This window comes from Panicum hallii, chromosome 8 (assembly GCF_002211085.1).
Source record: "Panicum hallii strain FIL2 chromosome 8, PHallii_v3.1, whole genome shotgun sequence".
In the NCBI taxonomy this organism is placed as follows: domain Eukaryota; kingdom Viridiplantae; phylum Streptophyta; class Magnoliopsida; order Poales; family Poaceae; genus Panicum; species Panicum hallii.
Window position 1 is genome coordinate 38,239,562 of NC_038049.1, and position 72,089 is coordinate 38,311,650.

A 72,089-nucleotide genomic window follows, 5' to 3' on the forward strand; every position below is an offset into this window, starting at 1 on the left:
ATTAAGTATTTAATGCACTACCTGCTATACTACATGTCGGTCCGGCCGATGCCAGGCCTCAGCCCGATCAGCTTCAAGATCCACACCGTGAAAATTTTGATGTAAATTTTATCTTCATCTGATTTCGTATGTAAAAGTTATAAACTTTTCATGCGAATTGGTAGGTTTTCAATTTAAAAGGGGTGGGTGTTACCGTTCATATGAACCGGCGTTGAAAGTGGTTATCACCGCCGGTTTGTATTACGAACCGGCGATTGCGCACAACATAGTTCGGCACGGCACGACAAGACACGCCTAGCTAGTCATGTCGTGCCGTGCCGTGCCGGCACACCGTGCCGCCGTGGCGGCCCACGCACGGCACTACGCACGCACGATCGTGCCGTGCCGGCTAGTTGGGCACGACGGCCTGGCGTTTCCGTGTCGGCTCCAGCCCGACATCGGTGACATGGAGGCCAACGGCAGCAGCGGCATGGATGCGCGGGCGGCAGTGGTGGCGGCATAGATGAGGGAGGCCGGCCGAGTCGGCTTCTGCGACGGTCAGGTGTAGGGGAGGCCGTCAGAGCTCAGGCGGGCAGGGGGGGGGAGCCATCGATGGCTGACGTCCGGGGAGGCGAGGGCATCGGTCACCGCACGCTCGAAGCTCAAACGTGCGCGAGAGAAGGAGAAAGAGGGTAAGGGTGGCAGCCGAGAGTGACGGGGATTAGGGTTTAGAGAAGAATATTTATTTGAGAAGTTTATAACGGGCTGCACTGCATGCTGTGGTTCTGGCCCATGCATGGCACGACGACCGTGCCAGGCTGGCATGGGTACTAAGCCCACCATATCGGGTTGGACCGGGTTAGTGTCATTTTTTAGTTTCATATCTAGTGCGGCTCATCAGGTCCGGCCAACTTTGCCATATAGACATGGGGTCGCGTAGAAGATAGATAGGATTCCTCCATTTTTAGAGGTTGTTTGGATATTTAGTTTCATATAAATACTGTACTAGATTTCATTGAGAAACTTAGCACATGATTTCTATATGAATTGGGTAGTAAAATAGCTAAATAAAGAGCGATGTCAAATACAATTAATAAACAAGTAAATTTAGTACAAAAATAATGAAAAATATTTTTTATTTCCATTGATGTTACCTTACAACTGATTCAATAACCACCGAACCCTCACTCAACATTTCAGATATGCTAATTAACCATTTTACGTGGATCAAATATGCATGCACGTACATAGTTTGCTTACTTCCCGTATCATCTTAGCTATGTATCTACTACTATACGGATCTCAAATACATGAATGTGCGTAAACCAACTTCTTGCGGGAGTACTACAACTAGTGTCGGGAGGAAGCCTTATATGAAAAAAAACTCACTACTATAAAACGGCTTATAGGTCCAGGCTAAAAGTATCAGCTGCTGCTACCCCCGGGCTTAAAAGACATTTTTTTGGTATCGGATCGTGGCGCGGCCAGTATCAATACCCCACTATTAGTACCGTATTGTGACGCCCTAAAAATTTACCAAATCAAATCACGCGTTAGAGTGTTTCGATTAAAAACCACTCGACCGTATCGCCTTTCCGTCCCGCGCCGCTCGGAGGACTGCCATACACGCGCGGTCACCGCCGCGAATAGCGCCGGCGCAAGTCATTTCTCGCGCAGCGCGCGAATCCCGTGCGCGCGTGGCCGACCGGCCGCGGCCGCGGCCGCGATTGGCGCCGACGCGTCTCTCTTTTCCCTCGCTGTTCCCTCGCGCCGCGCGCTTCCCCGCGTGGCCGACCGGCCGCGGTCACCGCCGCGACCGGCGCCGGCCCTTCTCCCTCCCTCTTTTTCTTTTCTCTCTTTTCCCCTTTTCTTTTTCCTTTTCTCCCCTTTTCTTTTCTTTCTTTTCTCCCTTTCCTCCCTTTTCTTTCTCCTCCCTTCCTTCCTGTTCCCCCTGCTCCCGAGCACAGCACGGCCGTGCGCCGGCCCTGTGCGCCGCGCCCGCGCTACCCCGGCCGTGCCGCGTGCACGCGCTCGCCCCGCATGCCTGCGTGCCCCGCGTGCCCCGCGTGACCGCGCCCCGCGCCGCGCCGCTCGTCGCCTGCGCCCTCGTCCCGGACCCGCGACACGCCGCGCCGCGCGCGCCCTGCTCCCGCGCGTGCCGCGCCGCTCGCCGCTGCCGCGTCCTGCCCGCGCGCGCCGTTGTTTCCTGCTCTGTGCCGCACAGCGCCGCCCCACCCCTGGCCCGCGCCACGCCGCGTCGCGACGGCCGCGTGCGGCCGGAGCGCCATTAATGGCGCCCGCACCGCCCGCCGGCCGCCCCATCCCAATCCCACCCGCCGCCGCCGTTCCCCGCCTATAAATAGGCCCTCGCGCAGCCCCTCGTTCCCCCACACCTCCCACCGCCGCCTCCTGCCTCTCCCCGCGCCCCCATTGCCGCCCGCCCGTGCCGCACTGCCGCCGCCCGCCGGCCTCCGTCGCCGCGCCTCCTCGCCCCATCTCAGCTCGAGGTGAGGCCGGGGATTAGTTCCCCTTGCTCCCCTGCCCCTTTTCCCCCTACCCCGGGCCACCCTTGGGCCCTGGCCGGCCGGCGCCGCTCGCCGCCGCCGCCCCTGCCCCTCCCCTGTTTCCTGTCAACAGGAGAGGAGGAAGAAAGGGGCATTATGCCCATAACCCCCTCCCTTTTCCTGTATTCCCAATGAGAAAACCCCCCCTCTCGCTTAATTACTTCTTTTGGCTAAATAAACCTTACTCTTTTTGATATTTCAAAACCAAGTCCTTTATTACATAAACCCAATTACGCCCGACACTCTTTTGCATACTCTGGATATTTCTAGGGTTCGCAAATAAACCCCTGCCCTCTTTAGATAATTACGACCAAGCCCCTGGACCCCCGTTTAAGCCCTGAAACCACCTTTAGCGCGTCATTTTATGTGCGAAACGACCTCTGATTGACCCGAAACTTTACCACGCCCTTTCTAGTATAGTTTTAGCCATGCCATTAAGAAACCACCCAGAGATATTGCCCCGACCTCCGTAACTAAATTATTTCCGATTCAAGCTCGACGATAAAAGCTTTTAGTTCTCGTGCTTGATTGTGTGCCTGTTTGTTTGCGTCGTAGGACACGGAGTGAACGAGGAAGGTCCCGACTGTGACCAAGCGAACGAGGACCAGTTCTGCGACCCCGAGCCCGAGGGACAGTGCTACGATCAGGACCTCCCGCAAGGATTTGATGATGGCAAGTTCAATTCCGCCCTTTGATGCATATTTCTGTCCTAGTTTTTATAAACACAACCCAGTGGCCTGTTTTATAAAATTGCATGGTTTTGCGTGCTGAAAACATGGTAGGATAGCCACCCTTGTTTGAGATAACCCTACCTTAACCACCTGATTTTATAAAGAAAATGTGTGTGTGTGGGAAGGGATACAATGTGGTTTTGAAAGACGAGTTAGACGGGATGGATGGCATTTCTGTGTGAATTGCCGTTGGTGTGCTCGTACCTGTGTGGTTGAGCGAGGAAGGGAGATATCCATCCTGTCACCCCTAAGGACCGAGTTGATGTGACATCTCACCTAGCTTCTTGTCGTGCGAACCACTTGACCGTTGTATGGGCAACGGCTTAGCATAAATCCCACTAGTTAGCCTGATAGCCATCAGGAGAGCTGAGAGCAACGGGTGATCAAGGAGACGGGATAAGCTCTGTGTGACTTATGCCCCGGTTAAACCTCGGTGATAGGTCGAATGACCCTTGATGGATCCCGTGGTGGCTAGTCAGGTCTAGCTAAGGTGGGTAATGGCTTTGTTGGGATCTGCACCGGCACTAAGGTGTTCGTGCTGTGGTACCCCACCTGTGGGTAAAGTTGCACACCTCTGCAGAGTTGAAAATCTATTCGAATAGCCGTGCCCACGGTATTGGGCAAGTTATGGTGTGGTCACATAACTAGTGTCTCTCTGGGAATGGATGGGCTGGTGTGAGTTGTTTGGAAAGTGTCCGGCAGTTGTGCCGTGTGCTACGGCGGACGGGGAGTCCGGTAGCAGTTTAAAACTTGGATCCTGTGTGGAACAACATCGTGTGCTCCTTGGTATTGGAAAACTTGTTTTGAAAATGTTTTCAAAATGAACCCTTGCATATAACCGAGTTTTCCGCAAATAAACCCTAACCGTACCCTTGGTTTGTCCTTTGCATTAATTTCTGTTATACCCCCTCCGTGGGTGTGATTGGACTTGCTGAGTACGTTTGTACTCACCCCTCTCTTACTTTTACAGTGGAAGACCCAGACTACATCCCCGAAGACAACGAGTAGGGTTTCGTCCTGCACCCAGTCTTGCCTGTGGTTGAGGCCACCGTTGGATTCCGCATGGCGCAAGACTCTGATGACCCTTTGTTCGTAGCTAGTGTAGTTGTGTGGGTTCTAGTTGTAATCCTCGCGATAGTGGCGCTTCACTGCCCATTACCGCGTAGAGTTGTACGGTGATGTACCATCTGATGAAATAAAAGTGTTATCAGCCTCCTGGGACTGATAAATCAACACTTTTAAGTCTTCCTGATGGGGGGACGCTTCAGGTGGTATCAGAGCCGTAGGCTGGCCGTAGGACGTGACCCTAGGAACGAAACCCCTTTTCAAGCCCTAGGATTTGTTCGGACTTAGATATTTTCCCACACTGACACTCACCACTGGTTTTTACCCTGTTCCAGATGGCTGACAACGGATGGGTCAACGGAGTCTGCTACGCAGAGCCTGGCCTTCCTAAGTTATTGTTGCTCAGCCTGGAACGCGTTGGGGTTATGGAAACGCCGGAGTACGCCTACCGAGAATACATCTCCGGTGGCACCCTTCGGTGCGACACGATGATCTTTGTGGAGAGAAGCACCCGCTACCCTGATGTGGACCCTTGGTTCATCTCCACCACTGGCTTTCGCTTCCCCGACACGTACCGAAAAGCCGCTCGTAAAGCCCTGCGACGGCTGCGAGTGCTCTACAAGCACCACCTTCAGCGGACCCCTATGGGATTTTTCCCACCCGCTGAAAGAAGTGGACGCACTTGGATTGCCCGGATGAGGAGACTTGGACGAGAAGAAGAAGACTTAGAAGATGCGGTCTCCCACCTATCCATCTACCTTACTGGCTTGGACGCACTCTGCCGCGAACAGTCGGCACAACTGAAGAAGCTAATCTAGGGGATTGAAAAGATAACCCAGGAGCTGGAGGAACAACGGACAAGAGCCGCAAACGCCGAGTATTCCTTAGCCGCCCTCCAAGCCCAGATGCAAGAGCACGAGAGCCGCAACGGAATAGGTGGATGGATAGAGGAAGAAGAAGAAGAAGAGCCTATGGAGACCCATTGGGATAAGGGTACGCAGACCGAAAACGAGATGGATCGGTTCCTTCCAATAAAGAAGCGCTCTATCAGGACCGAGGAAGAATCCCCATGATAGGATTAGCACCTCGAACTAGAACCCTACCCTAATGACCACGTGCCCATGAAAACTGTACCATCCCTGTTGTAATAATAAATGTTACCTACTCCCTTTTGCACCTATTGTTTACCTTGTCCTTGTTTCAGATGGCTGAGGAAGGATGGACCCAGGGCGATTGCCAGGCTGCACCTGGATTCCCCAGCCTCTTGATCAACACCCTGGAGGACCTTGGCGTTGCAGAACGCCCAAGGTACTACAGCCGAGAGTACGAGCACCATGGTACCCTCCGCTGCAGGGTGATCCTGGTCATCGCCAGGAGCAACCGCTACCCCGACATCCAGCCTTGGCGAGCGACCGCCACAGGGTTTAGACACCAAGACACCTACCCCTTGGCCATCAGAAAAGCACTCCGTTATTTGTGCCGGATTTTTGAAGAACACCTCGCCTCCACGCCAGCGAAGTTCTTCCCGCCAGCCATCAGAACCCCAGTCTGGGAAGCACGCATGAGAAACCTGGAACGACGCCGCCACGAAGAAGGCCCCCTGTACCAAGTGGCCACTTACCTAGCCGCCCTGGACCAACTCTTTGATGAGCAAGCCAACCTTCTAAGGGAGCAGACCCATCGAGCCGAGCAAGCAGAGCTCGCAGTGAGATTACAGCAGATCCGAGCCGCCCACGCCGAGGCAAGAGCCGCAGCCGCGGTCAGTAACGAAGCAGTCGCCCAAGAAAGCCTCAGGCAAGCCCGAGACCGGCGCATGCAAGATTGGACCCGAAGTGGGACACCAGTCCCGGCGATAGGGGAGGACCATGTTTTACTTGGGACGCCCATCATAGGATGGGGACCCCTTTTTGGAAACACACCAGCCCCACCCGGAAACCCTGAAAGCTCGGCTGCCGCCGTCGAAAGGAATGCTCAAGCGCAACCCCTGACCGGTGGAAACCCAGAGGACGGTGAGCAAGGATCACTCGCGCTCTCCGCCCCAGAAGAGGGCCTGCCCGCGAGTAAAATGACCGGTGCCACCCTAGTGATGTGTCCCCAGCCACTTTTGTTGTTGTGCCTGATCCCAGACGAGTAGTACGAGACCTAGCCTTACCCTAAGTTGTACCCCCTTGCAGTAATAAAATGGTTTGTGCTTGTTGTTTGTGATGTTGTGTGCTGGTTTGTTGTGTGCTGATTATTTATATGAGTACCGGCAGGAGATAGATTCTGCCTTATATGTAAACGAATTAAACAACTTAAACATCACATAAACGTAACCCCAATCAACAGGTGACCCCCCGGAATGTCGCGAGGGCCTCCCGTGGCCGGAACCCCGTAGCTGCTAGTGTCGGAGTACATCCCGTTGAACAAGACCTTCCCCAAGGAGAACAAGAAGTAAGCCAGAACCGAGGGGGAAGTCAAGAAGGAGAACAACTACCACCACCCCCACCCCTCGGAGACCTGGCGCAGATCATCCATAACCAGACCCTCATACTGGAGACTCTGGCGAATGCCCTCATTAACCGGCAGCCACGAGGGCAGAATATGAACGACAAGCTGACGGCCTTTCTAAGGACCAAGCCACCTACCTTCGCCGGATCCTGCAACCCGTTGGATGCTGACGACTGGTTGCGAGTAATTCAGAGGAAGCTCGAACCATTCGAATGCCTGGACCGGGATAAAGTCCTTCTGGCAGCCCACCAGCTCACCGGAACGGCATTATCCTGGTGGGAAAACTATTGTGCCGCAGCCGAAGATGCCTCTACCATCACCTGGGGAGAATTCGTAAGGGAGTTCCGCCGCTACCACATCCCTTCGGCCACTATGAAGCGCAAGGCGGATGAATTCCGCGCACTACAACAAGGAAGCATGTCGGTGGAAGAGTACACCCACCGGTTCATAGAATTGGCCCGGTACGCGCCGGAAGAAGTGAATAACGACGATAAGAAGCAAGACATGTTCAAGAAGGGGTTAAGCCCAGAACTCCGGACCTTGCTTACTCCCCAGATCTATCCGGACTTTAACACCCTGATGAACAAGGCTATCCTCACAGAAAGGGCCAAAGCTGAAGAAAGAAAGGACAACAAACGCAAATTCCTGGAAAGCAAGGCCCGCCAGCAGGACCGCTTCCAAAAGCCGAGAAACTCCGACTACACTGCACCAAGATCTCAGGCTCCGATGCAGTATAGGACTAAGTCGCAAGTGACAGGACCACAGGCCCCGCCCAGGAGCCAGAATACCACAAGGGCCCCGCAGAGCAATACAAGCCAGGTCGCCCCCGACAACAACAATGTTAGGGCCTGTTTCAACTGCCGTGAGATAGGGCATTACATTGCCAACTGCCCCTATGCCAAGAATAAGCCGGCCACGTCAGCCTTCTCCAACACAGTGAATGGACCCAGACCAGCCCTGACTGGTGCCAACCGTGTGCCCGTCCGCAACAATGACAACAGTCAGCAGACGAAGCAGCCCCAGCAGTCGTTTGGACGAGCCCGCGTCAATCACATCGATGCGCAGGAGGCTCAAGAAGCTCAGGGCGTAGTGCTCGGTGAGTACCTAGTCAACTCAGCTCTGGCAACAGTGCTATTTGATTCTGGAGCATCGCACTCATTCATATCCTCGAGCTTTGTGGAAAAATACAAAATACCCACAGTATTACTAAAAACACCCCTATTAACCCGGACGCCTGGGGGCGATATCAATTGTCGATTAGGCTGTCCATGGGTAAGGATCAATTTAAGTGGGGTAGAATTTCTAGCAGATTTGGTAGTACTTAAGTCTGGGGGAATAGACGTAATCCTTGGAATGGACTGGTTAAGCCGGCACAATGGTCTCATAGGATGTACCGACAAGGTGGTACACCTAACAAACCCCGAAGGAATACAAGTGATCTGTCACACCCGAGATAGTAAGTTTGACCCAATGGTGTTTAGCATGGAAGCCAAGCCTTTAGAAGAAGTCCCGGTAGTAAACGAATACCCAGACGTATTCCCCGAAGAGCTTCCCGGTATGCCACCGGATAGGGATATAGAATTCGTCATTGACCTCATCCCTGGAACCTCCCCTATAGCCAAAAGACCCTACAGGATGGCAGCCTCGGAATTGACAGAATTAAAGAAGCAACTAGAAGAACTACAACGGATCGGCTTCATCAGACCAAGCTCGTCGCCGTGGGGAGCCCCGGTTCTGTTTGTCAGAAAGAAAGATGGATCTATGAGGTTGTGTGTAGATTACCGGGCACTGAATGAGGTTACCATTAAGAATAAGTACCCTCTTCCCAGGATTGATGACTTTTTCGATCAGCTAAAAGGAGCCAAGTACTTTTCTAAGATCGATCTAAGGTCAGGTTACTTTCAGCTCAAGATTAGGGAAAGTGACATCCCTAAGACAGCTTTTGTCACCCGCTACGGGCAATTTGAGTTCACCGTAATGTCCTTCGGGCTAACCAACGCCCCTGCCTATTTTATGAACCTCATGAATAAGATATTCATGGACGAGCTAGATAAGTTTGTCGTGGTCTTTATCGACGACATACTTATCTACTCCAAGAGTATTCAGGAACATGAGCAACACCTACGGGTAGTATTGGAAAAGCTGAGGGCACATAGGCTATATGCCAAGTTTAGCAAGTGTGAATTCTGGCTGGAAAGAGTGGCTTTCCTTGGTCACATTCTGACTGCGGAAGGCGTAGCAGTGGACCCAGAGAAGGTCGAAGCCATTTCCAATTGGCAGCGACCAACTAACGTCAGTGAAATCAGGAGCTTCCTTGGGTTAGCCGGGAACTATCGGAGATTTATCGAGGGATTCTCTAAGATAGCTCGACCCATGATAGAACTCCTTAAAAAGGAGAAGAAGTTCGCTTGGACGGAATCTTGTGAGAGAAGCTTTCAGGAACTAAAGCAAAGGTTGACAACCGCCCCAGTGTTAACCCTACCGGACATTCATCGGGATTTTGTCATTTATTGTGATGCATCCCGACAAGGATTAGGGTGTGTTCTGATGCAAGATGGAAAAGTCGTTGCATATGCTTCCCGCCAACTCAGGACTCATGAGCGGAATTACCCGACCCATGACTTGCAATTAGCAGCCGTAGTACATGCTCTCAAGATTTGGAGGCATTACTTGATTGGGAATAAGTGTGAGATTTACACTGACCATAAGAGTTTGAAATACATCTTCACCCAGCCAGATTTGAACTTAAGACAAAGGAGATGGTTAGAGTTAGTCAAGGACTATAATTTGGAAATCCATTATCACCCCGGAAAAGCGAATGTGGTGGCCGATGCCCTAAGCCGGAAGACTTATGGACCCAAGGATGACAACCTGCGCGAGGAAATGGCACGATTAAATGTGCACATTGTTCCTCGGGGTTCCAGCCATGTGCTAAGCGTCCAATCAACCCTAGAGGATAGAATTAGAGAGGCTCAAAGCTCGGATCAGGAGTTAGTAAAGATTTGCAAGCAAACTGGAGAAAACAAAGCGCCAGGTTTTAGAGTGGACGATAAGGGAACATTATGGTACGAGGATAGGATTTGTGTACCCCAGAATGGAGACTTCCGGCAGATAATTATGGATGAAGCCCATAACTCGGCCTACTCCATCCACCCAGGATCCACCAAAATGTATATGGACATAAGGCAAAAATACTGGTGGAATGGAATGAAGGCGGATATTGCACGATTTGTGGCACATTGTGATACCTGCCAAAGGATCAAGGCCGAACATCAAAAGCCGGCAGGATTATTGCAACCCTTGCCTATCCCGGTCTGGAAATGGGATGAGATAGGGATGGACTTTGTAGTGGGTCTACCCCGAACACAGAAAGGACACAATTCCATATGGGTAATAGTGGACAGACTCACTAAGTCGGCTCATTTCATACCTGTACGAACCACTTACGGTGGAGAAAAGCTGGCAAAGCTTTATGTGGAGAACATAGTAAAGTTACATGGAGTGCCTAGCAGAATTGTCTCAGATAGAGGGACCCAATTTACGTCTAGGTTTTGGAAAAGCCTGCATAAAGCTATGGGTACTAAGCTAGACTTTAGCTCCGCATACCACCCACAGACGGATGGTCAAACCGAAAGGGTGAACCAGATTATGGAAGATATGCTGAGAGCATGTGTCCTGACCTATGGAAATGATTGGGAGCAAAGTCTGTCTTATGCAGAATTTTCGTACAATAATAGTTACCAAGCCAGTTTGGGCATGTCGCCATTCGAAGCCCTCTATGGCAGAAAGTGCAAAACTCCCTTGACGTGGTCGGAAGTTTGAGAACGTGCGCTAGAAGGGCCCGCACTAATAAAGGAGGCAGAAGAAAAAGTAGCGGAAATCCGCGAGAAGTTGAAGGCGGCTCAATCCCGACAAAAGAGCTACGCAGATAAGAGAAGGCGAGAAATAAGTTTCAATCCGGGAGAATTTGTCTATCTCAAAGTTTCACCCATTCGAGGGACACGAAGGTTTCAGGTACAAGGAAAATTAGCCCCTCGATACATTGGACCGTATCGGGTTCTGAAGAGAGTCGGAGCAGTGGCATACCGACTCGAGTTACCAGAAGAAATGTCAGAAATACACCCGGTATTTCATGTCTCGCAATTAAGGAGGTGTTTAAGGGTACCCGAGGGAGAACATGTGTCGGTGGAAACGATAGATCTGCAACCGGATCTGCGATACCAGGAAGTACCGGTCAAAATTTTGGACACCGTCACTAGAAGGACAAGAAACTCCAAAGTACGGATATGCAGAGTTCAATGGAGCAGACATGGAGTAGAGGAAGCAACCTGGGAACGCGAGGAGGCCCTAAAGAAAGAATTTCCCCATCTGTTTAGGAGCCAGCCTAATCTCGAGGACGAGATTCATTTAAGTGGGGTAGGTTTGTGACGCCCTAAAAATTTACCAAATCAAATCACGCGTTAGAGTGTTTCGATTAAAAACCACTCGACCGTATTGCCTTTCCGTCCCGCGCCGCTCGGAGGACTGCCATACACGCGCGGTCACCGCCGCGAATAGCGCCGGCGCAAGTCATTTCTCGCGCAGCACGCGAATCCCGCGCGCGCGTGGCCGACCGGCCGCGGCCGCGGCCGCGATTGGCGCCGACGCGTCTCTCTTTTCCCTCGCTGTTCCCTCGCGCCGCGCGCTTCCCCGCGTGGCCGACCGGCCGCGGTCACCGCCGCGACCGGCGCCGGCCCTTCTCCCTCCCTCTTTTTCTTTTCTCTCTTTTCCCCTTTTCTTTTTCCTTTTCTCCCCTTTTCTTTTCTTTCTTTTCTCCCTTTCCTCCCTTTTCTTTCTCCTCCCTTCCTTCCTGTTCCCCCTGCTCCCGAGCACAGCACGGCCGTGCGCCGGCCCTGTGCGCCGCGCCCGCGCTGCCCCGGCCGTGCCGCGTGCACGCGCTCGCCCCGCATGCCTGCGTGCCCCGCGTGCCCCGCGTGACCGCGCCCCGCGCCGCGCCGCTCGTCGCCCGCGCCCTCGCCCCGGACCCGCGACACGCCGCGCCGCGCGCGCCCTGCTCCCGCGCGTGCCGCGCCGCTCGCCGCTGCCGCGTCCTGCCCGCGCGCGCCGTCGTTTCCTGCTCTGTGCCGCACAGCGCCGCCCCGCCCCTAGCCCGCGCCACGCCACGTCGCGACGGCCGCGTGCGGCCGGAGCGCCATTAATGGCGCCCGCACCGCCCGCCGGCCGCCCCATCCCAATCCCACCCGCCGCCGCCGTTCCCCGCCTATAAATAGGCCCTCGCGCAGCCCCTCGTTCCCCCACACCTCCCACCGCCGCCTCCTGCCTCTCCCCGCGCCCCCATTGCCGCCCGCCCGTGCCGCACTGCCGCCGCCCGCCGGCCTCCGTCGCCGCGCCTCCTCGCCCCATCTCAGCCCGAGGTGAGGCCGGGGATTAGTTCCCCTTGCTCCCCTGCCCCTTTTCCCCCTACCCCGGGCCACCCTTGGGCCCTGGCCGGCCGGCGCCGCTCGCCGCCGCCGCCCCTGCCCCTCCCCTGTTTCCTGTCAACAGGAGAGGAGGAAGAAAGGGGCATTATGCCTATAACCCCCTCCCTTTTCCTGTATTCCCAATGAGAAAACCCCCCCCCTCTCGCTTAATTACTTCTTTTGGCTAAATAAACCTTACTCTTTTTGATATTTCAAAACCAAGTCCTTTATTACATAAACCCAATTACGCCCGACACTCTTTTGCATACTCTGGATATTTCTAGGGTTCGCAAATAAACCCCTGCCCTCTTTAGATAATTACGACCAAGCCCCTGGACCCCCGTTTAAGCCCTGAAACCACCTTTAGCGCGTCATTTTATGTGCGAAACGACCTCTGATTGACCCGAAACTTTACCACGCCCTTTCTAGTATAGTTTTAGCCATGCCATTAAGAAACCACCCAGAGATATTGCCCCGACCTCCGTAACTAAATTATTTCCGATTCAAGCTCGACGATAAAAGCTTTTAGTTCTCGTGCTTGATTGTGTGCCTGTTTGTTTGCGTCGTAGGACACGGAGTGAACGAGGAAGGTCCCGACTGTGACCAAGCGAACGAGGACCAGTTCTGCGACCCCGAGCCCGAGGGACAGTGCTACGATCAGGACCTCCCGCAAGGATTTGACGATGGCAAGTTCAATTCCGCCCTTTGATGCATGTTTCTGTCCTAGTTTTTATAAACACAACCCAGTGGCCTGTTTTATAAAATTGCATAGTTTTGCGTGCTGAAAACATGGTAGGATAGCCACCCTTGTTTGAGATAACCCTACCTTAACCACCTGATTTTATAAAGAAAATGTGTGTGTGTGGGAAGGGATACAATGTGGTTTTGAAAGACGAGTTAGACGGGATGGATGGCATTTCTGTGTGAATTGCCGTTGGTGTGCTCGTACCTGTGTGGTTGAGCGAGGAAGGGAGATATCCATCCTGTCACCCCTAAGGACCGAGTTGATGTGACATCTCACCTAGCTTCTTATCGTGCGAACCACTTGACCGTTGTATGGGCAACGGCTTAGCATAAATCCCACTAGTTAGCCTGATAGCCATCAGGAGAGCTGAGAGCAACGGGTGATCAAGGAGACGGGATAAGCTCTGTGTGACTTATGCCCCGGTTAAACCTCGGTGATAGGTCGAATGACCCCTTGATGGATCCCGTGGTGGCTAGTCAGGTCTAGCTAAGGTGGGTAATGGTTTTGTTGGGATCTGCACCGGCACTAAGGTGTTCGTGCTGTGGTACCCCACCTGTGGGTAAAGTTGCACACCTCTGCAGAGTTGAAAATCTATTCGAATAGCCGTGCCCACGGTATTGGGCAAGTTATGGTGTGGTCACATAACTAGTGTTTCTCTCTGAGAATGGATGGGCTGGTGTGAGTTGTTTGGAAAGTGTCCGGCAGTTGTGCCGTGTGCTACGGCGGACGGGGAGTCCGGTAGCAGTTTAAAACTTGGATCCTGTGTGGAACAACATCGTGTGCTCCTTGGTATTGGAAAACTTGTTTTGAAAATGTTTTCAAAATGAACCCTTGCATATAACCGAGTTTTCCGCAAATAAACCCTAACCGTACCCTTGGTTTGTCCTTTGCATTAATTTCTGTTATACCCCCTCCGTGGGTGTGATTGGACTTGCTGAGTACGTTTGTACTCACCCCTCTCTTACTTTTACAGTGGAAGACCCAGACTACATCCCCGAAGACAACGAGTAGGGTTTCGTCCTGCACCCAGTCTTGCCTGTGGTTGAGGCCACCGTTGGATTCCGCATGGCGCAAGACTCTGATGACCCTTTGTTCGTAGCTAGTGTAGTTGTGTGGGTTCTGGTTGTAATCCTCGCGATAGTGGCGCTTCACTGCCCATTACCGCGTAGAGTTGTACGGTGATGTACCATCTGATGAAATAAAAGTGTTATCAGCCTCCTGGGACTGATAAATCAACACTTTTAAGTCTTCCCTGATGGGGGGACGCTTCACGTATCGTGCCACGACCCGGTACCAAAAGTCCTCAAGGTCTTTAGCATCAGATCGTGGCACGACCCAGTACTAATACCCGCACCATTTGTATCGGTCGTGGCACAGTACTAATTATCAGACCCGGGACTACGGAACTGTGTACATAACGTAGTTCAAACAGAATTAGAAGATAGGGCTTGTCCTATCTTTTATTTGTGTTGTACTTTACTCGCATGCGAAGTAGGACTAGTCGGTACAGAAGTAAACTACTCGAGTTGTACTCGAGTTTGGCTAGTATTGGACTAGAATTCATGTAACTCTGTCCTTCCGGATATATAAAGGCGGGCATGGACCCCCTCAAAACATACATCTACACCCAAGGCAATACAAACCACCATACAGGACGTAGAGTATTACGCACATCGCGGCCCGAACCTATCTAAATCTTGTGTTTCTTGCACCTTCGAGTTCCTGATCTCGACGTCTCCCAATCTAAACTTACCATCTTGGATATACCCCTCGGTGGGCAGCCAATAAAACAGCGATACTAATACCTCCATGGGCATTAGTGCCGGATTGTGGCACAACCCAATGCTAATGATGAGCATCGGTCGGCGACAAGAATGATAATCTGTTCATTGCGGATTTTGAGGGAAAAGTGGAGAAGGACCGAGCATTGGAAGGGTCGCCATGGATGATTGGCAAATATGCAGTTATCCTGCAAGATTATGATGCGACGCTTAGACCTTCTGATGTGTGTTTTGATCGGATGAGCATTTGGGTTAGAATTCTTAACCTCCCCTTTGGATGGATGACTGCAAAAAAGGGGGGAGAAGGCAGCGCGAGCTGTTGGCCTTGTGGAGAATTGATGTAAATGAGAAAGGGAAGGCGAGTGGTTCTTTCCTCCGAGCTCGAGTGGCAATGGAGATTAATAAACCACTCAGAAGATGCCTATTTTTGAGGGACGAGGTGAAGAAAGCCAATGTATGGTATGAGATTCAGTATGAAAAACTGCCCTTTTTCTGCAAGTCTTGCGGGATTATGGGTCATTCTGACTTGGTCTGCCTGAACCTGGCCTTGCGTGACTCAAACGGGAGGCTGCCCTATGATATTGAGCTTCGCGCGCCAGATGACAACAAGAAGAAGAAACATGCGAGTTTCGGCGAGATAGCTTCCGGGATGTTCAGTGCGGGTTCTCATCCCTCAAGGACGAGCGGGCGGTCAGCATCCCCTGTAAGATCCAAAGGCAAGTCCTCTGAGAATTCGACGAATCATGTTGAGCCGGGTGAGAAAATTTCCTCCCTGTTAAAGAAGAAGATGGAACATTCACACCGCGATGAGGAAGGTGGGAGTGGTGTGAAGAAACTTGACTTGGATGGCAAGGCTGGTCAGCACCACCGGAAGAGAAAGCCTGCGACAGATGGCGAGGTCGCTGGTAGAGGGGTGCATGATTCCAACCTGCCACCGGAGAGCAGCACGACAATTGTGCCATCGGGTCATGTGAGCTCCTTGCTAAACCAGCTCCAGGACTCGAGTAGAAATCAAGACAGAGATGATGGCCTGAAGAAACCGAGGAGAGCAAACACCTATACACGATCGGCGGCTGCTGCCAAGGAGCAGTCCCGCTTGGCGCAATGAATCTCCTAAGTGTGAACTGCTGGGGCTGCGGCCGGCCCGAGGCAGTTCAAGAACTCCGCCTGCTGGTGGAGGAGAAGAGGCCCGCGGTGAGGTTTTTGATGGAGGCGAGGATGGGAGAGGAGCGTGCCCTGAACTTGAAACGGTCTCTTGGCTTCCCAAATGCCACCGTTGTCAAATCAGAGGGGCAAAGTGGGGGACTAATGTTGCTCTGGCGACATGATGTTGTGGTGGCTGAACTGAGCAAGTCGAAGTCTCACATTGACGCCCACTTGTCGTGTGAGTCCTTGAGGATCTCGCAGTGGCGATTGACGGGTTTCTACGGGGAGCCGCGGCGGGAACGTCGAAAGGAGAGCTGGTACCTCATGAGAGCGCAGTCTGCTTTGCCTTGGCTGTGCGCCTGTGCGTAGGAGATTTCAACGAGGTGCTGATGGCAGAGGAGCACATTGGTGGTAATGATAGGGAAGCGTGGCAAATGGCCGCTTTCCAGGATGTGGTCGATGATTGTCATCTGACCGATCTCGGTTATCATGGTCTCCCGTATACCTGGGATAACCGGCAGGATGGGAGCAGGAACGTGAAGGTACATTTGGATCATGCCCTTGGGGATAACAAATTTATGGAGAGATTGGGAGACACGGAGGTGTATCATATCCCACTGACGGAGTCAGATCATTGCGGTCTGCTGGTGGAGGTGAGGGAGAAGGTGCAGGCCGGAGGCCGGCACGGCCGTCGGAGATCTAAACCTTTCCCTTATGAAAACATGTGGAAAAGCCATGGAGAGTACAAGGAGTTTGTCAACCGTGCTTGGGATCTGGGACCGGGTTCATTCAATCTCTCTGCAGTTTCTTCTGCTCTTCTGTCTTTGCAAAGTTCCTTAAAATCTTGGGATAGGGAGGTGTTTGGCTCAGTTAAACAGCAGGTGAGAGTCCTACGAGATGAGTTGGAGACGGAGAGAAGCCACTCCTTGTACCGGGGGCCTTCTGACAGGGAGCATAGTGTGATGTCCAAACTGTCCGGAGTGCTGGCTCGAGAGGAAACGATGGAGTGACAGCGGTCACGGATAACGTTGTTGAAAGATGGTGATCGGAATACAGATTTTTTTCAGGCCAAGGCGCGCGCACGGCATCGGGCTAACAGGATCAAATCTCTTGTGAATGAGGCTGGTGACACGGTCACTAACCAAGAGGATCTTGAACGGTTGGCCTGCGACTTCTACCAAAACCTGTTTGCAGCACAAGATTACCTTGACCCTGAGTTGATATGTTGCCATGTTCAGCGGAAGGTTACGCCAGAGATGGTGAATGTTTTGGATAGGCCCTTTACCAAGCAGGAGGTGGAGCAGGCGCTCTTTCCGATGGCGCCAAGCAAAGCCCCAGGTGCTGATGGTTTTAAAGCAGGGTTTTTCCAAACTCACTGGCAGCTTGTCAAGCCTTGTGTGGTGAATGCTGTGCTGGGCTTTCTGAATGGAGGGGATTTACCGGAGGAGGTGAATAGAACAATTCTTGTTCTCATACCGAAGGTCAGTAACCCGCAGAATTTATCACAATATCGATCTATTTCTTCGTGTAATGTTCTGTACAAGCTGTGTTCCAAAATGATGGCAAACAGATTGATGTTAATTCTTGATGATATTATTTCTAAGGAACAAAGTGCCTTTGTACCGGGGCGCTTAATCACCAACAATGTGCTCATTGTGCATGAGTGCATACATTATTTGAGGAATATGAAAGGTAAAACAGGAGGTTGTGCTCTAAAACTCGACATGGCCAAAGCTTATGACAGAGTCGAGTGGAGATATTTGAGGGCGATCATGGAGAAGCTAGGGTTGCCAGATAGATGGTGTTCTCTGGTTATGAAATGTGTTAATTCAGTTTCGTTCTCTGTCAAAGTTAATGGGGTGTACTCAGATAGCTTCAGTCCATCTCGCGGCATAAGTCAAGGTGATCCGATTTCGCCCTACCTCTTTTTCTTTGTTCGGAAGGACTTTCATGCATGCTGAAAAGTATTGGGCCGCGATACATATCTAGAGGGGTATGGGTGAGCAGGAATGCTCCTTGGATTTCACATCTCCTTTTTGCAGATGACTGCCTGATTTTTTCTCCAGCGTCAAAGAGAGGAGCTGTTCGGTAGCATCCATCTTGGATGAGTACAACAAAGGTTTAGGCCAGCTGGTGAACAAGAACAAATCGGCAAATTTCTTTAGCTCTACCTGTGAGCAGGAGGTGAAAGCTGAGGTTCATTCAAGTTTGCAGATTCCAAATGAGGCCCTTGGTGAGAGGTACTTCGGTCTCCCCACAATTGTTGGTAGAGGTCATGCCGATGCCTTTAAATATGTGCCAGCTCGGGTGAGGGGTTTTGTTGGTGGATGGGCAGAGAAATCTCTTAGCTGTGCGGCTAGAGAAGTTCTACTTAAGGCCAATGCTCAATCTGCTCCAACATACCCGATATCTTGTTTCAAATTACCCCCGGTGGTGTGCTGCGGGATCACATCGGCTGTTTCAAACTATTGGTGGGGTAGCTCCTTGGATAATCACATGATTCACTGGCAAAGTTGGGAGAAGCTGACCCGGTCGAAGTACCAAGGGGGTATGGGCTTCCGAGATTTCACTCTTTTTAATCAGGCAATGTTGGGGAAGCACGGCTGGAGGTTGATTGTAAGACTAGATTCGCTATGTGCTAAGGTGCTGCGAGGGAAGTATTATCCTAACAGTGACTTTCTTTCAGCCATCAGGAAAAAGCGGAGCTCCGAGACTTGGAGATCCATCCTCTATGGGAGAGATGCCTTAGTGAAAGAGCTGATTAAAAGAGTTGGACCTGGGGATATCAATATTTGGAGGGAAAATTGGATCCCTAGGTTGCAGCCCCTAAAACCACTGGTTCGTCGATCGGGAGTTAGCGCGGAATGGGTGAGTGTTCTGTACATCCCTAGCACCCGTGTGTGGGATGAGGTGATGGTGAGAAATTCCATTATTTGGCTGGAAGCTGAGGAAGTGCTAAAGATCAAGCCGGGCACTAATACGCCTACAGATGTGGTCGCTTGGGCTTTTGAGAAAAATGGCATATACTCTGTTCGCCCGGCATACATATTGTTGAAGGATGAGCGAGCAGCGAGGGCTATGGCTGCAAATGGAGAAGCAAGGGCGTCCAGGGAAGACTGAGCGTGGTCTTTGGTGTGGAAGTTGAAATGTACCTCCGAAGGTACGGGTGTTCTGGTGGCGAGTGTTACACAATTTATTGCCATAAAAAATGGAGCTGAAACAGAGACAAATGTGTGGTGATCCGGAGGAGGATTTGGTTCATGTGGTCCTCAATTGCCCAGTTGCAAAGAGATTCTAGGTCGAAGTTAAACAATTCTCGGGGGTGATAGTGCCAAACCTCCATCCTAGCACCTGGGCAATGGATGTGCTCCAGGCAGATGTGTGCTCGCCTAGTGTGGCTGCCATGGTGGTGTGTGGCGCATGAACTTTGTGGTCTGGAAGGAATGCATGGAGTCATGGTCGGAAAGTGTGGGAATTGGGTGCAACGGTGCGATAATATCATCTCTCCTGGAGGCAATGGCGTCTCTAAAAACGCCGATCAAGCAGCAAAGGGCAACCATCTTAGCAGTGTGGAGACGGCCTGATGAGGGCTGGGTGAAGGTGAACACCGATGCGGTGTTCGATGCCGACTCGTGCAAGGGTAGCATTGGGGTGGTGGTTCAGGACCATAACAGCTTGGTGCTGGCAGCAGCGGCAAGATGGTTTGATTCGGTGCTGGATGCGCTTACAGCTGAAGCAATAGCGGCGAAGGAGGGCATGGAACTAGCTGTTGAGTGCGGCTTCAGAGAGAATTGTTCTTGAAGTAGACTGCAGCGCCTTAAGATGGTGCTAAAGTCGGCTGATGGCATGAGATCACCGATCGGCGGTCTTTGTTTCGATATCACAGGCTAAAGTCGGCTGATGGCATGAGATCACCGATCGGCGGTCTTTGTTTCGATATCACAGAGTTAGGTAGGAGTTTTGATATGTTTAGAGTTAATTGGGTGAGTAGAGATGCAAACTCAGTAGCTCATAGCTGTGCTATTATGGGGTCAGCTTGTGAACTATCTCAATTTTGGTTTGACTATATCCCAGAATGGCTTCTGGGATTAGCAGCAGCTGATTATAATCCTGCCTCAAATTAATGATAATTCTGTGATGCTAAAGAAAATACTGCAACTAGTGTAGGAAGGAAGCGTTATATGATATTTTTCTTGAGGGGTTAATAAGTGTGATATGATATGAAAAAAAAGAAGAGGAGAGGGAGATAAATCGGCTTGGCCCAATATTGGAATGGTGCTTGGGCCCAAGGTAGAATGGATTTTGGCCCAAACGAATATAGACCCTTCCAGACTTCTACTCAAATGTAATCTCAAGTAACTCAAAACCTATAACAAAGTGAAGTAAATTTTGAAATCTGTTGTCAACCAAATAAAACACATGATGTCGCGAGAGCATGACTGCAACAAGTTAAAATATAGCTTATAGCATTTTTTTAAAAAAACTTGACCTGCTGGGGAAAAAAGATCGTCCGACATTGCACAAGGTCAAGAAAACCTTCGAACCCCTACCCCACACGTACAAAGTGGTCCGTCGTCTGCAAGAAGACCGGGCCCCAACTGTGACATAGAACGAGAACATGTGAGGGTTTTTTTTTGCACGAAACGGGAGTCGAACTCCCGAGCTGAGACCACGTCCGCCCATCAACCAACTGAGCTAAAACCCTTTCGCAGCTTATGGCATTTCAATTTTTCAGAAAATATTATTTCATTCCATGTAATTAAATACTTTACTATCAAAATGTGGGGAGGAAAATCAAGGAATATAAGAAAAGTTGTAAAACTATTAAGATCATCTATTGATGCTTCAAAATTAGAAACTTTTAGGACGCCACACTAATCCGATTGCACGAGGGCGGTAGACGGAGGGGCTGTTTGGATGCCTGTCTAACACGCCACACATTTCGCGTCACAGGTGTGGCGGCCAAAGGCGCGGTGTGGCGGCTAAGGCAAGCATCCAAACAGCCATGGAGCATTCAACCTTTGGGTCGGAGTGACCGGTACCTTGGCTGGAGATACTGCCAATGGCAGTGTCGTTGTCTACCAGAGATGCAGAGCATGTGGCAGGATTCAGGAGTGGCTCGATAGGAACAACAGGCACCGTTCCCTCGTGCAGCTCAAGTTGCCAGCTGAACACGATAATCTTCGTGCGGTCTGCGAACTAGAGCAATAATGGGGCACGACAACGCATGCCACTCGGCTAGTCATGTCGCCACGTCAGTCAATAACGGGACCCCTCGCCATGTCGCCGGTCAGTCAATATTGTCCGTTGCTGGATTGAATCGAAAGACCGCGTTCAAAATGCAGACCCCGCACTCCCCACTCCAGACCCCGCCGCCGCCGCCGCTCCCTCCGCCCTCCGCGCGCCGGATCCCACCCCGCTGCCGGCCTCCACGGGTGGGAAGCCGCATCCGGCCCCTGGCCCGCCGCGCCGCTGCCACCCCTCCCCGACGCGGCTCCGCGACCACCCCCGCCCCCCCGGCCGCGGCGTCTGCTGCCAGAGGCCTCCCCGATGCAGGTCCGCCAGTGACGCCTTCCTCCCCACGGAGCACGCCAGCGACGCAGTCCTGCCCGCCCTGCGATGCAGGCCCCGGCGCTGCCTAGTGCTGGAGTTTTTCACCACCTCGCCCACCAAGTGCTCGACAGATTGCCTCAGCCAGGTATTTGAGGCACTGAAGCATGTTTATCTTCAGTAATTCTACGATGCTTATTAGTGGTCTAGGCTGTTGCGAGGATGTGATTGAAAATACACGCTCCGTTGACCATGAATGCTGAGCTCCCGAGTCCTGAGGATGTGATTAAAAATACATGCTCCATTGATTAGGTGTAGTGTGCAGTAGCGTATGGTGATTAGCATCATGGTGAGTAATATGCTAGTTTAGTTGCAACATAGTATCCACAGTCTATATCATGTTGTGTCATGTATCTGCTGACTGCTGTATAGTTTAGCTTCTGTCATAGTGTCAGGGTATTTCGCATCTCATGTTGTCTCCTTAACAAATGCCTTTGCTGCATGTTATGATATACTGTGCTAGCTAATCAAGCAATTTACAAGCTTCTCTTATTGTGTATCCCTAGTTTCCAAGCTTAGAAGATATGCTATTCGTTGAAATATTTTATTTTGTTATAATAGTGGTGGGTCTGCTCCAAACTGTAGTGTAGTTACTGGTTACAGATTGCAATGTTTAGTAGGCTCTGTCCACACATACATTATTTAGTTTACCCTTGCAAGATGTTTTCTGGTATGAGTCACTCCTGGTCTTGGCATATCATTTGAATGTGCTTTTATCGTGAAAATGGAGCAGCTGAAAGTATTGCCTAGGCAAAGGAATATCAACGCCGGCCCGTAACTCATTTTCACTGCCGGCGCCTAAACCGGTGGTGATGATGGGTTTAGGGCCGGCGGTGAAAATGAATCTGTAGTAGTGAACATCCTTTACCCTACATATTGTTTCATTTGACAAAATTTCTTCAGAACTGCCACGTGCACGATGCACCCATAAGAACCACAAAAAACTTTCCATTTATTCATTAATTAGAATTTGGCTGAGTCAAACAGATTGTACTGTAGGTATCATGCACTCCCTTTTCTTTTCTTTTCTTTTCTTTTTTCTTTTAAGTTCAGGAGTGCATTAATTTTTTATGGAACTGTTGCTGAATGTAGTCCTTCATAGTATGCAAGTAAATTTACTTCTGAAAACTGAGGTGTGTTTGATTCTGTGCTCCACACCATTCATAATTGTTGATTGATTTGCCTGGTGTGTATTTGCTTTTCTTTTTGCTTGTTTGACAGGGTCTAGAGATACATTTTTTCCCACAAATTATATGGTGCATTAACTATATAAACTCAGAATTCCCCAATAGCTCAGGTTTTTACATGCTACTCAAAATTTGCTCCATGTTGTGATTTTCTAGTTCTTTGCATGAATGGTTATGTTAAGTTCCATGTTGTAATTTTTCTCCCCTGTTCCTTTGTATGCAAGTTGCAGCAAAAAGAAGTTTTCATGGGAACTTAATCTTGTTGTTGTACTTCTATCTTCTTATCAGATTGTACTATGTCATGTTCAGTTGTAATCACTGATACATTATGATTTTCCTCCGCGAACAGTTTCTGAAGAATACTGATATTATACTGCAAGCAGACGAGAAGCTGATGATGAAGAAGGAGAGTACTGCAAGAGTGCAGGAGAATGATACTCTCTGCAGCAGATGGGTGGAGGAGATGGAGGAGGTGCTACCAGGCACCGATCTGCTAGTGGAGAAGGCACGGTGGAGCAAGCCCTCCATCTACCGGGTGCCGGAGTGGATCAAGGGCATGATGCCGAACAACACTTCAGCCTACCGGCCGAGGCTGGTGTCGCTGGGTCCCTTCCACCACGGTGAGCCTGACCTGCTGCCCATGGAGGAGCACAAGCGCCGGGCGGTGCTGCACTTGGTCAAGCGCTCCGGGAAACCGCTCCGGGACTTTGTCGCGGCCGTCGAGATGGTGGCAGACGAGCTGCTGGATGCCTACCAGGGCCTCGACGAGAAGTGGCGTGAGTCGAGCCGGGACCGGTTCGTGCAGATGATGGTCATGGACGGGTGCTTCTTGCTGGAGCTTATGGAGGCCACGAAACCATTGGGATCTAGTGTGAAAGAGGACGAGGTCATTAACACTATTAACACCAATCCTCATTGTTTTTCTATTGAAATCTTCCGAACTCGTCAGAGTCCGCGGGCCGCAGCAGTAAGTTTGAGCTCCGCCCCTGTGAAGGATGATCAATGGGGGGACTATGCGGCCAATGACCCCGTCTTCAGCGCCCACGCTAACCATATTTTGTGGCCGGGCATCCGGTCCGATGTGATCGCCTTGGAAAACCAGTTGCCCCTACTCGTTCTACAAAGGCTTTTAGCCGTGGAGCGTGGAACAACTCCGGTGAGTATCTAATAATGTTTGTACTGTTATTCATATCTCCATTCCTCATTTCATGGTTTGTGGTTGATCTAGATATTTAAGTTCATATTATACAAGTAGTTAAAAACAAAATCCTTTCACTTTCACTGTGGGCATTGGTTTCTGGCCCCTGGAATGAATTTTGTTACCCAACCTGCAAAATGTTTAGAGAAAGAGATGGACACACATCATATCCTACCAATAATATCTGGATTCTTTCATATCCTTGCCATATACACCAATACATAGACTGTCCACAGCATAGGCGAGGCTTCAAAATTTTTAAGCTAAATGCATATCCGGTCCTTAAACTTATAATATAGTGTCATCTAGATACATAAATTTTGAAAATACAGATTCAAGACCTTTTAATTAAACTTGCCAAATGTGTCATCCAGGTCCAAAATTTCATTGTTGATATGATATTGCCGGTATTTGGAGGTTCTTTATCGAGAAGTCAAAAGCATAGATGCATTTTTGGTACTTTGAACCGAAATACTTGGCCTCATTGTCAATCACAGCTGGCAGTACTAATGTCCAAACTCCAAAATCCATGTGGGGCTATTATGCTGCAATTTTCTTCCAATAGCGATACTTGCTCTTTTCATTACATTCTGACCCACCAGGTTGGGAAAATATTAACTTTATACATCACCATCTATGCATGAAAATGATTCGTAAGATCTATTTTTGGTCATAAGTACCGCCACCTGTAGTTAGGGATGCTAATGGATTATGTCCTTAGCGCTCTCTTCACAAACCAACTTGGCCCTTAAGTATTTTCTTAGCTTAAAATTTTATAAAATATGAGTCCAGTTCTTTTTGAGACCGATCCTAGTTATGCTAAATTTTAAGGCCCTTCACCACTCCTACAGGCTGTAGTGCCATGGCCATATGCATCGATGCATGAGCCTCCTCTCTCCAATGGACATATTGTTCTTACTACCCCATTTCAATCATAACCACAGGAACCTGCCGAGATCAACATGGCGGTGGTGAGGTATCTGTACTACTGCTCGTGTGAGGGAACTCCCACCGGCAAGCTAGGCCTCCATCCGTTGGATATTTTACATAGAAGCATGTGTGCCCCTCAACCTGATGCACAACACCAGGGAGGCGATTCAGCCTCTTTTGAGGAGGACTGCATGCCATCTGCCGTGGAGCTCAGGGAGGCAAGGGTCCTTTTTAAGAGCAGCAACACTCACCTCATCGACGCCATAACCTTCAGAAACGGTGTCCTGAGCATGCCCGAGTTCAAGGCCTACGGGGACACCGAGAATCTCTACCTGAACCTGTTCGCCTTCGAGCAGCTGCACCCGGACACCGGGTACGAGTTGTTGTCCTACATGTTCTTCATGGTGGGCCTGATCGAATCGAATAGAGACGTGGCGCTGCTGAGGTCCAGAGGGATCATCAGAAACATGCGCAGCAGCGACAAGGAGCTGGTAGAGATGTTCAGCGTGCTGGGCAGGGCAACGCTGATGCACCCGTCCAGCAAGCTGAACGGCGTGCTACGGGAGGTGAAAGCACACTGCAAGAAGCGCCGGAACAAGTGGCGAGCCAACTTCGTGCACACGTACCTGAGCAGCCCATGGGTGTTCATCTCGCTCATCGCCGCTGTCATCCTACTCATGGCCACCTTGCTGCAAACTGTCTACGCTATTCTCCCCTTTTACAGCAAGGTTAAGCCAGAAGTATGATGTGGCTATGTGCCCTATCTATATTGTACCGGTGGACAAGTTGTTTTACTCCATTATTTATTGAGCATAGACATTGTTCCAAGAAAATGTATTAAACGTAATCTGGTCAGAAATGACATTGTGTTTGGGTTTTTTGAGGATTAGCATCAGCCCATGCTCCTGCACGGGTAGGCGGCATAACTATTTTAAACATAATATTAATTAGAAGATTGTGATGAATAAATTTATGGTACACAACTAATACTAAAAAAATGCTCATCTTTACTGTTTTTCGCTCTTTTAGTTTGTTCATTTTCTGACTTAATACCCCTGTTGATACTCTATAGTAATTTGGTACCAATTACTCCTTACGTATATGCCTTTTCACCCCTGTTGATAGTTAAAAGCAATATGGCTCGGAATAATAGATTGATTGATGAGATACAAAGTGTATTACATACATAGGCAAGGGTCTCTAGGGTTTATAGAAACAGAACCAACAGAGAGAGATCCCATCTATCTATCCTAGCGCTGTAGCACACGGCAGGCAATGGCCTGTGCGCCCAGCACCTAGGGCCCAAAGGCCTGGCCCAATAACCCTTGCTAACACGCTCTCACAGTCTGATTGTTGGCACCATGAATGTTCAGGCTGGACCTAAAACTCTATGAAAATAGAAGGCAACCATTTGGTGAAGATGTTGGCGTAGTGTGAAGATATAGGTACATGTATGATGCGAATATCACCAACTGCAACGCGCTCCCGAACAAGGTCAATTTCTACGTGTTTGGTGCGCTAATGCTGAACTGGGTTGGAGGACGTATAGACGACGCTGATATTGTCATAATAGACAAGAATAGCGTGCTGAAGGAGAGCGTGGAGCTCAAGAAGAAGCTGGCGTAGCCAAGTGACTTCAGCAACACCATTAGCCACGCGCGATACTCAGCCTCGGCACGTGATCTGGAAACAGTTATCACCAAGGAACACTTCATAGCCTGAAGTAGACTTCCGTGTGTCTGGACATCTAGCCCAGTCAGCATCAGATTACACAATCAACTTAGTACGAGAAGAAGGATGCAGAACCAAGCCCAGGTGTAGAGTGCCTCGGATGTATCTCAAAATTCTCTTTAGAGCAGCAAGATGAGATTCCCGGGAATCATGCATATGGAGACAAACTTGCTAAACAGCATAGGCGATGTCTGGCCGAGTAAAAGTCAGGTACTGAAGCGCACCAGCCAAACTGCAAAAATTTGAAGCATCCGAAACAGGTGGTCCATCAGCGGGAAGCTTGGAATTTGTATCCATGGGTGTAGAGCAGGGCTTGCACTTAGCTATACCAGCACGATCGAGAATATCCAGCATATACTGTCGCTGTGAAAGGAGAAGACCAGAACCACATCGCTGAACATGCATTGCCAGGAAGTGGTGAAGCTCGCTGAGATCCTTCGTAGAGAACTCCAGCTGCAGTGCCTGAATGGTACGACTGAGGAGAGCTGGAGAAGAAGTTGTGAGGATAATATTATCCACATATAACAATAAGTAGATGAGATCAGATCCCCGGCGATAGACAAACAAAGAGGTGCCTGACTTGGCTTCCACAAAACCCAGACTGAGCAGATGGCTAGCGAAATGACTGTACCATGCAGGTTGCGAGAGCGCTAAGGATAGCACAGTGCACAGAGTGGCTGGCTTCATGAAGGCGCTGAAAGTCTCATTGAAATCTACGCCAGGTCGACGTGTGAAGCTACGAAGAACCCACCGAGCCTTGTAGCGCTCAAGAGACCCATCAGACAGGAAAAATTTGTGCTCGAAGATCCACTTGCCGGAGACAAAGTTAGCACGCGGCGGACGTGGGACGAGATCCCACGTATGGTTCTGAGGGCAGCATGCTCTTCCTCCGTAGCGGCCCGCCAATTCGGATCGGCAAGGGCACTACGCAAGGTCTTCGGAACAGGCGACAACAGCACGGTGTGGAGCAGCGCAGGTTGTCGAAACCCGTGCTTGGCGCGCGTAGTCATGCCATGCTGGTTCACCAGAGGGAACAGGCATGGCGCCCTTCGGCAGGGCTGGAACAGGGGGCGGTCGGTGCAGGCGCAACAGCGGCGGCCGGTACTGGAGCAGCAGCAACGGGCGCAGGAGGAGGAGCAGGTGTTCGGCGCGTGTAGATGCGGCGGATGATGCGCTCGGGGTGGGCAGCCGCGGCTGGTGCAGCGGCTGGTGAGGCGCCGCTGGCTGGAGCTGCGGGAGCAACACCGGTGCCGGGGGGCACAGCAGCTGTAGATGCCGCGCCGGCAGCCACGGCGCGCGGGGGCGTTGCTGGTGGCCTGCTGGGCGCCACGCCCTGCAGGGGAGGGCTGCAGGGGCCCCTGCTGCATGCGGCAGCAGGTCGCCCACAGCCGGAGGAGACGCGCTGGGGGCCGCACGTGGCAGTGCGACAGGGGAGAGCTGCAGGGCCCTGCTGCGCGTGGCAGCGGGTCGCTCACAGCTGGAGGCGGCGCGTCGGGGGCCGCACGTGGCAGTGCGGCAGGAGGGGAGCCGCTGATGACAGATCCTGCAGGGAGAAACAACTGTGGAGGTCCTATGGGGGCCTGCACAACGTTAGTGAAATCATCTAAGAACTCAAAGTCTACAGCGGTGGGAACAGATGACTGTTCGGCAAAGGGAAACGAGGACTCGTCCAAGACGACATGACGAGAGATGATCACACGGTTAGAGGCGATAGGGAGTAAGGGAAGAATGAAAACTAGACAAAAGTAATAATAAGAGGATAGGGGAAGAAAGGATGATATAAGAAATAAAAAAGTAAAAAATCATTAGATAGGAAACAAGAGAAAATCAAATGAAATAAAATTTTAAAGAAAGAAGATAACAGAAAACATCAAGTGTCCATTAAAAAAGAAGAATAACGAGGAATTCTATTATAACATTGTGAAGAAGAGGTTAATTACATACATGATGGAAGTACCTAGAGCGGGATTAGAAAAGGAAGAAAATAGAAAAGAATAAAAGATAGAATCAAAAGAAAAAGAAACGAAACAAAAGAAATGGAGGAGAATAAAAACAAAAAGGGGTCTGTAGGGATGTGTCGTCCTCTCATAGACTGAAAATGAAAATCACATGGCCGATGCTTGGCCCGACGCTTGGGCATCTTGGCCTCTCTTAAGCATCTTGGCCTGACGCTTGGGCATAACATGCCATCTAGTGGGTCATAGCTAGTTACTGGTCTCCAATTACGTTTCTTGCCTGCTCGCGTATCCTTCAGGTGACAGCAGGTAGAGATGTAGCACGCGATGTATACTCTTTCCCCTTTGTGTACCCTTATATATTTCTTTTTATTAAAACATGACTGTTATAATTTAATTATCAACGTAGATATGTTTTTATAATTTTTGAGCCAAAATATAACAAACTATCTAAAGTTAGCAACTTCCATAGTCCTTATCACGAAGTATTCATATAATTTATCATAGATTTCGATTGACCTCGGCATGTGACCAACTCCAGGATCATTTCTTCATGATTGCTAAACCATGCAAATCAAATAACATTATTATCATTGCTCCCCGGATGCATGTATACGTGATATGCTTGTTACAACCAATGATGCTTGGATATTTTGATTTTGTTTTCATATACTGATAATGACAAAATTGAGTAATTTAAAAGCAACTATAGAGGGGCATGTCTTATTCTTTTCGCAATGGCTGATGTATTAATCTAGATGTAGATGTATTGGCAAATGCTGGTAATTTAGACATGAATTAATTATGAACTTATTTTCTACTATTATTTTTCACAGTGGCGCAAATGAAAAATTTAGATGTTGATGTTATCGTCATCCGGATTGAGATAAATAAGGTGAGATCCTTTACGGTTGGTGTTCAAGGTCTGACTGTCTGAGGCAGCAATATTAACTTTTTCCACAGAAGATTGATGGGCTTGGGAAATGGTAGTTGAGATGTCATAGGGTGAAATGGGACATGAGAGCAAGGCCGAGACTTTTGGCCTTTGGACTGACCAATGGATACACGCATGGCAGTGGCAGAACTAGCGTTCCGCTAGAGTTGCAGTGTAGATCGTACAGGGATGATGATGGTGCTCAACTGCACATGCACACTGTGTCACACAGACAGTGGGTGATAAGAGTGATTAGGCGAGTGTCGGCACAGGCTGATCCAGGTCAAGGTCGTCTGATCTGGACAACCATCCACTGTTCGTCATGTCTGTTCCCACGAGCCACGGCGACGTTCCCAGCAGTTCAATCAATGTCTCGATGCACGGCGCTAACAGCAGCCGAACACGGTCGTCCGCTCGGGCCCCTCGTCGTACTCCATGGATCTGATTGAAGCAAGCACCAGTCGACGATCTACGTGATTGAGAGCAGGCTATTAATTCATGAGAGCTTCAGATACCTGCCCGAGCTGAGCACAAATGTATTCGTTCGGAGACTAGAACACACAAGTCTTACTAGTAGAAAACGAATCAAATAGAGAAGGATATCTGATGGAGGAGGGTTCCGCCGGCGAGGCAGCCGAGGAGAATGGTATCGGTAGCAGCTCGGTGGTGGAGACCGAGACACAGGAGATCAAGACGCTCCAACACAACGTGCGAGCAAAGGAGAAGTTGTCGTCGATGGACGACGACGAGGGGTCCGGCGGCGGCACCACTAGACCGCCAGAGGAGATGAAGGGTAGCTGTGGCAGCTGGATAGTGGAGATGGAGAAGCTGCTCGAGGACACCAGGCCATCAGTGGAGATGGCGCGGTGGAAGCAGCACTCCATCTACCGGGTGCCGGAGTTTATGAAGAAGATGACCAACAGAGATGCCTACCAGCCGCAGTTCGTATCGCTAGGCCCCTTGCACCACGGCGAGCCCCATCTCATGCCCATGGAGGAGCACAAGAGGCGGGCGGTGCTGCACAGGGTTAAGCGGGCCAGGAAGCCTCTTACGAAGTTCGTCGAAGCAATCGAGGAAGTGGCGGATGAGCTCGAGGCCGCCTACGACGGCCTTGATGATAGATGGCGGGGAGCAAGCAGAGGTAGCTTCGTGGAGATGATGGTCACGGATGGATGCTTCCTGTTGGAGCTGATGAGCATAAAGCTAAGTCGACTGACCAAGGACGACGGGGGAGGGGAAGTAGATACTGGTTACGCGGCCAACGACCCCGTCTTCAGTGGGAGCAGCTTTCATAATTTGTGGCCAATAATGAGGAACGACATGATCGCGATGGAAAACCAAATACCTCTAATCGTTCTTCAGAGGATCGTATTTCCTCGTGGGAGTGGCACACCCCCGGTAAGTTATTTGTTTCCCTCATATGATGCTTGACTCATACCCTGCTCGTCGCTAGATCTGTTTAGTTCAAATATACATTGCTGTTATGCGATTCGAGTAGCAATAAGCAGTGGCACTTCATACTCGTACAAAATTGCTTACACTATTTTTCAACTTTTTTAAAACAAATTTCGTTTTTTCCAAGGGCAATGCTACAGTACTCCTTTTACCTCTTAGGAGCTAAGAGATCAAATGAATCCGAGCCATTGAATTTTCAAGAGTTAAATTCATCTTAAAAATAAAAAAACATTTGTGCTTAATTATCTTGCATGCATGCATGCAGATCCGACAATCATGGAGGCTGTTTTATAATCATGCATGCACGCCGTTTTACCTAAATCATGCATTTACCTGTATGGAAGAAATTGTAGCAATATTAGGGTCTGTTTGGATGGACTAAAATTGAGTCATAAACTTTAGCACATATTTGTACTCATATATTTGCTAAAGTTTTTGAGTTTTGGCTAAAGTATAGCCCATCCCATTAGCACTCCTGTTTGGATGGGCTAGTACTAAACTTTAGCACTTTTAACCATTAGCACTTGGATTCAAATATCCCCTTAATCATGTTGGAGTTTAGAAAAAATTTCTATACTCAGTTAAAATACATAGCACCTCTCACCCAAAAATAGCAATAACATGTGCACATGTATTTATGTCACACTACAGAAAATAAACGCCTGGATCTAACGCACCTGAAGCGTTTTTCTCTCACCAAATTTAAATGTGACGTGATACAGATCTACCTCATGTTACAAAAATCCACCGTGATAGTTACAAACACGTAGCAAAAACCCATCAGTGTTCACGTTAGGGAAAAGGAAACAGACATGATGTGTCTCATGCACCCATGTCACATTCGTGCTTGGTTAAAAAATTGTTACTCTCTCCGTCCCATTTTATTATTTGTATTATCTTTTCTAGATTTATAGTTTTTACTATGCATCTACATATATATTATATCTAGATGCATAGCAAAGTGTATAAATCTAGAAAAACTAAAATGACTAATAATTTGAAATGAAGGAAGTAGATCTGATACAATCACGCATGGAAGCAAGTTAGATCTAATAGGAAGATATTTTCTAGATTTTCTCTACTTTTGGAATTAATATATAATAAAATTTTATCTAGTACCTCATAGGAAGTAATATGTCATTAGATCTACGGTGCACAGTTACTAAGGAGTACCGTAGCAAAGCCCTTTCTCCAATCACGCCTTCCGATTTTATTGTATACAACTTTTAATCACCATTTAAGTAAGTCCGGGGATCAAAGATTTTCCTATTTATGAGTTTTTAGTGATGAGCTTAGAGTCAACGTGAGTTGTGATATGGAAGAACTTCAAGTGCATGGATGCTTAATTACCTTAAAAATGTAACGAAAGCTTTGAAGAGAGCAAACCAGATAAAGATAAGAAAGTATCTATATGACCATAGTTTTAGAATATGATAAGGAAAAATGAGACAAAGAGTAAATATAAGAAATTTTGATTTGTTGTGTGGTCCCAACATTATCTATGAATTTATAACACACATTTCTCATATATATATTACCCGTGCAGAAGCACACAAGGAACAGTGTGGTTAATTCTGGTTTGTTTGGCAATCTTCTCATAAATTTGTCCATTAATTTCCAGAAACACATATTCTATGCTTCTAAGAACTTGTCAAAGTAAAGAACATATAACAAGGAATGAGCATATTGGATGGCCCAAATAAGAAAGCATCGGCCTTGTTTATTTCTTTAGAACAAACCACCTCCTAACCAAAAAAAGGAGGGGGAATTGGAAACGTTCCAGTATCTGGCTCTAACTATATACTGCTTTTTGTTTCCTCAAAATGGTGAGCACAGAGCGCTAAATGGATCAACAATATGGTGCGACAACTTCTGTGTGGCTCAAGCTTTAAGGAAGGCATGGACAACCTAGGCCTTCATTTCCTGGACATTCTTCACAAAGGCTATTGTGGCACAAGACCATGTTGGGAAAGGTCGAATTCGAAGAATTATGAGGTTCGCACGCCCTGTGCAGTTGAGCTGAGTGAGGCAGGGATCCAGTTCAAAAAAAGCAACACTAAAACTGAAAGCATCCACGATGTTGACTTCGTAAACGGGAAGCTGAGAATGCCGCTGTTAAGGTTAGATGATCAAACGGAGGCGGAGCACCTCAACCTGATGGCATTTGAGTGGCTACACCCCAACACGACAAACGACGTGAGGTGCTACATAAGCTTTGTGGACAACATCATTGAGTCGGAAAGAGACGTGGCACTTCTGAGATCCCAAGGGCTCATTGAGAACGGGATGTGCAGCGACAAGAAGGTGGTGGAGTTGTTCAACATTACCACAAAGTTAGGAGAGGCGAACATATGCAACAGGCTGGGCCACGTGCAGTGGAAGATGAACGCCCACTGCAAGAAGCGCCGGAACAAGTGGCGCGCCATGTTCATGAACAACTACCTGAGCAACCCCTGGGTGTTCATCTCCCTGGTTGCCGCCTTCATCTTGCTCATCGCCACCATCATGCAGACCATCTACACCGTCGTGCCATTCTACACCAACAAGGGCTAGCATGAATTATTATTGTGTAGAATAATGTGACTTTCTATGGTAGTTGTATGTGCCTTTCTATACATGGGTATACGTGTGTACGATTATTATTTCTCTCCATTAGTTGTACCATTTATTTGGAGAGAGATTGTATGTTACTGTGAGTTTTGGCTCTACATCTGTGCTTCGAATTCTCTCTGTGCATTTCTGAGAGATTACACTATGTTTTAATTTGACTGAGGGAAGAACATTATATTCAGCAGTGTTTGTTTTGGCACCAACGGTCACGAATTATAACTAGCAAGCATCTTAGTTTTCTTTTTGATCGAGATCCTGCTGATGTTTTCATGCTAGCGCCCGTGCCTGTTACGCGCTGCTAATTTGACCAGTATTTCTTCTCCACTGGAGATGTCATCCAATGCTAATCTGAGCCATACTTTCGTTGAGCTGCTAATTCCAGTCGGGAAAGAATTGATGGCTGGACTATTTTTTATAAATGTACAATTTCAATTGTGCAGATGCAAGGTCAAAGAATGGTGCAGTTTCTATCTGTGTTTGAGTGTCCTGTGAAATGTTACCTTGTGTTGCTCCTCCAGCAACCGAATGTGTTAACAACGTCAACAACTCAGCATATTCCTTTCTAATGTTGCCACTCTTCTCCATGCATAGCCTGCTCATGACTGCTTACGGTTTAACATGTTTTTTCCTATCAGTTGGATGATATCTGAACATGGGCAGGAATGCAAACTGTGACCGGTACCAAATGACAGGGCTCTGAGTCGTGCTATTTTCCATTTTCTATCGTCCATTGCTGCCATTATTGGGACGTAGCAAAGCTCTGGGCCTAACCCAGAATTGTTTGTTCGTGTGTGTTGGTTGACGAGCCATGCATGTGCCAGCTGGGCCGGGCCAGTTTATGTCGTACCTGTTTTGTTTTGATCTCATGTAGATGCCATTTTGAATTGGACCTAGCTAATATATGACCGGCTGTATTTTAACCTCTCTTTATAGCACATTCAAATTTAGAAATATTTCCGTCAGAAACTTGTATCTTTTCTACTTTTAGCCACAAGAAGTTGCATGCATCCACGGGATAAGTGTGAACACGTGAAAAAGGATCTATAAATGTTTATATTTCTTAAATCATATATCGAATTTAGGTTCCCTTTGCATCATTATAATTCCTATATTTTTATCAACAAAACAAGACCAGTCTGACTATATTTTGAAGCCGTATTTTAGTTGGACAAAAAACTGCCTATACCAAACTAAAAAAGGACATTAATAAACCAAATAAAATGCATGGGAGTATTCACCAAAATTTCCTACATCTTTGACATAAAGAATATTCAATAATTATCTGGTTACCTTACATGCCTTCACACCGCTCTCTTCACATCAAGGATATCATTATCTACTATCGGACTCAGTTCCCCAACCAACTTATAATAAGCAACATTCTAGAACACACATAAGCATGTTTTTGATAAATCATAAGTAGATTAGAACAAAGACAAAAGCATCTTGTACCACGAAGAAAGTAGCATCTAAATATATGCAAGTGAGATCTTATTTTGAAGATATTTTTAAGAGGAACACAATGGTCTAATTGGACTTTAACTCGGATGCTTGATTTTGAATTTATGATATTTTTCAGTTTGAAAACCACGTTACATCACACATGGTGGAAAGAATTAATTTGAACATCCATCAGTATTGATCATCATCATTGTTCCACTTCTTGCTCTATGTAGTAAAAGGGTCAAGCAGTCTCAATGGCCGCGAGAAAACAGACATTTTGAATCGAATTTCTTAACCTTGCAAGGCAAACCTAAACACACGTCACGTGGTTACTCCTAGAGTCGCATGTGCAACTTTTCCCCTTTATTCCCGTTTCGCGGAACATGCCCACCACCCTTGAGTATAAAGCCCAGATCTGCACCCACCATGAAGCCGCATGGGAACGAAGTCAAGACGGTAGGGTGGTATGTTCCACGCCCCGGGTCAATCAGGTACATAAGCTTACCTATCACCATATCTCAGCATGTGGTTAGTACGTTAAAAACTTGACCACATGCTACCACACACTTCGACCTTAGCCAAATTTGCTACACATATGAGGCCTCAATCATCAACATGAATATCAGTAACCAGCCCCGTCCTTCGACCTTATTATTCCAACGTAAGTAAACAAGCAACTCCTATATCTCGCGAGTGATAGGCATCACTTGACTTTTACCAAAACCCTATTAGCATGGCAATCTAGCATCCTACACATACTAGTGTTCAAGCATAGATACTAGGATCATGCAGCTAAGGTTTCAATAAACTCTTATAAACTTAAATGCACAACTACATCGAAGTAATAACATTGCATAGATCGAAAATAGGGTTTATGCTCCGGGCTTGCCTTCCTGAGCATAGCTAGCCTTAGGCTCTTCTAAACTTTGGTTCGGGTCTTCAGCAATTTCAGTTAGATTCACTTGAGCTCCACGTTGCTCACTCTCAGACTTGGGGACCAGCTCGTACGTTTCGTGGGCGAGAGTAGTCGAGTCTTCCAGTGGTCTCGGTCGGGGCTAGGACGGCCGGAGGAGAGCTGGCCACGGGAGCCTTGCTCGCCGGTGGCCGGTGGTGGCGGGCGGCGCGAGGGAGGCCGGGCTGGGGAGGATCAGGGGGATGAGGGCAAGGCGTTCCGGGGTCAGTTGGGGCGGAGGAGGGCCGGAGGGAGGAGCTCGACGGCAAGGGCCGAGCGGCGGCATTGCATCAAATTAGGCACGGTGGTCGGAAAGTTGATCAAGATATTGCTAGAAGTGTTTGGTACCACAACATTGTCACCAATATTGTCTCTAGTGTTCCTCACTTCTTCTCCTACGATATCTGAAATATATTTGCAACAATTAAAAAACATGAGTTGGTAATAAACAATTCAGTACATGCAGCAATAAATTAGTACCTTTCTCTTCACAACTTATTTAGTATATGAGTAGGTAGTACTTTCTCCATTTTCACTACAAGATAATCTCCATATATCTTCCCCATCAGTATTTCATAAGTGACCAACAATTCTACTCCTTATTTAGTATATTTTTCTCCAGTGCCGATGGATTTCTTAGTTTAAATGGTGTTTCTCCCACAATTTTACCAAAACTGTAAACTATCTCCAACATTGCACTCCCTCCAACACAAAATGCATGGACTTGTGCCACGTTTAAATTTTCCCAAAAATAATAACTTCTGGGAATTCGTACGTCTAGCTAGCCCAACCTCACAAATTAAGCCCAGTAGGATTGCTCCCGGGAATTATGGGAAGGAGTAGTTCCTCGTTGCGCAGAGCAACGATGCAGGTGACAAAAATAAATTTCATAGTGCGCGTGACATATGAAATACTGATGGGGAATATATCCAATCTATCTAGGTCTAGGCTAAGAATTTCCCCTTGCATTCCCTCGGCCGCTCCCGCTAGTCCTACATCTGCTTTGCTCTGGCTCCACCGCAAGATATATATGCCCGGAGCATCCTGTGCTCCTCCGTCTCTCTTTACGCAAAGCGATGAAAGCGATCTGCACCATGCATTCCTGGGCTCATGGCCTTATTGCTCCTTTTGTTCCGGACTCCCGACCAAAGCATATGGATATGGGAACAGCCTAGAAGCTAGGTGGTGAGTGAAAAACACTTCATCAACTGGAAAATCACAAAAAACATACCTGAGGATAACTACCATAGTACCTCATGGCGGGGATGTCTACCAATGCTAGCTCTAGCTCTAGTTGGATGGTGGAGATGGAGAAGCTGCTCGAGGACACCAGGCCATCAGTGGAGAGGGCGCGGTGGAAGCAGCGCTCAATCTACCGGGTGCCGGAGTGTATCAAGAAGATGACCAACAGAGATGCCTACCAGCCGCAGTTCGTATCGCTAGGCCCCTTGCACCACGGCGAGCCCCATCTCATGCCCATGGAGGAGCACAAGAGGCGGGCGGTGCTGCACATGGTTAAGCGGGCCAGGAAGCCTCTAACGAAGTTCGTCGAAGCAATCGAGGAAGTGGCGGATGAGCTCGAGGCCGCCTACGATGGCCTTGATGATAGATGGCGGGGAGCAAGCAGAGGTAGCTTCGTGGAGATGATGGTCACGGATGGATGCTTCCTGTTGGAGCTGATGAGGATACAGCTAATTCTAGTGGAAGCTGAGGACGACGGGGGAGGGGAAGTAGATACTGGTTACGCGGCCAACGACCCCGTCTTCAGTAGGAGCAGCTTTCCTAATTTGTGGCCAATAATGAGGAACGACATGATCGCGATGGAAAACCAAATACCTCTAATCGTTCTTCAGAGGATCGAATTTTCTAGTGGGAGTGACACACCCCCGGTAAGTTATTTGTTTCCCTCATATGATGCTTGACTCATACCCTGGTCGTTGCTAGGTGCTCTGTTTAGTTCAAATATACATTGTTGTTATGCGATTCGAGTAGCAATAAGCAGTGGCACTTCATACTCGTACAAAATTGCTTACACTATTTTTCAACTTTTTTAAAACAAATTTCGTTTTTTCCAAGGGCAATGCTACAGTACTCCTTTTACCTCTTAGGACCTAAGAGGTCAAATGAATCCGAGCCATTGAATTTTCAAGAGTTAAATTCATCTTAAAAATAAAAAACATTTGTGCTTAATTATCTTGCATGCATGCATGCAGATCCGACAATCATGGAGGCTGTTTTATAATCATGCATGCACGCCGTTTTACCTAAATCATGCATTTACCTGTATGGAAGCAATTGTAGCAATATTAGGGTCTGTTTGGATGGACTAAAGTTGAGTCCTAAACTTTAGCACATATTTGTACTCATATATTTGCTAAAGTTTTTGAGTCTTGACTAAAGTATAGCCCATTCCATTAGCACTCCTGTTTGGATAGGCCACTTTTAGGCATTACCACTTGGATCCAAATATCCTCGTAGTCATGTTGGAGTTTAGAAAAAATTTCTATACTCAGTTAAAATACATAGCACCTCTCACCCAAAAATAGCAATAACATGTGCACATGTATTTATGTCACACTATAGAAAATAAACGCCTGGATCTAACACACCTGAAGCATTTTTCTCTCACCAAATTTAAATGTGACGTGATACAGAGCTACCTCATGTTACAAAAATCCATCGTGATGGTTACAAACACGTAGCAAAAATCCATCAGTGTTCACGTTAGGGAAAAGGAAACAGACATGATGTGTCTCATGCACCCATGTCACATTCGTGCTTGGTTAAAAAAATATTACTCCCTCCATCCCAAATTATTAGTTGTTTTATTTTTTCTAGATTCATAACTTTTACTATGCATCTACATATATATTATGTCTAGATGCATAGCAAAGTGTATAAATCTAGAAAAACTAAAACGACTAATAATTTAAAACGAAGGAAGTAGATCTGATACAATCACGCATGGAAGCAAGTTAGATCTAATAGGAAGATATTTTCTAGATTTTCTCTACTTTTGGAATTAATATATAATAAAATTTTATCTAGTACCTCATAGGAGGCAATATGTCATTAGATCTACGGTGCACAATCACTAAGGAGTACCGTAGCAAAGCCCTTTCTCCAATCACGCCTTCCAATTTTATTGTATACAACTTTTAATCACCATTTAAGTAAGTCCGGCGATCAAAGATTTTCTTATTTATGAGTTTTTAATGATGAGCTTAGAGTCAACGTGAGTTGTGATATGGAAGAACTTCAAGTGCATGGATGCTTAATTACCTTAAAAATGTAACGAAAGCTTTGAAGAGAGCAAACCAGATAAAGATAAGAAAGTATCTATATGAGCATAGGTTTAGAATATGATAAGGAAAAATGAGACAAAGAGTAAATATAAGAAATTTTAATTTGTTGTGTGGTCCCAACATTATCTATGAATTTATAACACACATTTCTCATATATATTACCTGTGCAGAAGCACACAAGGAACAGTGTGGTTAATTCTGCAGGTTTTTTTTGGCAATCTTCTCATAAATTTGTCCATTAATTTCCAGAAACACATATTCTATGCTTCTAAGAACTTGTCAAAGTAAAGAACATATAACAAGGAATGAGCATATTGGATGGCCCAAATAAGAAAGCATCGGCTTTGTTTATTTCTTTAGAACAAACCACCTCCTAACCAAAAAAAAAGGAGGGGGAGGAATTGGAAACGTTCCAGTATCTGGCTCTAACTACTGCTTTTTGTTTCCTCAAAATGGTGAGCACAGAGCGCTAGATGGATCAACAATACGGTGCGACTTCTTCTGTGTGGCCCAAGATTTGAGGAAGGCATGGACAACCTAGGCCTTCATTTCCTGGACATTCTTCACAAAGGCTATTGTGGCACAAGACCATATTGGGAAAGGTCGGAGAATTATGAGGTTCGCACGCCCTGCGCAGTTGAGCTGAGCGAGGCAGGGATCCAGTTCAAAAAAAGCAACACTAAAAGCATCCACGATGTTGACTTCGTAAACGGGGTGCTGAGCATGCCGCTGTTAAGGTTACATGATCAAACGGAGATGGAGCTTCTCAACCTGATGGCATTTGAGTGGCTACACCCCAACACGACAAACGAAGCGAGGTGCTACATAAGCTTTGTGAACAACATCATTGAGTCGGAAAGAGACGTGGCACTTCTGAGATCCCAAGGGCTCATTGAGAACGGGATGGGCAGCGACAAGAAGGTGGTGGAGTTGTGCAACATTACCACAAAGTTAGGACAGGCGAACATATACAACAGGCTGGGCCACGTGCAGTGGAAGATGAATGCCCACTGCAAGAAGCGCCGGAACAAGTGGCGCGCCATGTTCATGAACAACTACCTGAGCAACCCCTGGGTGTTCATCTCCCTGGTTGCCGCCTTCATCTTGCTCATCGCCACCATCATGCAGACCATCTACACCGTCGTGCCATTCTACACCAACAAGGGCTAGCAGGAATTATTATTGTGTAGAATAATGTGACTTTCTATGGTAGTTGTATGTGCCTTTCTATACATGGGTATACGTGTGTACGATTATTATTTCTCTCCATTAGTTGTACCATTTATTTGGAGAGAGATTGTATGTTACTGTGAGTTTTGGCTCTACATCTATGCTTCGAATTCTCTCTGTGCATTTCTGAGAGATTACAGTATGTTTTAATTTGACTGAGGGAAGAACATTATATTCAGCAGTGTTTGTTTTGGCACCAACGGTCACGAATTATAACTAGCAAGCATCTTAGTTTTCTTTTTGATCGAGATCCTGCTGATGTTTTCATGCTAGCGCCCGTGCCTGTTACGCGCTGCTAATTTGACCAGTATTTCTTCTCCACTGGAGATGTCATCCAATGCTAATCTGAGCCATACTGTCGTTGAGCTGCTAATTCCAGTCGGTAAAGAATTGATGGCTGGACTATTTTTTATAAATGTACAATTTCAATTGTGCAGATGCAAGGTCAAAGAATGGTGCAGTTTCTATCTGTGTTTGAGTGTCCTGTGAAATGTTACCTTGTGTTGCTCCTCCAGCAACCGAATGTGTTAACAACGTCAACAACTCAGCATATTCCTTTCTAATGTTGCCACTCTTCTCCATGCATAGCCTGCTCATGACTGCTCACGGTTTAACATGTTTTTTCCTATCAGTTGGATGATATCTGAACATGGGCAGGAATGCAAACAGTGACTAGTATCTTAGTTTTCTCCATCCAAATGACAGGGCTCTGACTCGTGATATTTTCCATTTTCTATCGTCCATTGCTGCCATTATTGGGCCGTAGCGAAGCTCTGGGCCTGACCAAGAATTGTTTGTTCTTGTGTGTTGGTTGACGAGCCATGCATGTGCCAGCTGGGCCGGGCCAGTTTATGTTGTACCTGTTTTGTTTTGGTCTCATATAGATGCCATTTTGAATTGGACCTAGCTAATATATGACCGGCTGTATTTTAACCTCTCTTTATAGCACATTCAAATTTAGAAATATTTCCGTCAGAAACTTGTATCTTTTCTACTTTTAGCCACAAGAAGTTGCATGCATCCACGGGATAAGTGTGAACACGTGAAAAAGGATCTATAAATGCTTATATTTCTTAAATCATATATCGAATTTAGGTTCCCTTTGCATCATTATAATTCCTATATTTTTATCAACAAAACAAGACCAGTCTGACTATATTTTGAAGCCGTATTTTAGTTGGACAAAAAACTGCCTATACCAAACTAAAAAAGGACATTAATAAACCAAATAAAATGCATGGGAGTATTCACCAAAATTTCCTACATCTTTGACATAAAGAATATTCAATAATTATCTGGTTACCTTACATGCCTTCACACCACTCTCTTCACATCAAGGATATCATAATCTACTATCGGACTCAGTTCCCCAACCAACTTATAATAAGCAACATTCTAGAACACACATAAGCATGTTTTTGATAAATCATAAGTAGATTAGAACAAAGACAAAAGCATCTTGTACCACGAAGAAAGTAGCATCTAAATATATGCAAGTGAGATCTCATTTTGAAGATATTTTTAAGAGGAACACAGTGGTCTAATTGGACTTTAACTCGGATGCTTGATTTTGAATTTATGATATTTTTCAGTTTGAAAACCACGTCACATCACACATGGTGGAAAGAATTAATTTGAACAACCATCAGTATTGATCATCATCATTGTTCCACTTCTTGCTCTATGTAGTAAAAGGGTCAAGTAGTCTCAATGGCCGCGAGAAACGGACATTTTGAATCGAATTTCTTAACCTTGCAAGGCAAACCTAAACATACATCACGTCGTTACTCCTAGAGTCGCATGTGCAACTTTTCCCCTTTATTCCCGTTTCGCGGAACAGGCCCACCACCCTTGAGTATAAAGCCCAGCTCTGCACCCACCATGATGCCGCATGGGAACGAAGTCAAGACGGTAGGGTGGTATGTTCCACGCCCCGGGTCAATCAGATACATAAGCTTACCTATCACCATATCTCAGCATGTGGTTAGTACGTTAAAAACTTGACCACATGCTACCACACACTTCGACCTTAGCCAAATTTGCTACACATATGAGGCCTCAATCATCAACATAAATATCGTAACCAGCCCCGTCCGTCGACCTTATTATTCCAACGTAAGTAAACAAGCAACTTCTATATCTCGCGAGTGATAGGCATCACTTGACTTTTACCAAAACCCTATTAGCATGGCAATCTAGCATCCTACACATACTAGTGTTCAAGCATAGATACTAGGATCATGCAGCTAAGGTTTCAATAAACTCTTATAAACTTAAATGCACAACTACATCAAAGTAATAACATTCATAGATCGAAAATAGGGTTTATGCTCCGGGCTTGCCTTCCTGAGTAAAGCTAGCCTTAGGCTCTTCTGAACTTTGGTTCGCGTCTTCAGCAACTTCAGTTAGATTCATTTGAGCTCCACGTTGCTCACTCTCAGACTTAGGGACCAGCTCGTACGTTTCGTGGGCGAGAGTAGTCGAGTCTTCCGGTGGTCTCGGTCGGGGCTAGGACGGCCGGAGGAGAGCTGGCCATGGGAGCCTTGCTCGCCGGTGGCCGGTGGTGGCAGGCGGCGCGAGGGAGGCCGGGCTGGGGAGGATTAGGGGGATGAGGGCAAGGCGTTCCGGGGTCAGTTGGGACGGAGGAGGGCCGGAGGGAGGAGCTCGACGGCGAGGGCCGAGCGGTGGCAATGGCGGTTGGCGGTGGAGGCTCGGGCTGTAGGAATCGGCAGCCACCTGGACGGCGGTTGCCTGCCATGGTCAGGATAGGGGAGGGGAGGGAGGAGAGAGGAGAGAGGAGGGAGAAGAGAGAAAAAGGGGTTGGTCAACAGCTATTTGACCGCGAATTTTCTCAAAAATTATCATAGAAACTTGAAAAAGTCTCATCATGAAAGTTGTACATAATTTAAAAACCTACAACTTTTCTTTAAGGCAAAAGTTCATTAGATCCATAATTTAAAAGTTATTTCAAATTTAAGATAACTTGGATTTGAATTTCTAGTCTTTTTATGAGTTTAAAAATTTGAATTTGCAAAAGACCGTTTAAGTAAACTTGTAAGGCACTAAAATATAAGTGTGTTTTTATACTACATTTATCATGAAAAGTGGATCATGAAAGATTATAAACATAAAAGGAAAAAGTCTCACATAGACACATACATACACATGCATATGGACACACATAATTAAATGCATTGTTTCAATGATTCTTGGTTATTATGCATGATGCCATGTTTAGATTTTCTTGCTTAGAATTTTAAATACCTAAGGTGTTACAGTAGTCCCTTTTCATTATTGTTAGCCGACTTCTCAACAATAGAACCTAAATCCAAAATATATCTTTCGTATTAAACATAGCAGTAGAAGCAGATTTATCTGTTGAAATTGAAACTATACAATGGTACCTCTTATAGCATCGCAGAGAAGGATGGGACCTCCTTCAGCCTTGTTCGGTTAATCCCCTTCCCAAGAGGATTGAGGGGGATTTTGACTTGCAGGGAATTTAATCCCTCCCCAATCCCCTGGAATCCGCTTCAATCCCCTTCAATCTGGACAAGTCCTTATTTGGATAACCCATGCTCTATTTTCGGTAACAAGAAGAAAGCAATCTTCCCATCTCGCGATCCATCGACTCAGTATCCCTTGATTTGTTTGTTATTTTTCCTTGGGCATCCCTTCAAGTTAATCCATTTCATCATGACTGATTTTGACTGCAGGGACGGCCGAAACACCTTTGTCCATGACTGATAAGCCAGAAACAATAATCAGCCTCTGTTCTTTTAAACTTGATGTTGGCGATTTGGTACTCTGGCAGAAAACATTCAAGAGATAAGTACCTGCCATACAGGTGACGGCCGGACAAATAATAGATCTCGTTACCTACAATCTACTAAATGGCGTGGTCATAGATTACGAGATACATGAGTTACCTAGGTCACTGCTGACAACAAATAGGTGACAGGTGTTGAGCGGCGCTGCCCGTCAGTTGTGATAACCTATAGGTGACAAACAAAAGCCCGCCACCTTTTACAAATCATTATGCATTTACCATTGGCAATGATGCTATAAAGTATTGTTTTCTTGTGTTTTTCATGCTGGAGTTCACTTCAAAAATGACCGGGATGACACAAAAATGGCATCTTAGGCGAACCTGAAGGTGCAGCCTGAGATCCTTGAATGGTGGTGTCTAAGAAATGGAAACTCTCTTTGCTGCATGTTCAAGTAAAGTGGGACTAAGAACGCCACCTCGAGAGAAGGGAGCGGAGATCAGATGAATCCACACAAGTGAAGGGTACGGTTCTGAGAAGGGCTTTCTGTCAAAATAATCAGACAGAAAGCAAAGCCAAGGCCTACTGCGATACTAAGGTTATTCCGTATAAGTGCTGCTGCCCGCACTATTAAGCGGTGTAATGCGTGCATCCGTTTTTCTGATGCAAATATCAGTAAACATCCTTTTCTATATACGAGTGCACAACCGGTATATGGAAACACTCCATGGATGTGTTGCTGCTGCCCGGTGTCTTATACCTTGCATTCTCTCTTTACGCAAAGCCTCGTCCTTAACTCTTGTGCTCATTACGTGATGGTGTATGTGTGTGCAACTGATGAAAGCGATCTGCACCATGCATTCCTGGGCTCGTGGCCTTGCTCCTTTTGTTCCGGACTCCCGACCAAAGCATATGGATATGGGGACAGCCTACAAGCTAGGTGGTGAGTGACAAACACTTTCATCAACTGGAAAATCACAAAAACATACCTGAGGATAACTACCATAGTACCTCATGGCGGGGATGTCTACCAATGCTAGCTCTAGCTCTAGTTGGATGGTGGAGATGGAGAAGCTGCTCGAGGACACCAGGCCATCAGTGGAGTGACACACCCCTGGTAAGTTATTTGATTCCCTCAGGATGCTTGACTCATACCCTGCTCGTCGCTAGGTGCTCTTAAATACACATTTTGTTATGCGACTCGAGTAGCAATAAGCAGTGGCACTTCGCACTCACTCGTACAAACTTGCTTCCACTATTTTTCAATTTTTAAACCAAATTTCCTTTTTCCAATCATGACTTCCGATTTTATCGTATACAACTTTTAATCACCTTAAGTTCGGCGATGAAATTTCTTTTTCTTATTTATGAGTTTTTATGATAAGCTTAGAGTCAACGTGTGCTCGTGTTGTGATATGGAAGAACTTGAAGTGCATGGAAGCTTAATGTCTACTTACTAAAAAGGGGCTAAGGGTTACAAAAGTTTCTGTCGTCTTAACCCCCATGCGACGTACGACGCCCCTCCGGTATCGTCCGTCGTCTGGCATACGTGGTTCATCCGATACAGCCTCCGCAGCCAATCAACGATTCCAAGTATCAATCGCCGCAGACGTGCGTCCTCCCTCCCGATCCGCCCCGTCGCGGAGTCCCCGCCATCCCCGGCCCCGCCGCAGATCCACCACGCGGGGCGCGGGCAGCCGCCGTCCCCGTCGCCATCCTCGCCGCGCCCGACCCGCCCCCCGCCGTGGATTCCCCACGCGCGGCGCGCGCGGCCGCCGTCCCCGTTGCTGTCGGCGCCCACTCCTCGCCGCTGCATCTCCTCCACGCTGCTGTGGACCTCGCGCCGCCGTCCTCCACGCCGTGGACCTCGCGCCGCCGCTACTCCACGCCGCCGTCCGCATCGCACCGCCGCTCACGCTGCGGCTGAAACTGATCCACGCCGCGCGGGCCGCTTCCTTCACGCCGCCGGCTCAAGTCCTCGCCGCACCTCCTCGGCTCCTCCACGCCATCGTCCGTCTCGCGCTTCTCAGGTTAGAACAATAGTACCCCTATAGATTCCTGGGATATGTGGATTACCATGACTATCTATTAACGGAATATCTTAACCCCTACCAGATGTGCCACCATCTCCGTAGTCCAAGTCGGTGGCACCGTCGAGGAGAGGATTGATCCGCCGTCCCTGCTACAGCTGCCAGCGCCGTCGAGGAGCTCCGGCCGCGCTCGTCGATTTTCGGCGGAAGCCATGGCTCCCCTTGTTTTGCAGGTTTTTTTTTTATTTTCTCAGATGGGATTCTAGGGTTTCTGACGGGAATGCAGGTACCGTTTCAGGCTTCGGAGGAGGCGAGGGGAAGGAGGTGAGTGAGGAGAGTCCCCAATCGGAACCCCAGAGGAGAGGGGGATCCGGTTCCCCGTCCCCGTCCATGTCGGACCATCTTGATCGCCTCAGGCGGCCATGTGAGTTCGAGATTTCTCTGCTAATCGTCAGCTCCCCCACGCCAGGCAAACCCCCATCCGCCCTACATCGCTCCCGTCCCTGCTCTCCGCGTTTCCCCCTCAAAGGTACGTTGGGCACCTGAATCGATCTGTTGGCAAACCTCAAGTAATTCATGCACGTTCACCTAGCATGATTCTTTCATTTGTTGTGTTGCCTTCTGCGTTGTGTTGCCTAAATCTATGCCAGGGAATCCTTGCTTTTTTTTGGCGGTATTGCACTTGTCTCATTGTCTGTAGAGCATGTTCTTAGGTATTGCACCTATCTAAAATAAGTTGTGGATTTCCACTTGTCTGTACTTTGTACTGCATCGAGTCTACTAAATTAATAAAGCAGGTGTTTAGGCATCTATTAGTATGTCTATTTGATCTGTTACGTGGTGTTGTTATGCCTCTGAAAGTCTGAATCTTTTTAGGCCTCTGCATCTTTTGATGTTCTGCTCGTAGCTGTAGTCACTGTTTAGGCCTCTTAGCATTGAAATGGACATCACTATCTACTATTTTCTGAGTAACATTGTTGATATATGGCTCAGTTTTTTTTTTCCTATCTGCATTCGCATGGTGTTGGTGCTGAGGTCTCTGGTTCATGGCTGCCAACTCTATTCTTTTGAGTTGCCTTCCAAACAGATTAATTCATGTGGTTTTTGACTTTTCATGGTGCACAATATTGGTTTCATTGTTGTATTATATAAAATATAAATAAGAGTTCAGGCCTCAAATTGGTTCTAGGAATACTCTTACATGTACCTGAAGATGATAGCTTCTTGAAGATTTATTTTGAAGGAAAAATATGTTCTATGCAACCAGTTGTCTGTTACTGATCGTTTCCTTCTTTCTCAGGGCACGGTGCTAGCAGGATTAACAATGGGTTTGGATCAACAGTCCTGACGACATAGAGAGACTGACAGGACTCCTCGCCATTATGAGCACGACTACTTGACTGAAGCAACTTTGATACGCTTCCTCTGTGTTGTGTCTATGTTAACTTACCTGCCTTTTCTTGTTCTCACAATAACCATGGATCACAAGAATGAAAAATTACAACGATCTTTTGATTTCTTGGGTATTAGACAAGTATTGATTGCGGCCACAGTGTGTACGGCTGATTGCCTAATGTTTATTAGGTCGTAGTTGATGGGATAAGTCTTTGTACTGTTGGTCTTTGTGGTCCTCATGGTGGTCCTGCTGCCCCAACTAGGACAGCATCTTAGACTAAGCTTTTAGGACAGCATCTTAGACTAGTTTTTAGGACAGCATCTTAGACTAGCATCTTGGCATATGCTTGGCTGCCTTGACCAGCTATAAATATGTATCCCCAACCCCTCAGGTTGGCAATTTACATTGTGTGAGAAGTAAACCAGAAACTTGTCCCAACTCCTAGTGTCATCCTCTCGATAAGAGTAAGAGTTTCGATACTAACAGCAGTGTCACACCATTGCTTTGCTCCAGGCCCAGACAGCAACATGAGCCCAACCCCTTTTCGAGAATCATGAGATTGCCATACCCAAGTTGTCAGGGTAGAATTGTATTATTTTCAACATCTATTTATAAATATTTTGTCTGCTAATCTCAGATTGGTTATTTGGATTTGTAATTCTAGCTGGTATCAAATTGGTTTGTTGCTTATCTCGTTTTGTAAGGTTAAATTGCTAACCAGCAGTATTTCTTTTTCCTAGGTGGACCCAAATTTATCTTTACTGTTTGCCGTACTAGCAACTTCTGCATCCTGAATGTAGCTAATCATATTGGAAAAGGGGAAGCTGTAGTGAACTTCATTTTCTTGTGATATCTTCTGCAATAAGTATGATTGATTGCAGTTGTAACCTAAACACACGGGATATGATGCTTTGCTGTGGTTCTGGTGCACCACCAATCATCCCTGGATTATTGCTTTCATCTGAAACTAAATTCACTGAAGGTAATTGTGGTGTCATGTTGGTGCATTTCTTTGTGATTGCTGACTACTAAAGGCCCTGACTCATATATGCAACGCAAGTATGTATTTTGGTTGCTTGCTCGCTCTCAATTGTGCTTTGTTTTAGACTTTGTTTGTGATTGCGTCTGAACTTATGGTGTAGTGTATCTACTTATTTTTTTCCAGCATCAGTTGAGCTCTGCACTTCACTCAATCTAATACATATATAAGTTTAACCAAGAATAAAAAGAAAACCTTTAGTATTCTCTCTTATCACTTTCGCAAAGCATATATAGTATTTTCTAGGATTTTTTTCTTATCAGCTTATCTTGCGCGGCACCAAGGTTCAACCAGATTGCATGGGACTGACCTCATTTAAAAAATATGGGCTCCTATTTTGGGTCAAAATGTTTCTTTGGCTCGCTTTCAAAAGGTGTCGTTGTACTGCTGACAGGTGGATACGGCATGGTTTACAAGCTTCAGAGACCTGCAGACTTTGTGATCAGCAGGAAGCCGAATCTTCTGATCACATTATGTTCAGGTGTTCTTTTACCTCTACAGATTTGGTGGGCGATATTATCTACACTGGGCTTCACGAACATCAGACGCATGGTGTGAGTTCGTTAATATAAGATTTGTGGGTCAACCTGCGGCAGGTGCATTTACTGGCAGGAAAACGAAGAGACATTGATTCTCTGATCGCTCTGGTCACCACGCATTAGAAGGAAAGGAATGTGCAGGTCTTATGGAATGATGATTTGATAGTACAGCAACACGGGGTTGTTTGTTTTCTGAATAACAACAGAATAAGCAGAGTAGCTGAAGTCCTCTAGGTTTATTTATTGATGTAACATACATCCTGGGTTTGTGTTGATCTCATGTGGATGTCATTTTGATTTTCCCCTCAAGATAGAGGCTATTTGTCTTATGAACCGATATGAAGGAATCATCTGCTTTAATTCTTCGTCCGAGAACCCTATTTCCACAAAACAATTCTATTTCTTTAGTCTCCGTTCCTGCGTTAATTAGTATTTTAGTAGTCAAATCTCTTCATTCTGCTTCTGCAAAGATCTGCGTGCGCCAATTATTTTGAGGTCCAAATGACTTATTATTGTTCTCTCTTGATATTATCTGTCTTTCGTTAGATCTGGTTAACTAATAGGTTGAATTTGACCACATAAATCACAAACAAAAAACATTATATTATCATCTTATATGTTAACAACAATGGGGCAAGGGTACTGTTGATGCCTGATCGATGACAAACAGTTTTCACTATAAATTAAGGAGATAATTGCCCGTTAGCCAATTGATTGATCATTAGTTGTCAGTTTCATATTATTAGGATTAGCATGTAACCATCTGTCATCGGGAATGCCACCAGCAGTATTGGTATCAGGACGGATGCATTTCGTTGACATGTATCGACTGAGTGATTGATGCACAATGTTTTTTTCGAGGAAACATCTATGCACAGTAAGTTTATATACTTTTTGCCCCTTCGATGGCAACTTGTGCCAATTTTTTTCGGTAGCCCATTGATCGATCGATCGGTTATCAGCCTTCTGACTCTCTTTTCAACTTTTATATTATTAGGATTAAGCCATTTTCAGTGGAGTGTTTCGTTATGCGGTTTGCATAAGTGCCATGTGATCTCTAAAGATATTAGGACGATGATGGATGAAAAATCTCCTCACAATATGTAGTTTATTTCAGGGTTTCATAGGCTAGACATAGCGTTTCATTGTTGCATTATGTTGAGATCAGATGTGTCAAATGGATTATGTAGCCACTTGCAATTGTATTTATACTAAGTAGTAGCTCAACACGACCTCACGGGATCAACAAAAGGCATGAACGAATTGCTCTCAACTGGGATTTCTTTCATTTTTGAACCCTTGGTAACTATATGCACCAGCAGGTTTTATGCTGACGAAAACCCAACTCTTCTGTTTTCTCATTAATTTTACGGCATGGTCATTATTTTTACTTACATGACATGTCATTTAAAAAGATCGCAACCCCTATGAAACTTGCACTATCATGACCTAAAAACTAGGAAATTGTCCATGTGAATCGAGCTTTATTAGAGCTTCTCCAACGCAAGGCGGCGTAGCTAGGAGGCTCGTAGAGAGCAGATGTGGAGAAGAGAGAGCGCAAAAGGTAAATCGGCAGCGCTTCGTTGCAATTGACTTTGAGCTGTCAGGCCCCGCTGCGATGATAAAATTATCACTGAGGACGGCCCCACATAGATAAAACTTGGCATAAAAAACATCTTACACGTGGGACCTACAATATGATGTGGCATGTAAGAGCTAACAGCTGACTATTTCTGTTGGAGACGCCCTTATTGATGTTGGTGCATCATGAAATTTCATTTTGGCCAAGGAGTGTAACATGAACGGTCGTGATCCACACTTTGGTAAAAAGAAATTAACGCACTTGTCACCTCACAAGACAAACTTAAGCAGATAGAATGAACAAAGTGCAGTTCTTCAGCTAGCAAATTGTGTTTGACTTAGCACGCGTGCTTGTACTTTCATCTAATTGTTCTTGAGCAACAGGTGACGTACTAATTAAGTAGCAAACCAGAATTACAACATGGTAGTTGGGCGGTTCCAAGAAAATTCACAAGCCGATCAAAAGGTCGTGCTACGCCGCTTCCACTGACCAGTCAAGACTTTTATCATATGAAACGTTTTCAAGCATGTTTTATTTCTTGGCGCCGTAACCAAGAGCCACATTTAAATGTTAATTATTGTTCCATAGCGGAGAAAACTAATCCTGTTTGGATCGCTATGATCGAGGTCGCGCTCAGATCTCGACGTTGTCCATGGTCCTCCATGCCTCCCTTCACGAGCTTCGATGGAATCTCAATGTAGTAGGCCAGCAAAAATGGACAAATATTGTAGTATTTTATATATTCTATTGGATTAATGAGACAAAATAGACAAAGTTCATTGGATTAAGTATGGATGCCAAGTGCCAACTACTAACACCGAACGTGAACAGGTAGAGGCCACCAGTGCTCGGATCTGAAAAGGGTGCATATATAGTACATAAATAAATGATACATGCATGTGCATCCTGCAAGGTGTTCTCATGTGCCACATATATAGAGCTCAAAACCTTTTTGGCTAAGTACGAGTGCTACAACTATATATCCACTATACCACTGCTGCTGATGAGAACAACATGAAGGTACACATGCTGCCAATTCAGCTCTCTGAATATATTACATATTTATCTAATGTAATTTGTTGGCCTTAGTTCATGGTAGACTGTAACCAGCTCACATGCTATTACTATATTCGTTTATTGGTGGTTAATTTACTAGAGATGTAAATGTCACAGTAGTTGAAGGCTCGCAAGCTGCTGTTTTGATTCTTATTAACCTGAGAATAACAGTATCTGGATCAGCTCATCTCTGGCTTGATGGTGTATGATAGTTTTTTTATTGGAAAGGTTATATCAAATTTATCTTAGATTTTCTCAAAAGGCTTGTTACTTGCCAAACATTTTACTCCCTCCGATCACAAATATAAGCAGTTTAGGACATCGACAATGTCTACTAGCACTACCGGATTCAGGGGCTTTGCCGAGTGTCTGGGACACTCGGCAAAGCCCCGATTACACTCGGCAAAGGCTTTGCCGAGTGTAACACTCGGCAAAGGGTACTCGGTAAAGATTTCATCGGCAAAGACGTCTTTGCCGAGTGCCTTTTGTCGGGCACTCGGCAAAGGCTTTGCCGAGTCACTACGCCAAAACAGCAAATAGGAGCAAGCAATCTGAGACAAGCCTCTAACGGCACGTCTCAGATTACAGAAAGAGAGTCGCGCTAAAAATGCGGGCGCGGCGCTGCGTGGGGTGGGGGAGGGTAAGAAACAAATGCGAGACGCGCCGTGGGAGGGCACGTCTCCGATCATTTTGAGATCTGAGATGCGCCTTAACGTGGCTCGTCTCGCATTTATTCCCACCTCAATGCGCCGTGGGAGGGCTTGAAAGTAATGCAAGATGAGCCTTAGTAAGGCGCGTCTCGCATTGATCCAGGCCCCCCAAAAGGGGGGGGCGCGGTGGGGCGCGTCTGTAGTGTACAATACAATTACATATTACATTACGTACATGGAATCAATCCCTTGAAACCGAACGAACATTCCATTACATTGTCTCAAATACGAATAATGTCACAATACATTACAATGTCTAGGCTAAATCCAGCAATTATTATTACATCGACATCAATTATTACATAGATATTAAATCAAGCATTGGAGCTGGCTTAGGAGCGCTAGCAGCTTCGCGAGCTGAATCAACATCCTGCCCCCTGTTTGCGTTGTTGTTCCCCGAGACACAGCAGTTTAGGATGACGTTGGTTGAACAGTCGTTGCAGGGGAGGCAGCCGCCGAAGCAGCTAAACAGCTTTGACAAGCTCGGAAATTTCATCCTGGACCAGCTCGTGTTTCGTGGGTTTCGTGAGACAATAGAAATCGATAGAGTACTACCACTAAAGCAAACAAAGAGAAGCTTCCTCCGTGGGTTTGCTGATGCCGATTCAGGCAGAATGCGACGATTCCAACAAATACCTGCAACAATGGGGGATGTTGGTGGTGAAGGGCGTTGTGGTACCCGTGTCGTAGATCTGCAGCTGGTGGTGGAGAAGCCCGGGGATGTTGGTGGTGAAGGGAGCTGTGGTCCCCGTGTCACAGATCTGCGGCTGGTGGTGGAGAAGCCCGCTGGAGGAGGCGCCGCAGATCTGCCGGTGGCGACCGCCGTGATCTCCGAAGCGGTGCACTCCTGGAGCGCGGCGGTCTCGGAGGATGCGCCGAGGAGGGTGATGCCGAGCGCCGCGGTCTCCGGCACACTGGGGAGGGGGATTTTGGTGGTGGCGAGCTCCTCGGTCTCCGGGACGCTGGGGAGGGGGATTTCAGCCGTGCTCATCTCGTTCAGCGGTACATCTCGCGACTATATTTTCTTTCGTTAAATAGCCGGGATGCGTCTCGCTTTACAAATGGGAGACGAGCCACTGGATGGCGCGTCTCAGATCATGCTGATGGGAGACGCGCCATTTACAAATGGGAGACGCGCCACTGGATGGCGCGTCTCAGATCATGCGGATAGGAGACGCGCCACTGGATGGCACGTCTCAGATTGCATCGTGCATTTGTTCCCGCCTCAGACAAGACCCGCCTTGGGGTCTGGAGGTCCGAACAAGCTGTCCGAACTTGCAGTCTGATACTTTGGTGGTGCAGCTGGGTGGATCTGGGGAAAGTGGTGCTGGCGGATGTGCGGCTGGTTGGATCTGCCACGGCGGGCGGTGGAGATCTCGTGGGGAGCGTGTCGCGGCGGGCGGCTGGAGCACGATCGAGCCTCTTCTTGCTATCGTGTGTCGCGGGGGCAGTGGCAAGGTACCTCCGACATGATATCGATTCTTTTGGTTCACCATGTAATAATTAAGTTCTAAGTTCAAACTTTTATGGCTAGAATAGGGCATTATAACTTATGTTCGAAAATACACCAAGATTTTTTCATGATTGTCTTCAGACGTTAAGAGCATCTAATACTAAATTAATCCAAGATAAATCATATAGCATGAAAAGTAAAGATGAAAATCTTAAAATATTTTTTCTAGCACATGATATCATGTCATTTGCCATCTAACAATATTTGAACTTAAACACTAGTTGTGCATGGCCTCAAACTATGAGAATCCTAACGTTTTGATTTCATATTCTATATAGATGTCGTATCGGTGTTGGATGTATGGTCCACGCCTTTGCAAGGAGTTTATGGATGGTGTTGAAGCCTTCATTAAGAACGCGAAGAAAGATATGGTGGACAATGGTATACAGTATCTCTATTGTCCATGCAAAAATTGCAAAAATGAGAAGCGATATCTTCAAGAGCACGTGTTTAAATCACACTTGATCAAATGTGGATTCATGGAGGATTATCGATGTTGGAATAAACACGGTGAAGAAGGACTTAATGAAGCAGAGAGTAGGGATTCTTATGTGGAGAGGGAGGTCCATAGCGTTGTCGAAGAAGAGGACGACGATGTGGATGAGGCGGATATACTAGGGTTGAGCAATGCCGACATCATGGAACAGGTACTAATCAAACCCGGCCCCATAATAAAGCTTACAATTAGTATAATAAGGTCGTGCTAATATGACTTTTCATGTCTGGCTTGACAGGTTGATAACATAGAGGAGATGGTTTGCAATGCTGACAGACACGGCGACGATGAGTTCAAAGGAGGCGAATTCGGAAAGTACAAGAGGATGATCGAAGACTCTAAGAAACATTTCTATCCTGGTTGTGGATTGAAATACTCAAGGCTATTTGCAATGGTGAAGCTTTTCCAGTTGAAAGCAATCCACGGATGGAGTGATGGCAGTTTCAAGGAGTTGTTAGCACTCCTTAAGGACATGCTTCCACAAGGCAACACCGTCCCTGAGACCGTTTATGAGGCCAAACATATTATCTGCCCGTTGGGATTGGAGGTGGAAAAGATCCATGCGTGCAAGAATGATTGCATTCTCTATCGTGGCTCGAATTATCAGGACCTTGAGAAGTGCCCTGTTTGTGGACTCGATCGACTCAACCGTAGAAAAGATAGTGGTGATGATGAGGACTGCAACAGAACAAAGGGCGGACCTAAAAAGGTGTTTTGGTACTTTCCAATTGTTCCACGATTGGTGCGCTGGTTTGCAAACAAAAAGGAGTCAGAATTATTGCGATGGCACAAGGAGAAGCATAAGGTGGACGGGTTGATAAGACATCCTGCTGATGCCACACAATGGCGGAACATAGATTTGCGATATCCTAAATTTGCGGAAGATCCGAGGAATATTAGGATTGCAATGAGCACAGATGGCATGAACCCATTCATGAACAATAGCACACATAGCACCTGGCCAATTGTTCTGACGATATACAACCTTCCGCCTTGGTTGTGTAACAAACGGAAGTACATTATGCTGTCGGGCTTGATACCGGGGCCACATCAACCTGGGAATGACATCGACACTTATTTCAGTCCTTTGGTTGATGATCTGAAGTTGCTGTGGTGTAAAGGAGTGGAGGTCTGGGATGAGTACAAGCGTGAGTACTTTCAGCTTCGAGCCATTTTGTTCGCGACTATCAGTGACTCTCCAGCGGCACGGAACTTGTCCGGACAGAGCAAGAAAGTAGGTTGCGGGTGCCCACATTGTTTGAGAGAGACAGACTCTGAGTACTTGAGTGAGTAAAAAAATAGTGTACATGGGACATAGACGCCACCTTGGAATGAAACACCCGTTCCGGAACATGTGTGATCACTTCAACGGTAAGGCTGAGAAGAGGCGTCCTCCACCGCATTTCTCAGGTCATGATGTCTATGAAATGGTTAAGAATGTCCATGTTGTCCTCGGTAAGCGGAAAGGAGAGAAGAAAGGCAAGAAGGGCAAGAAGGTCATTGTTGAAGAAGATGACATGTGGAAGAAGCAGTCGATTTTCTGGGAGCTACCGTATTGGAAGGACTTAGACGTCCGTCACTCTATTGATGTGATGCACGTGGAGAAGAATGTCTGTGAGAGCCTTCTCGGCACATTGCTTAACATGGACGGAAAAACGAAAGATCACGCACATGCACGAGCTGATCTGAAGAAAATGAAAATTAGAGAAGAGTTGTGGCTCAATGATGACTCCGTTAAAGGAATGGAGCTGCCCACATCATGCATCACCCTTTCAAGGAATGAAAAGAAGGAGTTTTGCGAGTTCTTGAAAAGTGTGAAAGTTCCAACTGGCTACTCAACCAACGTCTCGAAGCTTGTATCAATGCCTGATCTAAAGCTATCTCCCGGCATAAAGTCTCATGATTACCATGTATTGCTGACGCAAATGATTGCCGTAGGAATTCGGAATATCCTACCGGTCAATGTTCGGGAGGCTATTATGAACCTTTGCTTTTTCTTTAATGCAATTGGTCAAAAGGTTCTAAGTGAAGAAGATCTTGAGTCATTGGAAAAGAAGCACTATGAAACTTTGTGCGTTCTTGAGATGTATTTTCCACCTGCCTTTTTCGATATCAGCCTTCATTTCACGGGCCATCTTATCAAGGAGATAAAGCTACTTGGTCCTGTGTTCCTTCACCAGATGTATGCGTACGAGAGATTCAACGGCATTTTGAAGTCACTAGTAAGAAATCGAGCTTTCCCCGAGGGCAGCATGGTACAAGGATATTGTACAGAGGAAGCCATTGAGTGGGCCCTAAACTACGCTGACCCGAGTAACCCGGTTGGTGTCCCCAAGTCTCGTCATGAGGGGAGGCTCACAGGCACGGGGACGATCGGGAAGAAGGCTATAATTCCAGATCGAGATTTATTTCATAGGGCTCATTTCCACGTGTTGCAACAAATGGACATTGTGTCTGAGTACTTTGATGAGCACAAGGAGCTGTTGCTTAGAGAGAATCCTCTACACAGTGAATCATGGTTAGCAAAGGAACACATGAACAAATTCTGTGGTTGGCTCCGGAATCGAATTTCACGATCAGATACTCCTATAAGTGAACAACTCAAAATTTTGGCTCTTGGTCCTATATTCACCGTTATGACATACCAAGGGTATGACATAAATGGATACACGTTCTACACCGAACGACAAGATAAGAAAAGCATGTATCAGAATAGTGGTGTACGTGTTGATGCTTACGATGTTAACGGAGAGGACAAAACTGCGTACTATGGTCAAATACAAGAGATATGGGAGCTTGACTTTCACGGTTTTAAAATTGCTCTTTTCCGTTGCAATTGGGTTGATGCAAATAGAGGTGTACAAAAAGACAAGTACGGGTTCGTTAGTGTCGATCTTAGCCATCACGGATACAAGACGGACCCTTTCGTCCTCGCACAACATGTGGCTCAAGTGTTCTATGTTTCTGACACAACAAACAAAAGACTCAAGGTGGTTATACCTGGAAAACGGCGAATCGTCGGTGTTGAGAATGCGGTCGAGGAGGAAGAGTTTGATCAGTTTGATGAGATACCTCCTTTCGCCACCTCAATGATCAAGCCAAGAATACCATCGGCCAACGAAACTCCCTACTTGCGCAACGACCATAACGAAAAAGTCAAGAATTTCAAAAAACCAAGGGAACAACGGAAAGTAGCAAAATGATTGGGCACACAATGTATATTAATTGTTCCTTTGTCAAGTATGGGAATTGTGTGACTTTAATTGTTCCTTTGTGAAATATGGTAATTGTGTGACTTTAATTGTGCCTTTGTGAGATATGATAATGTGTGAATATTTGTGAAGTACGAATTCATATTTGTGAGATATGAATATGTGTGAATTTTCAATTTCAGAACTTGAACCATTCAGTTCTGGAACTGAACAAATACAGGCAACCATGAAAGGCGAGACGCGCGTTACCTACAGCTCGTCACGCATTGTTATATGAGCGACGCACCATAGGTAATGAGCGTCGCGCATTCCCTATGGCAGGGGCATGTCAAAAACACTTGTGCCTAAAGAGAGAAAACAAAAAAAGTTACCCCCGGTTGGGGTCCGGGGCCACCGGGCTCAACCCGCAGGGTACCACGAACAGATTGAACGGGTTCGACCCGCAGGGAGCCCTCGGGCCCCAGACCCACACCGCCAGCATGGGCAAAGAGAGGAAACAGCGGCTCAAAGGTACACGTATCGTAATTTCGAAACGGCAAGGACCGCCCAAGCTTATAAGCTGGACGCACTCGCCTTGCGTTGGCGAGGTGGGACAAAATCCCCTCCCCACGCGCGCCTGATCCGGCAACCAGCTAGGGGGCATCAAAGGCGAGACGCGCGGTACCTACGGCGCGTCGCGCATATCGCAATGCGCGACGAGCCATAGGTAACGCGGGTCGCGCATGGAGATGCGCGACGCGCCTTAGGCACGGGAGCACGTCGCGCATTTAGAACGCGCCCCTCGGCCTTCTTGGGACTTAGGTAGACTTATTACTAGCTTTTATGTTGGTGTTTTTTTTTCCAACTTGATATATGTTAACGGGTTAAAATAACATCATTTTCTTTGTTATGTACCTTCTGTTTCGTGATTATATTCTTTTTATGGCTTCAATTTTTGTTAACTTCTAAGATTCTATTTTTTTCGCAGACCAACATGTTCTGATTAGTTTCCTCTTATTTCCTCTTATATTTTATATTACATCCTATTAGTTTCCAATGTGGAGTAACACGTGTCCCATTTCCTCGATTTGTCTGCAAAACAATATATGATATGTTTTTTGTCAATATGAGTGCAAAATGTTTTGTGTTGCAGTTGTAGTATATATATAATGTGTATGCGTGTGCGCATGTGTGTGTATGTGTGGAGGTAGCAGTGTAGATATTTGTTATATCATCATAGTATTTTTTTTAAATTTGTACACAACTTGACCAAATCATTTGTTTCTTGTTTTAGACTGATATCATCGCTGTGATTTTGTGAGTGCATTCTCTGATTCATCCATGATAAAAATCTGTGACCTTTAAGTATGTGGGTTTCAAATATAAAATCACATAATTGATATCCAACATAAACTCTATAACTTTTTTTAATTTGGCTTAGCCTTTTAATTTGGATAAGTATTTTGTATAACTTTTTCTTAATTAACATGCAAACTTTTAAGCTTTGATTCTGATGGAAGTTATACATAATTATGGGAACACTTGTGCCTAAAGAGAGAAAACAAAAAAAAGTTACCCCCGGTTGGGGTCCGGGGCCACCGGGCTCAACCGGCAGGGTACCACGAACAGATTGAACGGTTTCGACCCGCAGGGAGCCCTCGGGCCCCAGACCCATACCGCCAGCATGGGCAAAGAGAGGAAACAGCGGCTCAAAGGTACATGTATCGTAATTTCGAAACGGCAAGGACCGCCCAAGCTTATAAGCTGGACGCACTCGCCTTGCGTTGGCGAGGTGGGACAAAATCCCCTCCCCACGCGCGCCTGATCCGGCAACTAGCTCGGGGGCATCAAATGCGAGACGCGCGTTACCTACGGCGCGTCGCGCATATCGCAATGCGCGACGAGCCGTACGTAACGCGGGTCGCGCATGGTGATGCGCGACGCGCCTTAGGCACGGGAGCACGTCGCGCATTTAGAACGCGCCCCTCGGCCTTCTTGGGACTTAGGTCAAATTTTCAAATCGTTCACACCCGTTCTCTGCTCCCCGCCGCCGCCGTCCTCTCGCGCCGCCCGTCGTCCTTGAGCCACACCGTCACTCCCTCGCGGCCGTCGTCCTTGAGCCACACCGTCACTCCCTCGCGGCCGTCGTCCCCGACCCCGCAGCCCCGCTCCGCGCTATCAGCGCCCCCCGGGCCCGAGCTCCCGTCCCCGCGAGTGCCGCCGCCGTCGAGCCTTCCCCGAGCCGTTGCGCCATCATCCCCGGCCCCGCGGCGCCGCCCCAAGCCACCGTAGTGTCGTCCACTGCCGCCGTAGGTGAGCTTTCCCCCTTTCTAATTAGTCAGTGTTCATACCCTGTATATGGATGTATGAGGCAAGAAACATCTTCCATGGACACACATAATATGTTTTGCTACACAGAATTCAAAACAAATCAAATTATCAAGAGCAAAAAGAGACCAACCTAGCCAAATTAAAAAAAAAGAGCGGTTAATGACCAAAGATTAAGTCATATATTTCAAAAAATGGAGATTACTTTGCGAGAATATGTATCACTAAAGCATTAAGCATGTCTAGGCCTAGGTATGGGATTCATGCGGTTACTCTATGGTTGTATCTGATTTGGAGCGGTTACTCTATGGTTGTATCTGATTTTTTTTCTTTCTCGTGTAGCACGATGTCCAGTGGTCCGGACAGTGTACAGCAACCTACAGATGACAGAGCATCATCAGGACGGCCGGCACGGTCACAGTCAGGAGCTAGCATATCTGGTGCTGGCAGAAAGAAAAGGTCACAGACAACGTGGCCATCAGATGTGAAAAGTTGTGGCCGGCTCAATTCTGAGGCAGCACCCGAAGACCCGTCAATCTTGGTGAGATTAGGACGGGTTTGTGGCCTCACTGCCCGGCAAAGGGTGCCACTCACCTTGGAATATTTCGATGACTTGTCTTGGGACGACAAAAAGAGAATCTTCGAAAACAATATTCAACCCTATGTTGAATATCCGATAGAGTTGCACGATAAGGCTACGAAGCATGCTATGAAGATCATCTCTAAAGCCTGGAGGAGCTACAAGATCAAGTGTTGTCACTTACTATTGTCATTTACTAACATTTTTTCATTATCTACTGTCACTTATGCAGATTTATTGTTTTGTCGTGCAGGCTTTTAAAGTGTTGGAAGAAGAAAGAGAACCCTTTTGATAAGTATGCGGACTTGACCAAAGAAGCCTGGGACGAGCTTGTTCAAAAGTGGAATACTCCCGAGTTCCAACAGTCAAGTGAGTATTTTCGGGGTCTCCGAGCGCGGAACGAGCTTGACCACCACCTTGGCTCAGCGGGATATGCTGGAAAGCAATGCAAGTGGGAGCAGGAGGATGAGATGCTGGCAGAGAGGGGCATTGAGAATTCCTATGAATCGTTTGAGGGACGGCTGGCACCATTTATGCGTGCTAGGTCAAAGCTCATGGAGGATGGCAATATCAATTTCTAAAGCACGAGCGCTGAGGAAGTTGCTCAAAGGGCTTTGATGGAGAGCAGCCAAGGTTCAAATGAAGGAGTGAGGGAGTTTGATGCGCTCACCAGGGCTTTGGGAACCCGTGAGCAACAGGGTCGTGTCCGTGGTGTTTCCTGTCAGTTGACCTGGAAGGAGGGGTTCCCTGAACACAAAGGCAGATACCGGAAGCGGACTCGAGACTCCTCATCAAAGGTTGACTGTGGCAGAACCGTCTGAATTATTCCAGTTCAAGTGCACTAATCATCATCTACAAAGATAAGATGATCTCAAATGCACTTCAAACGGAACAATCCATGGGTCTGTCGGGTCACCGCCCGATGCAACCACGTTACACAGGATCGGAGTAGGTTATACTCATACAAGAAGAACTCCAAGTACATAACAACGCAAGCCTTTATCACAGAGTAAGCAGTATTATTACAAACCAGTTTTCTCCAGCCCTGACTGGAGCAAAATAAACAAAGGGTTATTTAAAAGCAACGGGTAAACACCCGTTGACGAGAACCATAACGAAAAGATAACGCGACTAACAACGTCGCCATCAGCAGCACCATGCGTAGCCCAGTCGATGGTGTCACTCCGAGGGGTCAATGCTGGCCGGGGACGGATCCCATTCCACGGACCAATCAGGCGGAATAGCAAAGGGGCAGGACGCACTATCAGCCTAGTTCTCAACCGGCATACCTGAAAGCAGTTCTAGCAAGGCTGAGTATAATGATAGTCAGCAAGACTTACCCGGGTTTGGGTATACTTAGCCCATAACTAGACTCATGAATGTATGGTAAGGTTCTGGGTTTATTTTCAGCTGAAAAGCAACAAAGAGTAAAATCTACTTCAAGTTTTATTTTTCAGATTCTAGCTTGATTAACCATTCTAGGTAAGTACCTATACTAAACAAGCAAGATAGAGATTATCAATCAACAAGATCCTTCCATCATCAATTACACTTTTTACTCTATGTGGTAAAAGGGATAAACAATCTCAATTCTCGTGAGAGGCGGACGATCCGGACCGAATTTCAACCTTGCAAGGTAAACCTAACACACACGCTTGGAACATCCAACGATGATTCCGAAGCAACCGTTTGCCTTTCATTCCGGGTCGTGGATCAGGGCCACCACTGTGGCAGAACCAACCTGAATTATACCGGCTCAAGTACGCGAGTCCTCGCCGGAGGGCTACCTTGTACTTCAAACGGTATAATACTATTGGTCTGTCGGGTAACGTCCCGATAAACCACCGAACGCAGGATCCAACAAGGTACCTCACACGAAGGTGAGTCCAGAGATATAATGCCAGAATAATTTTACACCACAGGCAGTTATATTACAAAAATATACAAAGTATCATTAGCTCCCACTGAGGAGAGATTATTACAAAACAGGTTTAAGTTTTCAGTCAAAGCAACGGAGTTTGAAAAGCGTAGCCATTGTACACGTTGTTATTACAGATATTATGCTAGCCCTGGCATAATATCACTCGGCAGAATCTGTGTTGGCCGGGGACGGATCCCATTCCACGGACCAACCATCAGGCAAGGGATAGGGCCACGGTGTAATGAAAGCGGGCTCATCAGTGAGATTACCTGAAGTAAATCAACAAAAGCAAGGTTGAGTATACTAATACTCAGCAAGACTTACCCGGAATTGGGTATACCTTAGCCCATAACTAGACTCATGATGGCTTTTACCTTTGGGTAGAGTTTTCAGCTGAAAAGCAACAAAGAGTAGATCCCTAATTTCAACTTTTAACTTTCAAGTTCTAGTTGATTAACCATTCTAGGTAAGCATCTATATCTATTCAAACATGGTAGAATCTTTAATCAAACACCATCTTTGATAATCACAAAGTTACTCTTGTTACTCTATGTGATAAAGGGGGTAAGCAGTCTCATTCATCGTGAGAGGCGGACGATTCTGAATCGAGATTCAACCTTGCAAGGGTAAACCTAACACACACGCTTGGAACACCACAGGGTCGTTCCGAAGCAACCGTTTACCTTTCATTCCGACTCGTGGATCAGATCCACCACAAGCGACTGCAGGTCATACGCACTTCCAAAGTGCAGGACGTACGTCTGTAGCGCGACTACAAAACCCGTACTCCCGGTTGCCCAGCAACACGTATGCCTACACATCGAACTAAGTAACTAAAAGAAGCAAATTCATGTGGTGGGGGGTATGTCCACTCCTCGGGCCGATAGGTTACTAGGCTTACCGCTTACCATATTTCATGACATGTGGTTAGTACTTTCAAACACTTAACCACCGCTACCACACACTGCGACCTTATCAAGTTCCACAACACAGACGGGGTATCATCTTGACCATGATACCTCACAAACTCCCGTCCGTCATCCTTATAGTGATAACAGGAATGTAAACATTACAATTCCTATATCGCGCGAGTGACAGGAAATCACTCGACTTCTACCGGTCCTATAAGCAGAGCAGCTATTCGGACTCAAGTTCTAGTGTTCAATACATTGGTCCTGGAATAATGCAACTAAGGTTTCCAAACAACTCCTAAGAACCTAATGCATAAAGATATATATATATATATAAATAATATAGGTTGCGGTGTAATAAAGTAGGGGTTATGTCCGGGGCTTGCCTTCGCTGGTGGGGTTGTGGTTAGTCAAATTAATATCTTCTGAACCGGGGTTCGGGGCTTCAGAGAATTCCGTGACAAAGTTCCCGGGGTCTTCAGAACAACCTCCTTCTGGTTCCGGGATAATCTCGTAGTCACCGTCAGCGAGAGCGGTCGAGTCTATATGAGATGCAAAGTTACAAATTATGAAATGCATATACTTTTATGTTATTTCACAATAAAGTTGCAATCCAATTAACAGAATATTACATTACAACACATAACCTGACTATCCTGCACTGGGCAGTCATTTATCGAGTACTAACTATCTTACTTAGATACACTAAACAGCAAACGTAACTACGTTAAGTATCTAACTAGTGGCATGGGGCAACTGGTTGGGGTGGTTTTTAACAGCTAGATTAAATGGCCTTATTCATTGCTTACACTAATTGCTTATATGAACTTTAAGTTACTATTGTATTATGGACTACATAAACTATGTCTAAATTGTTTGACACCTCACCCTTGGTTGAAAATTTAATCACATGTGTTACTATTAAAGAATAGTACCTTAAAATATTTTCATGATTTTTCAGTATTTAGATGTGTAATTATTAAATATACAAGGTGAACTACATATTATTTCTAATTAATATTGGTACATAAAGGAAATAATACTGGAATAGTAGGATAATTATTTTCCTTCAATTCTACATGTTAAAAGAAAATTAACATCACTGGTTTTACCATTTTATCATTTTTCTATGAATTACTATGCATTTCCTAAGCCTACAAGTAACTAAACTTAACAATTAAATTAGATCATCAAACGTTCAGAAACTGAACTTTATTTCTCAAGTAAAGTTGTAGGTCTTTATCTAAGGATTCCAACAAAATTTATTTTGCATTTTTATGATTTTTCCCCGAATAGATATAGAATTTCTAAGTTGACAGCCTTATTTACACAAGGGGGTCCCTAGTTACTATTTCTCTGAGTCTAAGGCTATGCACATAACCCCCTGAACTTTTGACTCTTCTAACCTGAAGTCCTTGGCTGTGAACCAGAGCAGAGCGAGGCGGGGGCGGCCGTGTTCCGGCGACGGCGGTCACCGGCGGCGAGGTCCAAGGGCAGGGAAAGATTCAGGGGCTTACGGTGGTCTTGTTGCGCTACTTGTCGAGGACTGGGATGGCCGGAATAGTAGAGCTCGACGAGGACCCAAGGCGGCGGCGGAGGAGTCGACGGCGGCGACAGTGCTCCGGCGATCGACGTCGGCAAAGGTCCTGTGCACGAGAGCCAGTGAGTCACGCGGAACGTGTAGGTACAATCAATTGGAAAGATAGACGCTGGATCAAGGGTGATCGACGGAGACCGAAGCGGCAGCGGCGAGGAAGAACGCCGGCGAGCGTCGGGGAGGTGCGGTGGTGGACTAGAGAGCCAATGAATGGGTCGGGCAGCTTCGTGGTGATGATGTGGTGCTGGCTACGGTGTCGTGTTGGCGTGGAAAGGCTCGGGTCGAGCTGTCCACGATGAGGCCGAGGGCGGCGGCGGCGGCGCTCGTCGGGAACGAAGCTCCGGTGGAAAATGGAGGACAACAGTTGGTCGTCGAGCACGAGCAAGCAACGGGGAAGCTTGTGCAAGTGTTGATTGGGGCGGAGAGGGTCCGGTGTGGGCTGCCCACGGGCGTGCCGTGCGCGGCCGGAGCGGAGGAGGACGGCGGCGGAGGAATGCGGCTCGGACGCTCGGAATTGGGCACTGGGAGTAGCAGAATAGGATGTGGGTGTTGAAGCGGTGCTGCTGCGCGCGAGAGAGAGGGAGTTAAGGCGCCGGAGTGGGCTATCCACGGCGACCAGGAGGTGGCGGCCGGAGGAAGCTCGGGGTCGTCGTGGCGCGCGCGCGAGAGGCCAGGAAGGGAGGGGAGCAGGAGTGGGGAAGGCAAGGGGCGACGCGTGGAAGGAAATCCAGCAAGAGGTGGCGCTCGGGGGCCTGCGCCGGCGGTGAGCGGCGGTGGCAGGAGCAGAGAGCAGAGAGGGAAGCGGCGTGCCAGAGGAAGACGAAGCAGGGAGGTGTCAGGGGGACTAGTTTGCAATTCCTAAAAACATCAGGGACCTCTGTAAACTAAAACTTCTCACTGCTACAAAGGTCAAATGAAAAAGTGTTCAACATGAAAGTTGTAGAGTTTTTCAAACTCTACAATATTGTTTTAGGGCTTAGGTTCAGAAACTCAAAGTTTACAGCTATTTGGATAATATTTTAAAACAAGATGGAATTTAAGTTAAATTTATCTTTGCCCACCTAAATTTGATCAAATTTTGGGCATGTTTACAAATTTTCTGACCTGTCATGATTACATATATTTTTACACCTTAACCCTTAAGTAAATTTGAATTTGACTTTTATATTCCAACCATTTCAAATGTAACCCTTATATTTATGTTAATTACACATAGGCCCTTGGTTTCATACAAAATTTATTTCTTTTAGGTTTTAACCTAGTATTTGTACTTTTCTTTTCTATAGCCATTTGAATTTGACATTTAAGAACATTTTCACACAATTGTACATAGGGACTTATAAAATTCAAAATTTACAAATACACCCCTAGTTCTCTGTACAAACCTTAATACAACACACTAATACCTAGTGTCTATATTCTAATTACAGTAATGTTACAGCCTTCCCCCCTTAAAAAGAATCTCGTCCCGAGATTCCGAAGCTGAGCAGAAGCGGATGATTAGATTTGGGGATTGGTTTGCAGGAAGTCTGGGAAATTCCGCTCAAGATAAGACTCTGTCTCCCAAGTCGCTTCTTCCTCGGTGTGATGATCCCATAAGATCTTGTACATTTTAACTGCCCTTCTTCTGGTGAATCTTTCCTTAGTATCCAGGATTCGAAGAGGTTGTTCAATGTACGATAGATCGGGTTCAATCTCAATGGCACATGTCTCAACGATTTCCGTGGGTACTTTGACACACTTCTTAAGTTGAGAGACATGGAAGACATCGTGAATAGCCGCCCATTGAGATGGAAGACGAAGTTTGTAAGCCACTGGGCCACAAACATTAAGAATTTCAAAGGGTCCGACATATCGAGGTGCTAACTTCCCCTTTATGCCAAAACGTTGGACACCTTTGGTAGGAGATACTCGAAGATAAACAAAATCTCCTATTTGAAATTGCAGAGGTTTCCTCCTTTTATCTGCGTAGCTTTTTTGTCTGGACTGAGCGGTTTTAAGATTAGATTGAATAACCTTAACCTTATCTTCGGCTTCAACGACTAGGTCTGGTTCGAAGATTTTGCGTTCACCGGTCTCAGACCAACTCAAAGGAGTTCGACATCTGCGACCATATAACGCTTCGAAAGGAGCCATTTGAAGACTAGCTTGATAACTGTTGTTGTAAGCAAATTCAGCTAGAGCAAGGCACTTGTCCCAACTTGTACCATAGTGAATAATACAAGCTCGGAGCATGTCTTCAAGAATTTGGTTAACTCGCTCAGTTTGCCCATCAGTCTGGGGATGATACGCAGAGCTTCGAATCAATTTGGTTCCTAGAGCTGATTGCAATTGCTCCCAAAACCGTGCAATAAATTGGGGCCCTCGATCAGAAATGATGGTTTTTGGAACCCCATGCAATCGAACAATTTGTTCCAGATAGACTTCGGCATACTTCTTAGCAGAGTAAGTGGTATGCACAGGAAGAAAATGAGCTGTTTTTGTGAGTCTATCAATGATTACCCATATGGAGTCATGCTTTTGAGATGTGTTGTGAAGACCGACAATAAAATCCATGCTAATGTCTTCCCATTTCCATGACGGAATGGGTAATGGCTGAAGTGTACCAGAAGCTTTTAAGTGGCTAGCTTTGACTCTCTGGCAAGTGTCACACTCAGATACATATTTGGCAATTTCTCTTTTCATTCTGGTCCACCAAAAATGTTGTCGTAGGTCTTGATACATCTTGGTGCTACCAGGATGAATAGAGAATTAGGACAAATATGCTTCATCAAGGATTTGCTTGCGAAGTGGATGATCTTTAGGTACAACAATGCGATTGTTGAACCATAGGACTCCTTGATGATCAGTGTGAAAACACTTATATTTGGCTTCTCCCTGGGATAACTTTGATTTGATGATTTTGATACCCTCATCATGTAGTTGCGACATGATGATTTTATCCCGCAGAGTAGACTCAATGGATATCAAGTTTAGACTACCTTGAGGGATAATCTCAAGATTGAGTTTCCTCATTTGATGGCAAAGAGTGTCACTAAAAGTTGATATGGATAAGCAGTGACAATGTGCCTTGCGGCTAAGTGCATCCGCAACCACATTGGCTTTGCCAGGATGGTAATGTACCTCAAGGTCATAGTCTTTGATTAACTCTAACCAACGCCTTTGCCTCATATTTAGGTCAGCTTGGGTGAAAATATACTTGAGGCTCTTATGGTCAGTGTAGATATTACACTTAGCACCCATAAGATGATGTCTCCAGATCTTGAGAGCGTGGATAACTGCTGCTAATTCAAGATCATGTGTTGGATAATTTTGCTCATGAGTCCGAAGTGCTCGGGATGCATAAGCAATAACCCGGTTGTTTTGCATAAGGACACAACCAAGGCCAATTCCAGAAGCATCGCAATAGACATCAAAAGGCTGAGTATTATCTGGCTGAGCTAGTACTGGAGCAGTTGTCAGAAGTTTTCTCAAAGTATGGAATGCTTCCTCACATTTGTCATTCCAGTAGAATTTAACTCCCTTCTTCAATAGCTCAGTCATGGGTTTGGCTATCTTGGAGAAGTCTGGAATGAATCGGCGATAATATCCCGCCAATCCAAGGAAACTTCGGATTTGATGGACTGAAGTGGGAGGGTTCCAGTCCATAACTTCTTGAACTTTGGTTGGATCAACCGATATGCCTTCACTAGAGATAGTATGTCCCAAAAATTTCACACTATCCAGCCAGAATTCACATTTCGAGAATTTGGCATAAAGGCGATGATCACGTAGTCGTTGAAGAACGACACGTAAATGATCAGCATGGTCTTCTTTGGTTTTGGAGTATATCAAAATGTCATCGATGAAGACCACGACGAATTTATCGAGTTCCGGCATAAATACGGAATTCATGAGATACATGAAATATGCCGGTGCATTAGTAAGTCCAAATAACATAACCAGATATTCATAAAGTCCATATCTGGTCGAGAAGGCCGTTTTTGGAATGTCACTAGGCCTGATTTTAATCTGATGATAACCAGAGCGTAAATCAATCTTAGAAAAGACCTTAGCTCCGGCTAGCTGATCAAACAAAATGTCAATGCGGGGAAGAGGGTACTTATTTTTGATAGTAACCGCATTGAGTGGACGGTAGTCGACACATAGTCTTAGGCTATCGTCTTTCTTCTTGACAAAGAGAGCCGAACAACCCCAAGGTGAGGCACTTGGGCGTATATAACTTTTATCAAGAAGATCTTGGAGCTGAATCTTCAGTTCTGCTAATTCATTTGGAGGCATGCGATATGGCCTTTTTGAAATAGGAGCAGTACCAGGTTGAAGTTCAATGATGAACTCGATGTCTCTATCTGGTGGCATTCCAGACAAATCGTCTGGAAAGACATCAGGGTATTCACATACTATAGGAATATCCTTGACTTTGATATCTGTGATAGTATAAGTACAAGGATGCAGACATTCTGGCTGGGGCAGATAAAGGGTGATGATCCCATAGTAGAGTGAATCAATTTCAACAACTCGGGAAGATATGTCTAACCGTACTTGATGTTTAGTCATCCAATCGGTCCCAAGTATAATATCAATACCCTCCAAATTTAGTAAAACCAAATCAGTTTTGATTTCAATGCTTCCTAACTGAATTGGCACACTTTTAATCATTTGGTTGGAGGTGATTTTTCCTCCAGGGGTAGAGATCATATATGACCCTTGAGTGAAATAAGGATCAAGTCCTATCCGGGTACCACAGTTGTTACTAATAAAGCTATGTGTTGCTCCAGAATCAAATAAAATAACAACTGGTTTGTGATGAATAGAAAATGTACCCGACATGACGGGAGCTCCATCTGGAAGTTCTGCCGGAGTGGTGAAATTAATTTGTCCTTGCCGGACTTGCATTACCGGCTTCCTGCCCTTGTTCTGGTTACCCTGAGTAGAGCTTTGCCCTAGATTAGGCTTCTTGGGCCGCGGACAATCTCGGATAAAATGATCCGCACTCCCGCAATTGAAACAGCGATAATTGCTGCCTCTCTGTGGCACTTGTTGAATATTTGGCCGTTGGCCAGATTGTTGTGCTTGTTGCGGGGGTACAGGAGGTCTGTACCTTCCTTGCTATTGAGGCGGCCTGAAAACCAATCTACCCATTGGGGCATTGCGCTGTGGTGCTTTGGGTGGCGTATTGGGAATAACCCGATACCTCGGTGGTTGAGCACTCGAGGGTCCAGCAGGGTTCTTCCGCTTTTTCTCGGCGTAATGCGCCACGATGCAATCTTCTTGAGTTAAGGCCATATTAACCAACTCACTGAAAGTATTAGCCCTCACAAGATTCAGGCGTTCCTTGAGTTTGGTGTTAAGGCCCCGACGGAAACGATCTTGTTTCTTAGCGTCGTTATCCGCATGATACCCCGCATATTGGCACAGATGATTGAAATTCTGTGCGTACTGCAAAACTGTACTGGTGCCTTGAGTAAGAGCCAGGAATTCATTAAGCTTTCGCTCCAGTAATCCTGCTGGAATATAATGTGCTCGGAAGGCGATTCGGAACTCATCCCAAGTGATAACATGCCCTGCAGGTTGCATGGCATAGAAATTGTCCCACCAGATCCGAGCAGCACCACGGAGTTGTTGGGCGGCAAAGGAAGCTTTGCTAGAGTCCGCACACGGTATTGTCAGTAAAGCGAACTTTGATTCGATGATATGGAGCCAAGCATCGGCATCCAAAGGTTCTTCGGCTTTACTGAAAAAGGGCGGCTGGGTACTGATGAAATCTTGGTAACTAGCCACAGGAGGATTGCGATCATCACGGCCTCCTCGGAATTGTTGATGCTGCTGGTTCTGCTGTGCTTGAACCAGCAAGTTGAGCAACTCCGTTTGCCGAGCCATAACTTCGGCAAGGTTGGGAGGAGGTGGTGGCGTTTGTTGAGAACCGCTGGCATGATCAGCCCGGAAACCTTCCGGGGTTCCGCGTGTGGCTCCAACCATCTGAAATAAAGGAGATGTCCATTATTAACCATATAGCCTTACTCCCAATTTCAGAAGACATAACTCTTTAGATAAACAATGCATACATTCCATTCAATCATCTCATTTTAGAATTTAAAGATAGTGAACAAGATGATAAAACAGGAAGTTATATTACATCACTAACTCGGATAGTTCTCCACATCACATGTCCGAAAGTTCACTACGCAGGCCATCCAAGTTACAACAAATGGCGCGAGGTCTAGATAAGCTACTAACTACTTAAGTTATTACATTCCCTTAGATTACATCTCGAAAGTTGACGATTTACTAAAAATCGTCGAAGTTGCCTACAGAAGACTGACTGCCAGAGGGAGAGTGATAGGGACTAAGAACAGGGTCCCCATGCTCAGAGTCAATCTCTGAAACACCCTCAATCTCTTCTGGATCTTCTTCTTCTTCTTCAGGTACTATGGGTATAGCAGGAAGTATTGGTTGCTGCTGCAATTCCTCAATATGAGCCTGGGCATCATCCGCTTCAAGTATCAGATCATGAATTTGCTCCTGTAGAAACTCAATAATAGCGTCGTGCTGAGTGATAATATGATCACTCTCATTGATCTGATCTTCTCGATGAAGGATTGTCTCATCCCTTGCGGCGATGATTTCATCCTTTTGAGTCACCAAGGCTTGTAATTCCTCTATTTGGGTTACTTGATGGTCAGCATTCCGATAGTGGCTTTGAGCCACTCCAGTTAACTGACTCACACCATGACGCAGTAGCATCTGGTAATAATGTTGCACATCCATAAACCTGGTAATGATACGAACGGTTTCTTCAGCCAGATCTCCTAGCATATGACCAAGATGGTCTGTCCGAAAATCCCATTCCAGGTTACCAGCGTCTATGGTAGGAAATAACCCAATAGGATATGTGGCAACTTCCATTGGATGCTGATTACAGAATAGTTTGA

General features: G+C 46.6%; 3 protein-coding genes across 3 annotated transcripts; all 3 read left to right on the forward strand.

Moving 5' to 3' along the window:
* Nucleotides 1-21,240: 21,240 nt before the first annotated feature.
* LOC112903330 (UPF0481 protein At3g47200-like) lies at nt 21,241-25,774 on the forward strand. Its single transcript, XM_025972568.1, has 3 exons — nt 21,241-21,658; nt 23,107-23,913; nt 24,900-25,774. Exons 2-3 carry the CDS (start codon nt 23,152-23,154, stop codon nt 25,629-25,631), a joined length of 1,494 nt encoding a protein of 497 aa, XP_025828353.1. The 5' UTR covers nt 21,241-21,658; nt 23,107-23,151; the 3' UTR covers nt 25,632-25,774.
* A 4,208-nt stretch (nt 25,775-29,982) lies between these two features.
* Nucleotides 29,983-33,751, forward strand: LOC112902851 (UPF0481 protein At3g47200-like). The gene is made up of 2 exons (XM_025972037.1): nt 29,983-30,903; nt 32,797-33,751. The coding sequence occupies exons 1-2, from the start codon at nt 30,112-30,114 to the stop codon at nt 33,511-33,513; spliced, it is 1,509 nt and encodes a 502-aa protein (XP_025827822.1). The 5' UTR covers nt 29,983-30,111; the 3' UTR covers nt 33,514-33,751.
* A 2,986-nt stretch (nt 33,752-36,737) lies between these two features.
* LOC112902974 (UPF0481 protein At3g47200-like) lies at nt 36,738-40,679 on the forward strand. The gene is made up of 2 exons (XM_025972175.1): nt 36,738-37,854; nt 39,737-40,679. The coding sequence occupies exons 1-2, from the start codon at nt 37,222-37,224 to the stop codon at nt 40,439-40,441; spliced, it is 1,338 nt and encodes a 445-aa protein (XP_025827960.1). The 5' UTR covers nt 36,738-37,221; the 3' UTR covers nt 40,442-40,679.
* Nucleotides 40,680-72,089: the final 31,410 nt, after the last annotated feature.

Coding starts and splice junctions, on each gene's coding strand:
- LOC112902851 (XM_025972037.1), top strand. CDS start 30,112: ATGGAGGAGGGTTCCGCCGGCGAGGCAGCCGAGGAGAATGGTATCGGT. Junction 30,904..32,796: donor GTGGGAGTGGCACACCCCCG/GTAAGTTATTTG, acceptor TGGTGAGCACAG/AGCGCTAAATGGATCAACAA.
- LOC112902974 (XM_025972175.1), top strand. CDS start 37,222: ATGGCGGGGATGTCTACCAATGCTAGCTCTAGCTCTAGTTGGATGGTG. Junction 37,855..39,736: donor GTGGGAGTGACACACCCCCG/GTAAGTTATTTG, acceptor TGGTGAGCACAG/AGCGCTAGATGGATCAACAA.
- LOC112903330 (XM_025972568.1), top strand. CDS start 23,152: ATGATGAAGAAGGAGAGTACTGCAAGAGTGCAGGAGAATGATACTCTC. Junction 23,914..24,899: donor TGGAGCGTGGAACAACTCCG/GTGAGTATCTAA, acceptor TCATAACCACAG/GAACCTGCCGAGATCAACAT.